Here is a 70,485-nt window from a genome sequence, read left to right as displayed (position 1 = left end):
TCTCTGGTAAGGTCGTGGGCAAGAGACCTAAGAGAGGAACAAGTCTGAATAAACATCTTTCCTGATTAACTGTGTCCGGTGCATTGATTGAGTGGTGCTGTTGCAGCAGACCCCACTCTTATCCATAATTGATTGGAAACTAATCTATGGTCACTGGACCCAAAATGTTCACATACACGTTTTACCTCTCTAACTATTACAGCATCGAAATAGGCCAACTTTGCCCTTCGAGTCCACGCCGAACACTTTGTCCTACCTAATCCCATTGACCTACACTCGCCCCTTGACCCTCCATTCCTTTCCTGTCCAAATACATATCCAACTTCTCCTTAAGAGCTAATATTGAGCCTGCCTCCTCCACTTCATCTGCAAGTCCATTCCACACACCCACCACTCTGAGTGAAAGTCCCCCCCTCACATTTCCTCGAAACTTCTGCCCCTTTCTCTCAACCCACGTCAAATCTATACCCCAATAATTTTAAATACCTCAACCCAATCCAACCTCAACCTTTTATGCTCCGCAGAATAAAAATTTTGCTTAACCTTTCCCTATAACTTAGACCTGTGGTTTTCAAAATGCTCTCAAACTCAAATTCCACTTGAAGCAATCCCTACACCAGAAGTGCTCTGTGATTAGTCAGGAATTGATTCAGGTGCTATGAAAGGAACCATCTACATCCTACAGGATGGAGCGCCAGAATAGCGTACATAGTTGAAGAAATTAAATTCTAAGACTTTGCTCTGCAAAGTGTTTCAACTTCAAAAGTACTGCCCCTCATGGCCAATCCCGGGAATTTACTGGGACAGGGTCCAGTGGAAAAGGGACACTGTCCAAATGCCAGTGTCAAACGATGTCATTTCACGCCACCTCTAACCCTACTCATATCCTCGGCGTTTGCCGACGTCGGCCTGATGGTAAAACCAGTGGAAGAGAGACAGCAGAGAATCACCTGTTTCCAGTCGAAGGCAGAACACTCCGCTCCCCGGGGATGAGTTGTGTTCAGTGGAAAAGCAATCTTGTGTCCCAGTGGAAATGGCACCAAGGGCTTCCTAACCTGAGACACTGCATGGCCAATGAACTGGGATTCCCGTGGAAAAAGGGTTTCAGACTACTTTGTAAAATCTGCATGCAGTGCTTCAACCAAAATGAAGGCCAATGGGATGATGAGCTTCATTAAACTTTTCTACGTGGTCGTGCGTGAAAGTGAGGCCATTTTGGCAAGAAAGCACAGAAAAATTAACCACGATCACAGGAGTGGCCTCCACGTGAGACCAGGAGCAATATCTTCATGGAAACAAGCGACAACTTGACCAAATATCTAATCTCATTTATAAAAATAGCACTGGCCTTCGCGAAAAGATGTATCACGATCAACTGGATGTCCGATAGCACGCTGGGCTGTGGAAATGAACTGCTGTTACCTACGGGAAAAAAAAATCACATAAACGTGACCCTTTGGTAAAGGTCTGTCAGCTGTACCTGGACCACATAGGGGCCCAGACACTAATATAAATGAACAATAAAAGGGGATGAATGTAACCATTATATATACCAAAACCAAGTTTCCCCAACTGGACTCATCTACTTGTAATCTCTGAAAATGTGGATATGAAAACAAACTGCAATAGAGAGAGAAAAAATTCAAAGTGCAAAAGGGAGAGTCTTTAAATGAGTCCCTGAATGTGTGTTGAGTCTCGTGATGAAGGGGTAGCTGCTGTTCCTGAACCTGGCTATACCTCTTTCCTGATGGGAGCAGTGAGAACAGAGCGGGTGATGTGGATCCTTGATTGCTGCTGCTCTCTGACAGCAGCGTTCCCTGCAAATGTTCTCAAATGTGGCAGGTTTTTACCTGAGATGTCCTGGGCGGTGTCCATACTTTTGTAGAGATTTTTGCTCAGGGGTATTGGTGTCACAAGACAACTGATCAAACCTACTACAAACTGAACCTTTCACCCCTCACACCCGTAAACCCACTATTTTTCTTGCATCAATGTGCCTGTCTAAATGTTAAAGGTCCCTATTATTCCAGACCACACCATCCTGCCCGGCCATGCACTCCAGGCACCCGCAGCCTTCTGCACGTTCTCTTTCTACAAGTCCTTCAGCAGCCTTGTGTTTCCTCAGCACTGCCTGCTCCTCCACCAAGCTCTGCCTGAAATCCAACACTCTATGAGCTTCCTGCATCACTCCAGAGAAAAGCCCAAGGTTTCTCTCTCTGGATATTGCATTTACTTCATTCTGATGGGCTGAATTCCTGCAGCTTCCCAATCAAACATCTGCAATCGCCTTTAAATTGTGCCCCTCTGCACAGATTTGTGCCACCTGCTTTTAAACAGGTTAAATCCTATGGGCATTCTGACAGTATCCTTCCACTCTCTCTCTCTCTCTCTACCGGTGGAACTAAATCCTTCTGCTCAAATTGTTGCTTGGTCTGGGCTTCTGTCCTTTTGCCTGGATTCTCATTCTCTGCTATTTCAATCTGAAATACGAGGAATAAAACCGTGGGAATATGGATCGGAATTCTTTCTGGCTAGAGCATCTCAAACACTGCTCTCATCCTCGTGTGTGCACAGGTAGAGACAAGAACAAATCTTGTCCTTAGTCACTGTGAAATCCATCTCCAAGATGATGGCACTTGATTCCTGTGTGTTTTTTTTTAACCTTGCTTAGTGCTAGTTTTTCCTTTTGAATTGAACATTGCAATATATGTTAATGCACTTTCCAAATGGTTTTACAATGTAAACAATATTTTAAAGAAAAATCTGAAGACTTCACCATCTGAGATGCAGATTCTAATCTGTGGCTTCGGCGGGTCCGCGCCCAGGGGTATTTGAATTATTTTAACATAACACAACATAACATAACAATTACAGCACGGAAACAGGCCATTAGGCCCTTCTAGTCCGCACCGAACCAAACACCCCTTTCTAATCCCACCTCCCTGCACAATGCCCATAACCCTCCATCTTCCTCTCATCCATATACCTGTCCAACCTTTTCTTAAATAATACAATTGACTCCGCCGCCACTATTTCTCCCGGAAGATCATTCCACACAGCTACCACTCTCTGAGTAAAGAAGTTCCCCCTCATGTTACCTCTAAACCTCTGCCCCTTAATTCTTAAATCATGTCCTCTTGTTTTAAACTTTCCTCCTCTTAACGGAAATAGTCTATCCACATCCATTCTGTCTATCCCTTTCATAATCTTAAATACTTCTATCAAATCCCCTCTCAACCTTCTACGCTCCAAAGAATAAAGACCCAATCTGTCCAATCTCTCCCCATACTCCAGATGCTTAAGCCCAGGCAACATTCTGGTAAACCTTCTCTGCACTCTCTCCACTCTGTTTATATCCTTCCTATAATTAGGCGACCAGAACTGCACACAGAACTCCAAATTAGGCCGCACCAACGTCTTATACAATCTCAACATCACCTCCCAACTCCTATATTCCATGCAATGATTGATAAAGGCCAGCATACTAAAAGCCTTCTTCACCACCCTATTCACGTGAGTTTCTACCTTCAGGGAACGATGTACCGTCACTCCTAAATCTTTCTGCTCTTCTGTATTCCTCAATGCTCTCCCATTTACCACATATGTCCTATTCTGATTCTTCTTACCAAAATGAAGCACCTCACACTTATCAGCATTAAATTCCATCTGCCATTTTTCAGCCCACTTTTCTAAGCAGCCCAAATCCCTCTGCAATCCTTGAAAACCTTCTTCATTATCCACTATTCCACCTATCTTAGTATCGTCTGCATATTTACTAATCCAATTCACCACCCCATCATCTAGATCATTAATGTATATAACGAACAACAATGGGCCCAATACAGATCCTTGAGGCACACCACTGGTCACCGGCCTCCAACCTGACAGACAATTATCCACTACCACTCTCTGGCCTCTCTCTTTCAGCCAATGTTCAATCCATTTGACTATCTCAAAATTTATACCTAAAGACTGCACCTTCCTAACTAACCTTCCATGTGGTACCTTATCGAAGGCCTTACTGAAGTCCATATAGACAACATCCACTGCGCTACCCTCATCCACATTCCTAGTCACCTCTTCAAAAAATTCAATCAGATTGGTCAAACATGACCTTCCTCCCACAAATCCATGTTGAGTGCTCCTGATCAGACCCTGTCTATCCAGATGTTTATAAGTACTATCTCTAAGAATTTTCTCCATTAATTTACCTACCACATACGTCAAACTTACAGGCCGATAGTTGCCAGGCTTCCTCCTTGAACCCTTTTTAAATAACGGAACCACATGCGCAATGCGCCAATCCTCCGGCACTATCCCCATATCTAATGACATTTGAAAAATTACCGCCAGAGCCTCTGCTATTTCCTCCTTCACTTCTCTCAATGTCCTGGGGAAGATCCCGTCTGGTCCCGGAGACTTATCCACCTTTATATTCTTCAAAAGCCTTAAAACTACACCTTTTGTAATCTCTATATTCCCCATATTTACCCAATTTGCTTTTTTTATCCCACATCTCCCAACATCCTTCTCCTTAGTGAATACCGAAGAAAAGAAACTGTTCAATATCTCCCCCATTTCTCTAGGTTCCACACACAGTTTTCCACTCTGATTTTCTAAGGGACCAATTTTGTCTCTAGCTTTCCTCTTACCATTAACATATTTGTAGAATTTAAAGAGGACCGTCTTCCAATGTCTGCAGTGAAACTGGGAGAAAGAGGGTTGGGCTGTCGGTGTCATAGTTAATGACGTCTCATTACAGAGCTGAAAGCTTACAGTCTGTGGTGAACTGATATTCTTGTCCCACTGACCAGCAGACCTTCCTGCTCATTCCCATCCATGGGGCCGGGATTCCCTCAACCTCACGGGTCCCCCTCACACTCGCAGTTCTCCGATCCCCTCAACCATACGGATCCCCCAAACCACGCGGGTTCCCACCCCCACCTTCAGCCTCGCAGGTGCCCTCAGCCTTCTGGGTCCACGTCCCGGTCCCCCCTCCGCCCTCTGGGTCATCGTACCTCCTCAACCTTCTGGGTCCCCGTCCCCTTCCCCCCTCAGCCTTCTGGGTCCCCGTCCCCTTCCCCCCTCAGCCTTCTGGGTCCCCGTCCCCGTCCCCCCTCAGCCTTCTGGGTCCCCGTCCCCCCTCAGCCTTCTGGGTCACCGTCCCCCCTCAGCCTTCTGGGTCCCCGTCCCCCCTCAGCCTTCTGGGTCCCCGTCCCCCAGCAGCCTTCTGGGTCCCCGTCCCCCCTCAGCCTTCTGGGTCCCCGTCCCCCCTCAGCCTTCTGGGTCCCCGTCCCCCCTCAGCCTTCTGGGTCCCCGTCCCCCCTCAGCCTTCTGGGTCCCCGTCCTCCCTCAGCCTTCTGGGTCCCCGTCCCCCCTCAGCCTTCTGGGTCCCCGTCCCCCCTCAGCCTTCTGGGTCCCCGTCCCCCCTCAGCCTTCTGGGTCCCCGTCCCCCCTCAGCCTTCTGGGTTCCCGTCCCCCCTCAGCCTTCTGGGTCCCCGTCCCCCCTCAGCCTTCTGGGTCCCCGTCCCCCCTCAGCCTTCTGGGTCCCCGTCCCCCCTCTGCCTTCTGGGTCCCCGTCCCCCCTCAGCCTTCTGGGTCCCCGTCCCCCCTCAGCCTTCTGGGTCCCCGTCCCCCCTCAGCCTTCTGGGTCCCCGTCCCCCCTCAGCCTTCTGGGTCCCTGTCCCCCCTCAGCTTTTTGGGTCCCCGTCCCCCCTCACCTTTCTGGGTCCTGATCACCCTCACCCTTCTGCGTCCTGATCACCCTCACCCTTCTGGGTCCTGATCACCCTCACCCTTCTGGGTCCTGATCACCCTCACCCTTCTGAGTCATCACCCTCACCCTTCTGTGTCCTGATCACCATTACCCTTCTGGGTCCTCATTCCCCTCACCCTTCTGGTTCCACGAGTACCTCAGCCTTGCGTGTCCCTCAAACTTCTGGATACCCGTCCCCAGTCTCGCAGGATTCCCGCCCCCCACAGCCTTGCGTGTCCCTCACTCCTCTGGCAGATCTCCCACACCCCTCTGGCGGGTCCCCCTCACCCTTCTGGGTCCTCGACCCCCCTCACCCTTCTGGGTCCCCGACCCCCTCACCCTCCTGGGTCCCCGACCCCCTCACCTTTCTGGGTCCCCGTCCCTCTCCCTCATCCGCCTCGCGGGCCCCAACCCCCCCTCTGCCTCGCGGGCCCCGACACCCGTCTGCCTCGCGGGCCCCGACACCGCTCAGCCTCGTTGGAGCGTTCCCCCCTCAGCCTCGTGGGCCCCGACCCCCCTCAGACTCGCGGGCCGCGACGCCCCTCAGCCTAGCGGGCTACGACCCCACTCAACCTCGCGGGCCGCAACCCTCCTCAGCCTCGCGGGTCCCCGATCCCCCTCAGCCTCGCGGATCCCCCTCCCCCCCCACAGCCTCACGGACCCCGACCGCCCCCTTCAGCCTCGCGGGTCCCCGACTACCACAAACCCTAACGCCACCCCGACCCAAACTCCCTCACGGTTCCCCGGCCCCACCTCACAACCATCCCCCTGCCCGTTCCCCTCCGAGCTCCGGCCGCCCCCGACCCAAAGGGCGACCCGTGGAATCTCTGTCCTCCCTGGTCTCGCTCCCAAAATGCCCCGATTCCCGCCCGTGAGGAACCGACATGAACCTCTCTCCCCCTCCCGCTCGCCACCAACTCCTCCAAACGCGGCAAAGATCAACAACATGGCAGCCACCAGGGGTCGCTCTCGCGAGAGCTTGGGCCACCCCTCCACGGGATCTCCTCTCCACCACCCGAGCCCCTGGATGGAGCCCCAGGGCTCGAGGTCCAGCCCTTTGGAGCCCCCTCTCTCCTGAGAACCTCGTCCCACTGGGGAAGGGTCCGAGAGCTGCCTCGGGCCTCCAGTCCATCTCCCCTTCAGGGTGCACATTTCCACACCAGGACCTGCCCCACATTCCCCCCCCCCCCCCCCAAGAGTCCAGTCCATCCCACCTCCACCACCTTGGCCCAAAGCTCATTCCACGCTCCCACCTTCCTCTGAGGGAAAAAAATCCCCCTTCAATCTCAATCCATGTCCTCCTCTTTGAATCTCTCCCACTCTCCTTGGAAACAGCCTGTCCCCATGGACACGATCCGTCCCCCCTCACAATTTTCAAATCTTCCTCAATCTTCTACGCTCCAGGGAATAAAGTCCCAGCCTGTCCAACCTTCCCCTGGAACTCAAACCCCGAAAGCCAGACCACCTTCTTGTCCCTCTCCTCGACGCGCTGTCTCATTCCTATCCTTCCTCTCCTCCGGCCACCCAAACGGCACACAACGTTCCCAAGTTGGCCTCACCCATGCCTCGTCCAACTTCCTCGTGGCCTCCCACCTCCTGCACTCAATCCTCTCATTTCTGAAGGCCAAAATACCAGAAGCTTTCTTCACTTCCCCCCACCCCCCCATCTCTACAAGGGACTCCACTTTCGGGCAGTTCTGTACCACAGTTCCTCAATCCCTTTGTTTGACAACACTCCTCAATGGTCTGCCATTTAACATTCAAACTCTTACGTTTTAAGAATCAATTGCAGAGATCCATGGATGTGAGAAGTCAGGAGGGTTAGGGACTGGGTGCAGGTCGATGAGACTGGCAGAATGATATTTCACCATGGACGAGAAGGGCAGAAGGGTCTCTTTTCTTTGCTGTGGGGTTTCTAGGGTAGAGTTCACACCATTCTCAGGAAGGAGGATGAGCAGACAGATGTCATGGTCCACGGGTAGGAAAGGTGATGAGATCCTGCCAGGAGAGATGAGGGAGTTAAGTGCACAACCAAGGGGTCTCTCTCTGTCAGTCTGTGTGTGTCTCTATCTCTCTGTGTCTCTCTCTCTCCCTGTCTGTGTCTGTCTGTCTGTGTGTCTCTCTCTCTGTCTGTGTCTCTCTCTCAGTCTGTGTCTATGTCTCTCTATCTGTGTCTCTCTTTGTGTCACTCTGTGTTTGTCTCTGTGTCTGTCTCTGTCTGTGTGTGTCTCTTTGTGTGTATGTCTGTGACTCTCTCGCTGTGTCTCTCTCTGTCTGTGTCTCTCTCTCTGTCTCTCTCTCGCTGTCAGTGTCTCTCTCTCTGTCTGTATGTGTCTCTCTGTGTGTCTGCGTCTGTATATCTGTCTCTCTGTGTCTGTGTGTGAGTGTGTCTGTCTGTCTGGGTATGTGTGTGTGTGTCTCTCTCTGTCTGTGTCTCTGTGTCTGTCTCTGTGTCTGTCTCTGTGTGTGTGTCTCTCTCTGTGTGTGTGTCTCTCTCTGTGTCTGTGTGTCTGTGTCCGTGTGTCAGTGTCTCTCTGTCTGTGTCTCTCTGTCTGTGTCTCTCTGTCTGTATCTCTCTGTTTGTGTCTCTCTGTCTGTGTCTCTCTGTCTGTGTCTCTCTGTCTGTGTCTCTCTGTTTGTGTCTCTCTGTCTGTGTCTCTCTGTCTGTGTCTCTCTGTCCATGTCTCTCTCTCTGTCTGTGTCTCTCTCTCTGTCTGTGTCTCTCTCTCTGTCTGTGTCTCTCTCTGTGTGGGTCTGTGTGTGTGTGTGTGTCTCTCTCTCTCTCTGTGTCTCTCTCTCTGTCTGTTTTTGTGTGTTTCCCTCTCTGTGTCTCTGTGTGTGTCGCTGTCTGTGTGTGTGTCTCTCTCTCTGTCTCTCCCTCTGTGTCTCAATGTGTGACTCTCTCTGTGTCTGTATGTGTGTGTCTCTGTGTGTGTGTGTATCTGTCTCTCTGTGTCGTGTGTGTGTCTCTCTCTGTCTCTATGTGTGTCTCTCTGTGTCTGTCTGTGTGTATGTCTGTCTCTGTGTCATGTGTGTGTCTCTCTGTCTCTATGTGTGTCTCCCTGTCTCTGTCTGTGTGTATCTCTCTCTCCGACTGTGTGTGTCCATCTGTCTGTGTGTGTCTGTCTGTGTCTGTCTCCGTCTGTGTGTATCTCTCTGTCTCTCTCTCGCTGTCAGAGTCTCTCTCTGTTTCTGCCTGTGTGTGTGTGTGTGTGTGTGTCTGTCTGTCTGTCTGTCTGGGTATGTGTGTCGCTCTCTATCGGTGTCTCTAATATTTGCTAATTCATTACCCACCATTATCCATCCCGACTGGTGGTGCGGGCTTTGTTCCCCAAGACGTCCGTATTGGCTGTCCATGTACCATCTCTGCCCCAACGCATTCCTCGGTGTCACCTGCATTAAAATCAAGGTGGCATCAGCACCTTTTTGGGCACTTTTAGCCGTATTTCCTCAGTTGTTCTGGCCAGTTTTGTGTTTCGTTCACACATTCCTGCTGCCTGGGGTTAATGGCACTCGTGGAAGATCACCAGTTCCTGAAACAATTCTTCATTTTTCTTATTTGTAACATTTTTACATTTAATTTAACATATGCATGAAAAAACCTAAATTTCTTACTTGAATATAAGATAAAATTAATGCATAGTGACTTAAAAAGTAACCCCTCCCACAGCTGCCCAATAGAAAACAATAAAGAGAGGAAACATCTAGATAGTATTCATAAAAATTGAGCAAAACTCTCAAATAAAATCTTGCTTTTCTTGGTTTTAGGAGTCAGAAAGTTCGTGTTGGGTGATTACAACTTAATTCCTACAATTGGAAAATACACATCCCAAATCTTCAAAAGAGAAATTCAAATTTGTTCCGTGAATTCAATGTAATTATTTCAAGTGGGATACAACGGCCTATTTCAGTGTGGCTATCGACCCATTCCCAAATACGCATCGGACTTCCAAGTTACTGCCACACATTTTAACCCTATAACAATTACAGCACAGAAACAGGTCATTTGGCCCTTCTTGTCTACACTGAACGAAATATTCTCCTCTCGTACCACCTCTCTGCATTCCCCTCCCCTCCAATTTTCCCTGAAATGACAAAATGGACCCTGCCGCCACTACTTTTCCCGGAAGCTCACTCCACTCAGCCACCACTCTGAGTAAAGAAGTTCCCCCTCATGTTACTTCCAAACTTTTACCTCCTGTTTCAATCCCTGCTCCCCGCAATGAAAAAAGTCTCTCCACATCAACTCGTTCTATCCTCCTAGTAATTTTAAAGACTTCGATCACATCCCCTCTCAACCATCTACAATCCAAAGAATAAAGACTTCATTTGCTCAATCTTTCTTTGTAATCTAGTTGCTGATATCCAGGTAACATTGACGTAAATCTTCTCTGCACCCTCTTTACTTTATTGATAGCTTTCCTCTCATTTGGTGACCAGAACTGCACACAGTACTCACAAAAGAGCCTCACCAACATCTTGTCTAGTCTCAACCTCACTGCCCGACTCCTGTATTCTATGCGATGGTTGATCAAGGCCAGCTATTTGAACAGATTCTTTTCGAGGTACTCTCTGATTACCCTCCAATAATTTACCTATTTTGTCAGGCTCACCTGGTTTGCTTTTGAAGCCGTTTTTAAACAAGGGAACATTAGATTACATCCATTCCTCTGGCACCTCACCCGTGGATAAACAGGTTTTAAATATTTCTGTCAGAGCCCTTGCAATTTCTACTCTTCTTTCCCTCAAGGCCAAGGGAATATCATGTCAGACCTCCATCCACCAACAGACAAAAATCAGCCATCACAAGGTGAAGGCAGGACAGTAGTCCCACCTCTCCAGCACGAGTCACCCCAGGATCAAGTCAGCACTGACTGCAAGAAGTTTCTACATCCTCTCGGTGTCTGTGTGGATTTCCTCCCACACTCCACAGCTCAAGGGGGCCGTAAGTTCATTGGCGATTTGGAAAGCTCAAGACCATGGGGTGGAAGTGCACATTCTGGACCTGGGGGCATCAATTCAATTCAACAGCACAGATGAACCTTTGGGCACGACATGATCTTTTTCTGGTTTCAAACTCATTATTTTTGAAAATTGTATGTGCCCCTCTAATGCAACACGACTGCTGCAAAACAGGCTTCATGATACATATCCATGACAAGAACTCGGGAGAATCTGATTTGGTTACTAGACTTTTGAACAGAACAGTGTCTGGACATTTTATCCCTAAACTGAAACTTTATAGACATACAGAACAAAAAGAGGGCAAAACAAGCTTGTGTCTCACCAATACCACAATTCACGGACACTTTTTAAGTTCTCAAGGGTGGCAGAAAACACAAAGAACAGACAAACTCCTTCCACACTGTCACTTTGAGAGCTTTGGACTCACCATGCTATAAATATTGCCAAGCCATCACTCTCTCTCCAAATCAATGACCCAAAGTCCTGGCTGAGCGATAGATTTGAGACATTTTACCCGCTATGTAGCAATCAGGCACAAGGAAAATTGCTGCTTCCATTGTGAAGTATTTAGGAATCTCAGACCACAAACAACCTTCACCCCGAAAAACAAACAATTCTCCACAATAAAACTAGGTTTCCTTCCTGTCTGCAAGCATCTGCTCTCTTGAGTCTGAATGGCACAACTGGGGAAACCATTTCAAACCCATGACCTGAAACAGCATATTCTCTTCCCCTAATTGGAGCTGTCTTGCAATTGGCCACCACTGCCCGAGCAAGAATGAACTGGGAGATCTCACACTTGCTCCTTCACAGGTGAGACCTCCCTGTTCATTGGAGCTCCATATTATCCATCTTGCTCTATTTTGTTAACCTTAATCAAGTCTCCTCTCATACTCCAACACTCCCATGAAAAATAAAAATCATGTATCCTGTAGTTCGCGAGTCCGGACACCAGGTGGTGGTATTATACCTCTCTCTCTCTCTCTCTCTCCCTAGCTTCATGCATGCAGTACTCGGTGTGAACAGGCGGTGGCAGCACTTTACAGCTCTTGCAATCTGCATCTTGGACAGGAGATGTCGGAGTTACAGAGACATGGCTGCGGGAACGGCAGGATTGGGAAATCAATGTTCCCGGGTACACGTCCTATAGAAAAGACAGAAAGTTGGGAAGAGGGGGTGGGGTAGCTCTGTTGGTAAGAAATGAAATTCAGGCATTTGAAAGGAAAGACATTGAAACAGGTGGGTAGAGTCTGTTTTGATAGAATTAAGAAATTGTAAAGGCATGAGGACCATAATGGGGGTCATTTACAGGCCTCCGAAAAGTAGCTCAGATATCGATAGCAGTATAAATCAGGAATTAAGAGTGGCATGTCAAAGTGGTAGCAATACGGTAGTTATGGGGGACTTCAACATGAAAGTGGACTGGGATAATCAGACGGGGGCAGGAACACAAGAGAGTGAGTTTATTGAATGTCTACGAGATACTTTCTTCCATTGATTTAATTATAAATTTGGTTACTTTGTTCTTTCTGTTAATTTTTTTCCCCAGTTTTATCCATATTTGAATCCAAATTCAGGTTGAAATCCTCTCCTATTAATATGTTCCCTTGCGTATCTGCTACCTTCAAAAAGATATCTTGCATAAACTTTTGATCTTCTTCGTTAGGTGAATATACATTGAGTAGATTCCAAAACTCCGAATATATCTGACATTTTATCATTACATATCTCCCTGCTGGATCTATTATTTCCTCTTCTATTTTAAATGGCACATTTTTACTAATTAATATAGCTACTCCTCTTGCTTTTGAATTATACGATGCTGCTGTTACGTGTCCTACCCCATACGAGATACTTTCTTGGAGCAGCTAGTGGAGGAACCTACCAGGGGGAAGTCGATTCTGGACTTGGTGCTGTGCAGCGATGCAGAGTTAATAAGTGACCTCGATGTAGGGGAGCCATTAGGGAATAGTGACCATGGTATGGTTATTTTTGAGCTGCAATTAGAAAGGGAAAAAGAAAGGAAGTCGGAAGCATCTGTACTGCAGTTAAATAAAGGGGATTATGCAGCTATGAGGGAGGAGCTAGCCAAAATAAAATGGAAAGATACACTAGCTGGGAGGACAACTCGGGAAAAATGGCAGGTGCTTTTGGACATTTTCCACAGGATTCAGGACAAATTTATTCCAAAGTGGAGGAAAGGCTCTAGGAGATGCAAATGGCAGTCGTGGCTAACTAATGAAATCAAGTGCAATATCAAATCCAAAGGGAGTAAGTATAAGATAGCGAAGTGGAGTGGGAAGCTAGAGGATTGGGAAACCTTCAAAGAGCATCAGAGGGTAACTAAGAAAGTCATAAGAGAGGGGAAAATGAAGTATGAGAGGAAATTAGCAAATAATATCATGGAGGATAGCAAAAGCTTTTTTAAATATGTGAAGAGGAAGAAATTGGTTCGGTCTAAAATTGGTCCATTAAGAATGGAAAAGGCTGGAATTATTACCGGAAACAAGGAGATGGCTGAGGAATTTAACAAATACTTTGCATCGGTCTTCACCAAGGAGGTTATGGTCAGTTAGGGGGTAGTGGTCATGCGGTATCAAGAGACTTGGGGAACTTTCCTGGGGAAGTAGGGGATCTAATGGATATCCGGATCTAGAAGCAGGAGGTTGTGAGTAAATTGTTGGGACTGAGGGCTGATAAAACCCCAGGGCCTGATGGGCTGCATCACAGGGTGCTTAAAGAAGTTGCTATGGAAATTGTGGAGGCACTGGTCGACATTTTCCAAAGTTCCATAGATTCGGGGGAGGTCCCTGAGGATTGGAGAGTGGCTGATGTGGTGCCGATTTTTAAGAAGGGAGGGAGGGAGAAAACGGGAAATCATAGACCGGTCAGCCTGACGTCAGTGGTGGGGAAGATATTGGAATCTATCATAAAAGGAGTAATACCAGAACACTTAGGCAGAAATAGTATAAGGGCTAGTCAGCATGGATTCCTTAAGGGTAAGTCATGCTTGACTAACCTTCTGGAATTTTTCGAGGATGTGACAAAGAGGGTGGACTTGGGAGAGCCAGTGGATGTGGTGTATTTGGACTTCCAGAAGGCCTTTGATAAGGTACCGCACGGGAGACTAGTGGGCAAGATCAGGGAGCATGGAATTGGAGGTAAGGTGCTGACATGGATAGGAAATTGGTTAAGAAATAGGAAACAAAGGGTTGGAGTAAGCCGGTCCTTTTCAGGATGGCAGGATGTGACGAGTTGAGTGCCGCAGGGATCGGTATTGGGTCCTCAGTTGTTTGTAATTTATGTAAATGATTTGGATGAGGGGATTAATAACATGAGCAAATTTGCAGATGACACTGAACTGCGTGGCGGTGTGGGGTGTGAGGAGGATGTCAGGAAAATGCAGAGGGACTTGTACAGGTTGGGGGTGTGGGCTGCTGAATGGAAGATGACGTTCAATGTGAGCAAATGTGAGGTTATCCATTTTGGGGGCAATAATAGGAAAGCTGAGTATTATTTAAATGGAGACAGGGTAGGGAGTGGGGAGGAGCAAAAGGATCTGAGTGTACTTGTTCACCGGTCACTGAAGGCTAACATGCACGTTCAGAAAGCTGTGAAGAAGGCAAATGGCATGTTGGCTTTCATAAAGAGGGGATTGGAGTATAGGAACAGAGACGCCCTTCTGCAGTTGTACAGGGCCCTGGTGAGACCCCACCTGGAATATTGCACCCATTACTGGTCTCCAATTTTGAGGAAGGACATACTAGCTATAGTGGGTGTGCAGCGCAGATTTACAAGGTTAGTTCCAGGGATGGCGGGGTTGACATATGCTGAAAGGCTAGAAAAACTGGACTTGTATCTGATGGAGTTTAGAAGGATGAGGGGGGACATGATTGAGGTATACAAAATTATCAGGGGGATGGACAGGGTGAAGTCGGATTACTTGTTCCCAGTGATGGGGGAGACGAGGACAAGAGGGCATAGTTTAAGAATACAGGGTAGGCCCTTTAGGACGGAGATGAGAAAACATTTTTTTACCCAGAGAAGTGTGAATCTGTGGAATGCTCTGCCACAGAGGGTGGTAGAGGCAGATTCACTGATTATGTTCAAAAGAGAGTTAGATAAGACTCTAGTGGGCAAAGGAGTTAAGGGTTATGGGGATAAGGCTGGAAAGGGGTACTGATAGTAGTGATCAGCCATGATCTGTAAAATGGCGGTCACTGAAGGCTCGACAGGCCGAAGGGCCTACTCCAGCTCCTATTGTCTATTGAACCATTCCTCCAAGGTCCCTCTGTTCCTCAATGCCCTCCCCTTCACTGCATACGTCTTGGTTATTCTTCCCAACATAAAGCACCTCACACTTACCTACATTAAACTCCATCTGCCATCTTTCCAAACAGTCCAAATCCTTTTGTACTCCATGAAAACCCTCCTCACTCTCCACAACTCTTGAAAATAAGCAAAATGTATTACGTTATGTTAAGCTTCTCTTTGAAAATTTTAATTTCACATGCATTAAATGCGTACATAAATTTCTCATTCAAAGATAATGAAAAATTAATACATAGCATTTTTTTTTAAATTCCCCCTGCCCAACAACCCAATAGAAAAGAAAGATAACATCTGGAAAGTATTTATTGAAAAATTACTAAAAAACTATCAAATAAAATCTAACAAATTTTCTTGATTTTAGGAGTCAGAAGGTTCAGGTTGGGCGATTACAACTTAATTCCTACAGTTTATAAATAGGATTCCCAAATCTTTCCAAAAATTTCAAATTTGTTACAGAAATTACATGTAATTATTTCAAGTGTCAAGGGACTTGGGGGGTTCTCGTTCAGGAAAACATAGTGAGTGGGTAACCACCAGGTTGGATCGGCAGGAAAAGAAAGCAAATTCTATGTTGGCTTTTGTTTCTAGGGTAGGGAGGTGTTGATGGGGCATGGGAGAGACCTCATTTGGAGAACTGCGAAGTTTATCTTAAAAAGGATGTGCTGATGTTGGAGAGAGAGCAGAGATTTACCAGGATGATATATCTCCACTCTTCATTGGAGTATAGAAGAAGGAGAGGAGATTTCAGAAACCTTTCCAATGCTGAAAGGATTGGACAGTAGATGTGAATAATGTTTCCCTTGGATAAAAAGACATTGTCTTAGAATTGGAAGGTACCTATTTAAAGCAGATGAGAAATTTATTTCACCAGAAGGTCATGGAATTTGTTGCTGGATTGTTGAGAGAGTTTAAGTGGTGGGGGGGGGGGCGGAATTAATAGATGTTTAATGAGTCAGGGTATCAAGGGATCAGGGGAAAAAGCCAGAACTTGGAATGAGAGGCGAGAACTGTTTAGATCAGGGGATAGCAGACACAGTGGGCTGAATGGCCAACTTCTGTTCCTTGTGATTTGACACCATTTTAACTAATGTACCTTTGAGAATTTTAACATCCATCCATATGTCCTCTGTGGAGGTTTGTGACAAGAGCGGTGCCTCAGGGATAGGTGCTGGAACAATAATGTGGTAAATTGGATTAGCAAGTTTGCAGGTGACACCAAGAACGGTGGAGTTGTGGACAGCCAGGAAAGCTTGCAGAAGGATCTGGACCAGAAGGAGAAAGGTCAGATGGAATTTAATGAAGACAAGTGTGAGGTGTCACATTTTGAAGGGCAAACCAAGAAAAGATAGACACTGTGAACGGTCGGGCACTGAGGAGTGAGGTTGAACAGAGGGACATGGTAAACGGGTGTCATTCCATGCAAGTGCTGTCACAGGTGGATTTGGGCGGGAATTGAAGATACCCAAGTTAACTAAAATTGAAAATTGTAAATGGGGCAAAAAAAGGGATCTATTTCAGAAATGTTTGTGACAACAGAAAATGGCTAAACCAACTTTAGATTAAATGGGAGATTCTTCTTTAGAATTAACCCAAGAAGAACGGACTACTTACTATGTGTGAAGATGGTGGATTAAATTGGATGAATGTGCGATATAATTGGGTGAATTATAATTTTTTTGACATCAGTTGTATTTAACTTTAGTCATTCAGATTTATGTTTTCATTGTGGGATTCAAATTAATACTTTTTTTTGTCTGTCTGGTGGTGTGATAGAAGTTAAGCCTTTGAAGATTTATTTGAAAGGTTAACACAATTCCATTACACCTCCTTCCCATGGAGAAATTTTTAGACTTCTGAAAGGTCAAAATTTTAAACTGCAATCTCTGATTTCTTCTTAATAGATTTCACAGCCATAATCAATAGAATAGAAACAAATATAGCAGAAACCTCTAAATCCAACATCTAAATAAGCAATCCTCAATGACACTGGCCCTTAATATCATTATAGTGTCTTATACTTCAGTCCTATTCTTGCAAAATTAAACTCCAGTTGAATCATCATCTATTCTTATTTTTAATCTTACTCAAAAATTATGATCAATACTTAATCCCATAGCAGCACAAACACATTCTTCTACATGTTGCAGAGCTAATACAAGGGACAAAAATGATTTTCCAGCAGCAGAATAAATCTTTTGAGTGTTTATTCAACGACTGAGATACATAAGCCAGTGGATTTTTAACATCATCAGACATATTTATTTTTAATACAGCACCGGCTGCATCCATCAAATCCCGGGATGAAGCGGTTGTAAAAGTAGTCCATACCCGCAAACTCCTGCAGCTCCTTGAAGCTGTCCGGACATGGTAACTCCCTGAGAGCGGAGACCTTTGCAGCGGTGGGCGTGGCTCCTTCGGCCGTGATGGTATGGCCCAGGAACTGCATGGACTCTTTCCCAAACTAGCACTTGGCCAGGTTGATGGCAAGGCTGAAATCGGCCAGCCGGTAGAAAAGGGCACAAAGGTGGGCCTTGTGTTGCGCCTGGTCCTTGCTGGCGACGAGAATGTCGTCCTAATAAATAAAGCCAAAATCCAAGTCCCTGCCCACAGAGTCCATGAGGCGCTTGAAGGTCTGAGCGGGATTCTCGAGCCCGAATGGCATGCACAGGAATTCGAACAAGCCAAAGGGGGAGATGATTGCTGTCTTTGGTATGTCCTCAGGGTGCACCGGGATCTGGTGATATCCACGCACCAGGTCAACCATGGAGAAAACCCTCGCACCATGCAGGTTGGCCGCAAAGTCTTGGATGTGAGGGATGGGATAACGGTCAGGAACTGTTACCTCATTGAGTCGTCGATAGTCTCCGCAGGGACGCCAGCCACCGGAGGCTTTCAGGACCAGGTGGAGCGGCGAGGCCCATGGGTTTTCAGACCGCCGAATGATCCCGAGTTCCAACAGGTGCCAAAACTTCTCCTTCGCCTCCTTGAGCTTGTCAGGCAGGAGCCGGCGAGCCTTGGCGTGAACCAGTGGGCCCTGCGTGGGGATGTGGTGGAACACCCCGCGGTGCGGTGAGGAAGCGGAGAACTATGGCTTGATGAGTGTCGTGAACTCTTCCGGCATTCACTGGAACGAGTCTCTGGGTGTGCTGATCGTGGCCATCTGTGGTTGCTCCGAGCGGGAGGCGTCGAGGCGAACGGCCTGGAAGGTACGGCATCCACCAGGCGCCTACCTCGAATGTCTACCAGAAGCCCATGTGCGAGGAGGAAGTCTGCACCCAGGATGGCAGTTGGAAAGGACAAGACGGTGAACCTCCATGTGAAATTTCGTTGGCTGATCTGGAAGTGGACTGTCTTGTCTCCATACATCTGGCTGCACGGAGGGGAGGACCACAAGGCCAGTTCCTGGACTCGACGGCCGTGGCCAGGATGACATTGATCTGGGCTCCAGTGTCAACGAGGAACTGCCAGCTGCTGACTGAGTCCCGCAGATAGAGGAGGCTGTGTTCTTGGCCAGCCCCCGCAGCCATTAACCCTGGCCGGCCTGGTCATTTCCCTGGAATGAGCCAGACTGATGACACTTCCGAGCCTTGGCTCCCCAGCGCTGGTGGTAGAAGCAGAGGCCTGGAGCGGATGCTGTGGCCTTGGTTATGCTCTTGGGCACCCCTGCAGGAGCCAAATGCTCTACTGCAGCGCTCGGGGCAGGCTTGGCGTGGTCATGTCTGTGCCTCGTGACCTACTGGACCACTGAGCCCTCTGGGAATCGTGCGAGCCATAGCTCCTGGGCCTTCTGACGGACCTTCCTCAGGTCAGTGAAGCTCTCCTGGACCAGCAGCAGCTGGACGTCCCCGGGCATATGGTCGAGGAAAATGCACTCGAAGAGTGGGGAGTTGGTGTGTTCACCCATGAGCGTGAGCATCTCGTCCATCAGCTCCATTGGGGACCTGTCCCTCAGGGCACCGAGGTGTAGCATCTGAGCGGCATGCTGGTGTTCTGGATCGTCCGAAGGATCCAGTAAGCACTTGCTTGACGGTCTCGTATTTGTCTTCGGCGGGTGGGTGCTGAGCAAGGTGCAGCACGTGTCTGCCGATGGCCAGGTCCAGGGCAGCGACCACATGATAGAATTTGGTTGTGTCGGACGAAATCTGGCAGAGGCGAAACTGAGCCTCCACGTGGCTGACGCAAGTCTCCAGCTCCTGAACCCAGAATTCATGGAGTTTCGCGGCTTAATCGCTGATCACCCCAGGCTCACTCATGATGGGTTCAAAGACGTTTGATCCAATCAGGGTCACCAATTGTAGCATCAGCTATACTGTTCCTGAAAGAACACACACAACCAGACAGTTTGAGCTCAGTGAGCAGACTAGTTTATTGCAGGCTGCTAAGCTGTACTTATACTCCCATCCTGGACCTGGCTGAAAACCATGCTGGAGGGCGCTGACGTCACCTGGGCATCACGTGGTCCCCCAGCTCGGGGCTTCTGAGCCCCGTGCTGGGAGGAAGGGAACACACCCAATGGCGCCATTTTGGCCGGCTGTCCCACCGCGTGGCTTACAAGCGGGGATGGTTCGCCTGCCTGGTGGTGAGCCGCCACACATCACACATTCTGGGTGATTTGCAGACAATGCAATTTGGTTTTTTTAATACTTTATTTCTCAATTTTTCACCAAAATAATAATTGTATTACATTCAACTGTAAATTATTTTTAAAAATTAAACATGTGGTATTATCCTCCCATCCCCCTCAACCCACCTTCCCAACATCCCCCCCACTCCTTAAAAAAAGAAATAAACTGGAGAATGCCAAGAACATAAAGCATTCCTGGAGAAATATCTATTGGGATGTCTGGGAATGGACCAAGCGTTTGGCCTTCACGTCCAAAGGCAGGCTGTGTGCTCGTCGAAAGTCTGCGCCGGGAAGTGATGTGTCCACAGTGGCTCGAATGAAATTCCACTAGAAATTTTCTCTGCCGAGTTGTTTTTGGACATTGTGCGTGTCAAAGGTCTTGATGGCAGTCTTTTTTGTCGCCCAGAGGGTGGGACCTTGTGGGTATGTTCGTCTCTTCAGGGCGATTGGTGGGATGACACTGAGTTCAGCACCCGTGCCGGCCACTAGCCTTGTCAGTAATGTTCAAGAGGCTATTGGTGAGGTCAGCCACCTTGTCCATGAGCGGCGGCTGGCCTGGGCATTTTCTGAAAATGAGCAGGGCTGGCTGCATCTTCACGCTCGAGCCCATCGGTGTTGCTGATAAAGACACCAGCTAACGTTCAGTGCCTCTGCTAATTTGGTGGGGGGCGGTTGTGCTCGGTTCGGGTGGGATCAGTTCTGCTGCCCCACATGAGGATGAGTCAATCGGTTCATGGCGGACTCATTTTCCTGTTTCATGTGCCACAGCGCATCAGCTCTGGCCGTGACCTTACGTGGGTCTGAGAAATTTTCGTCCGTCAACGGCAGTTGTATGTCATCTGGCATCTGTTCCAAGAAAGCCTACTCAGACATGAGGCATGACTTGTGGCCCTCTGCTCGTGCGACCATCTCATCCGTCAGGGCACATGGTGTTCTGTCTCCTTAGCTGTGCAGGTGCATCAGCCTGGCAGCGCACTGTCGTCTGAACAGGCCGAAAGCCCTCAAGAGGAGTTTGTTTTTTTTAAAAAATTTTTTTATTTTTCACACCATAAATCACAATAGCCATGATATACACTTTTTCTTTTCCACACATTTACAGTGACTTTTTCTCCCTCCCCCCTCCCTCCTCCCAAGCCACCCCCCCATCCCCCCCCCTCTCATCCATTTTAGTTATACAATCTAGGTTGCATTAATTCAGTTAGACAATGTTGTCATTCAACAAAAATACACCAGAAATTCTACTGAGTCCATTCTTTTCTTTTCTTCTCCTTCCATCAACTTAGGTAATGTTTGTTCCCGGTAGGTTTTCGCTATTGTATTTAATGTAAGGCTCCCATACTTGTTCGAATATTTCAATATTATTTCTTAAACTATATGTTATTTTTTCTAATGGAATACATTTATTCATTTCTATATACCATTGTTGTATTTTCAAATTATCTTCCAATTTCCAGGTTGACATAATACATTTTTTTGCTACGGCTAGGGCTATCTTAACAAATCTTTTTTGTGCATCCTCCAAGTCAATTCCAAATTCTTTATTTTTTATGTTACTTAGGAGAAAGATCTCTGGATTCTTTGGTATATTGTTTTCTGTTATTTTATTTAATATCTGATTGAGATCATCCCAAAATTTTTCTACTCTCTCACATGTCCAGATTGCATGAATTGTTGTTCCCCTTTCTTTTTTACATCGAAAACATCTATCAGATACTGTTGGGTCCCATTTATTTAACTTTTGCGGTGTAATGTATAGTCTGTGTAACCAATTATATTGTATCATACGCAGCCTCGTATTTATTGTATTTCTCATCGTTCCAGAGCATAACTTCTCCCATGTTTCCTTTTTTATCTTTATATTTAAATCTTGTTCCCATTTTTGTTTAGTTTTACCATTTGTTTCCTCATTTTCCTTTTCTTGCAGTTTAATATACATATTTTTTATAAATCTTTTGATTAACATTGTATCTGTAATCACATATTCAAGGTTACTTCCCTCTGGTAAACTCAAGTTGCTTCCTAATTTATCTTTCAAGTAGGATCTCAGTTGGTAATATGCCAGCGCTGTATCTCCCGTTATATTGTACTTATCTCTCATTTGTTCAAGGGATAAGAATCTACTTCCTGAAAAACAATTTTCTATTCTTTTAATCCCTTTTTTTTCCCATTTTCTAAAGGCAAGGTTGTCTATTGTAAAAGGGAGTAGCTTATTTTGCGTCAATATTAGTTTTGGTATTTGGTAATTTATTTTATTTCTTTCTACATGAATCTTCTTCCATATATTGAGGAGATGGTGTAATACTGGAGAAGTTCTATGTTGTACCAATTTTTCGTCCCATTTATATAATATGTGTTCAGGTATCTTTTCCCCTATTTTATCTAATTCTAGTCTCGTCCAGTCTGGTTTTTCCCTTGTTTGATAAAAATCTGATAGGTACCTTAATTGTGCGGCTCTATAATAATTTTTGAAGTTTGGCAGTTGTAAGCCTCCTTGTTTATACCATTCTGTTAATTTGTCTAGTGCTATCCTCGGTTTCCCCCCTCTCCATAAAAATCTCCTTATTATTTTCTTTAACTCTTTGAAGAATTTTTCTGTCAGTTGTATTGGCAATGCCTGAAATAAGTATAGTATCCTTGGAAAAATGTTCATTTTAATACAGTTTATCCTTCCTATCAGTGTTAGTGGTAGCTCTTTCCAATGCTCTAAATCGTCCTGTAATTTTTTCATTAGTGGATTGTAATTGAGTTTATATAATTGGCCTAGATTTTTGTTTATTTGCACACCTAGGTATCTTATTGCCTGCGTTTGCCATCTGAATGGGGATTCCTCCTTAAATTTTGAGAAATCCGCGTTATTCATAGGCATTGCTTCACTTTTATTTACGTTTATCTTGTATCCCGACACTTCTCCATATTCCTTCAATTTCTTATATAGTTCTTTTATTGATAGTTCTGGTTCTGTTAAGTACACTATCACATCATCCGCAAACAGACTGATTTTATATTCCCTGTCTTTTATTTTTATTCCTTTTATATTATTATCTCTTCTTATCGATTCTGCTAGTGGTTCTATAGCTAGCGCAAACAATAATGGTGATAGTGGGCATCCCTGCCGCGTTGACCTGCTTAAGTTAAATTGCTTTGATACATGTCCATTTACTGTCACTTTCGCTAACGGTCCCTTATATAATGCTTTAATCCAATTAATATACTTCTCCGGTAAACTGAATTTTTGCAATACTTTGAACAAGTAATTCCATTCTACTCTGTCGAAGGCCTTCTCTGCGTCTAAAGCAACTGCTACTGCCGGTGCTTTATTTCCTTCTACTGCATGAATTAAGTTAATAAATTTACAAATATTGTCTGTTGTGCGTCTTTTTTTGATAAATCCAGTTTGGTCTAAATTTACCATTTTCGGTAATCTAATAAAAAAACTAAAGAGACACAAGAATTACTAGCCCAAAAAATAGATATAATGGAAAATTATAACAGAAGAAATAACATAAAGATAGTGGGCCTTAAGGAAGATGTAGAAGGCAAGAATATGAGGGAGTTTATAAAAGAATGGATCCCTAAGGCCCTAGGATGTCCAGAACTACAGCAAGAAATGGAAATAGAAAGGGCACATAGAGCATTGGCCCCTAAACCACAACCACAACAAAAACCAAGATCTATTGTAGTAAAATTCCTAAGATATACTACAAGAGAAAAGGTACTGGAGAAGACAATGGAAAAAGTAAGAGAGGGCAACAAACCACTGGAGTATAAAGGGCAAAAAATCTTCATTTATCCAGATATAAGCTTTGAACTCCTAAAGAAGAGAAAAGAGTTCAATGCAGCAAAAGCGATTTTATGGAAGAAAGGATATAAATTTACACTGAAGCATCCTGCGGTATTGAAAATATTTATTCCAGGACAACAAAACAGACTATTCTCGGATCCAGAAGAAGCACGAAAATTTGCAGAACAATTACAAAAATAGACTGAGGGAGGAAGACGGGTAATGAGAGCAAAAATTATCACGATTGATATGTATGTGGGTAAAGACAAAAATAGACTGAGGGATGAAGACGGGTAAGGAGGGTAAAAATGACCACGATTGATATGTATGCGGGTAAAGAGGTATAAGAGTGAATAGAGACAATGGGCATATGTGAAAGTATCTGTAATTAGAGGAAAACATAGAGAGTATAGACAAGAATTAATAAGGGAAGGTAATGGAATAGAGAGAATAAGGAGGGAACTAAAAGAGTGACCTTTGTGACATATAAAAAGCGAAATCTTTTCTGGGGGGGGCTGGGTGGGGGAAAAGAGCGGTCACTGCAAAATCAGTTGACGCTTGCGAGTGGATTCGCAAATCCAAATGGAGAGGGGAGATGTGGTTGTCCGACAAGGGATAAAGGGCAACTCAGGAGGGGAAGGGGAGATTGGGGATAAAGAAGATAGAAATAGGGGAATAAGGAAAATGTTGGATGTTGTAGGAATGTTGTCTGGTAAAGAGTTGAAAATAAGAAAACAGAAATGGAAAAGGAGGAAAGGTAATGATGGAAAAACGGAAAGAGAAGATAAACAAAATATAAAATGGCTACGCTGAACTATATGACTCTAAATATTAATGGAATACATAACCAAATTAAAAGGAAGAAACTACTAAATTTACTGAAAAAGGAAAAAATAGATATAGCATTTGTCCAAGAAACACACTTAACTGAATTGGAGCACAAGAAATTAAAGAGAGATTGGGTAGGACATGTAACAGCAGCATCGTATAATTCAAAAGCAAGAGGAGTGGCTATATTAATTAGCAAAAATGTGCCATTTAAAATAGAAGAGGAAATAATAGATCCAGCAGGGAGATATGTTATGATAAAATGTCAGATATATTCAGAGCTTTGGAATCTACTTAATATATATTCACCTAACGAAGAAAATCAAAAGTTTATGCAAGATATCTTTTTGAAGGTAGCTAATACGCAAGGGAACATACTAATAGGAGGGGATTTCAATCTGAATTTGGATCCAAATATGGATAAAACGGGGAAAAAAATTAACAGGAAGAACAAAGTAACCAAATTTATAATTAAATCAACGCAAGAAATGAAACTTGTGGACATATGGAGGAAACAAAACCCAAAAGAAAAGGAATACTCATACTACTCGACTAGACATAAAACATACTCAAGGATAGACCTATTCCTGATATCAGCCCACATACAAGGGAGAGTTAGGAAAACGGAATATAAAGCTAGACTATTATCGGACTACTCACCCCTGTTATTGGCAATAGAGCTAGAAGACATCCCTCCAAGAATGTATAGATGGAGATTAAACCCCATGCTATTTAAAAGACAGGATTTTAGAGAATTTATTGAAAAACAATTAAAAATGTACTTTGAAGTAAATACGGAATCAGTGGAAGATAAGTTTATACTATGGGACGCAATGAAAGCATTCATTAGAGGGCAAATAATAAGTTATGCAACCAAGATGAAGAAGGACTATAATCAGGAAACAGAGCAGTTGGAAAGGGAAATAATAAACATAGAAAAAAAATTAGCAATAAAGGAAGATACAACCAAAAGAAGAGAATTGGCGGATAAAAAAATAAAATATGAAACATTACAAACATATAAGGTGGAGAAGAATATAATGAAGACAAAACAGAAATATTATGAACTAGGGGAAAAAACACACAAAATCCTAGCATGGCAGCTTAAGACAGAGCAAACTAAGAAAATGGTATTGGCAACAAGGAAAAAAGACAAACAAATTACATATAATCCAAAAGAAATTAAGGAAAACTTCAGAGAATTCTATGAACAATTATACCGAACCGAAAACGAAGGGAAAGAAGGGAAAATAGATGAATTTTTGACTAAAATTGAACTACCAAAACTACAAATAGAGGAACAAAATAAATTAACAGAACCATTTGGAACAGTAGAAATACAAGAGATAATAAAAAATTTACCAAATAATAAGACACCAGGAGAGGATGGACTCCCAATAGAATTCTACAAAACATTTAAAGACCTAATAATACCGCCCCTCCTGGATGTAATCAACCAGATTGATGAAACACAAAACTTACCAGATTCATGTAAAACAGCAATAATTACAGTGATACTAAAACAAGGGAAAGATCCACTCTCACCAGCGTCATATAGACCAATATCTCTGCTAAACACAGATTATAAGATAATAGCTAAACTATTAGCGAACAGAAGAGGAGTTTGTTGAGGGCTGGGTATTTCCTTCCTCCGGGGATCGTGTATCAGGTCGTCCACCCTGGCCGCGGTCTCTTGGTCCAGGGAACTGACGACATGGTAGAACGTTGTCGAGTCAGACGTGATCTGCCGGAGGTGAAATCGTGCTTCCGCTTGCCTGAACCAAGTGCGTGGGCGAAGCGTCCAGAGGTTGGCAATTTCATAGCCACTGCGTTGACTGCTGCAGCATCCATGGTGTGGAGTCCAGAATCGTCTGGACTCGTCGGGGTCACCAATTGTAGCGGTAGCTACAAGGAGAAATGAAATAAGGAGATGACTCTGTTAGTCGCTTGCACTTCCAACAGTTTATATTGGAAAATTCCCATGCTGCACCTTATCAGGTGGCCCGTAAGTGCCGCCCACACAGGGGCGGTGATGTAACGACGCAGCCAAGTGCATCTGCATGGCCCGTTTGAGCTGGGGAGAAGATGCGCCCAGCAGTACCATCTTGACACGGCTACACTGCTGCTGCGGCCGTAACAGTGCAGAGCCGATTCGACTGCGTCTCGATGTGTGCCGCTACAGCTATACATTTCCGAGCAACTGCTGAAGCAATTGACACAAATTCAATGTGATAAATATTTCAATTTAATTTTGGCCTCATAACCTTAATCTTTCTTTGGCTTGGCTTCGCGGACGAAGATTTATGGAGGGGTAATGTCCACGTCAGCTGCAGGCTCGTTTGTGGCTGACAAGTCCGATGCAGGCCAGGCAGACACGGTTGTAGCGGTCGCAAGGGAAAATTGGTGGGTTGGGGTTGGGTGTTGGGTTTTTCCTCCTTTGTCTTTTATCAGTGAGGTGGGCTCTGCGGTCTTCTTCAAAGGAGGTTGCTGCCGGCCAAACTGAGAGGTGCCAAGATGCACGGTTTGAGGCGATATCGGCCCACTGGCGGTGGTCAATGTGGAAGCCACCAAGAGATTTCTTTAGGCAGTCCTTGTACCTCTTCTTTGGTGCACCTCTGTCTCGGTGGCCAGTGGAGAGCTCGCCATATAACACCATCTTGGGAAGGCGATGGTCCTCCATTCTGGAGACGTGACCTACCCAGCACAGTTGGATCTTCAGCAGCGTCGGCCTCTGCCATCTCGAGTACTTCGATGTTGGAGATGAAGTCGCTCCAATGAATGTTGAGGATGGAGCAGAGACAACGCTGGTGGAAGCATGATGCCGGTAGAGGACCCATGATTCGGAGCCAAACAGGAGTGTGGGTATTACAACGGCTCTGTATACGCTAATCTTTGTGAGGTTTTTCAAAACTCTTTTGTGTAGTCTTCCAAAGGCGCTATTTGCCTTGGCGAGTCTGTTGTCTATCTCGTTGTCGATCCTTGCATCCGATGAAATGGTGCAGCCGAGATAGGTAAACTGGTTGACCATTTTGAGTTTTGTGTGCCCGATGGAGATGTGGGGGGGCTGGTAGTCATGGTGGGGGGCTGGTAGTCATGGTGGGGAGCTGGCTGATGGAGGACCTCAGTTTTCTTCAGGCTGACTTCCAGGCCAAACATTTTGGCAGTTTCCGCAAAACAGGACGTCAAGCGCTGAAGAGCTGGCTCTGAATGGGCAACTAAAGCGGCATCGTCTGCAAAGAGTAGTTCACGGACAAGTTGCTCTTGTGTCTTGGTGTGAGCTTAATATTACTCGGTAAAAATAACATGAAGGCCTGTGAAAATTACGTACCCCAATCCAAAATTGTCTAACTTTAGGACATTGCCAAGTTGAATGCAAAAATTTTCCAATCTCAGGTGCACATCGAAAACATTAATCCGATACGGCAGGATTTAATCTATTTGATTTTTGTGGAGTCAAATAGAACTGATGTAAAAAATTATATTGAACCAACCTATATCATAGTCATATTATTTACACAAATCCATCCAATCCTTTTCGCTTATTTGAGAATTTAAATCTATTTCCCATCTTCATCTAGATTTATTCACTCCAGTTTTGGGGGCCTTAGATTGAAGCAAGTTATACATTACTGAAATAAATTTATTTCCAGTAGGATAACAAATCAGTAATTCTAATTCACTTTGATTAGGTAACATCAAAGTAAGACCTATTTTTACAGATAAAAAAGCTTTAACTTGGTAATAACAAGATAATTCTTTCAAAGATTTCAATCTCACATCCTCAAAACTAATTTTCTTAATACCCTTCCATCTCCAAATCTTCCAGGATTGGTTGTCTATTGAAGAAGGAAAATGCCTATTTCAATATTAAACCTTTCATGCCAATTTCATTATCAACTCAATCAAATGTTTCAAAATAGATGATTCCCCACTTCCAAATAAAGCTTAGGATTCCATTTGTAAATAAAATCTTGGGGATCCGTATTCCCTATTGCATTAAATTCAACACAAACCCAAGCTGGAATATCATCTAAATTATACAATATATTTATAAATCTTAATTGAGCTGCTTTTCAAAATTCTTAAAATGCGGAAGACACAAACCACACCCCGCCCCCCCACCAACTCATATTTCCAAGTCAATTTTTCCTAAGAAACCCTGGGCATTTTATCTTTACATAATTTCCGAACCGCCATATTTAAATCCTGACAATGCAATTTGTTGAGCTCCTTGTTTATAAACTAACGGTTGAAATACATCTGACATAAAATTCTTTCCCTGATCTGATTTCATTTCTTGAGGCAAAACAAACCAATTGAAAAAATTTTTCTCGAGCCCCAGACACAGTTTATGCTTTAATGTTCCCAAGTGGTATGGGTTCTGTACACCTGGAAACATCCAAGCTAACTCATCAAGAATACAGGTACAATATTTTACCTCAGTAATTTAATTTACTAAGACATTTTTATATACGAGAAATATTAAATTAATATTAAAGGTTAACACAACTCCGTGACATATTTGAATAGTCAAGGTATTAAAGGTGAGTGGGAGAATGGATCAGTTCATGATGGAATGGACACAATGGGCGAAATGGCCTACTTCTGCTCCTGTATCTTATTGTCTCATATTTTACAAAGCACAGATGTTTTTTTCAACCCCAATTTGTAAATATCAGTTTTGGCTTTTGAAATGAAAATTGCACACATTTTTGCACAGCAAAGATGTCGGTTTTGACCCAAAAACAGGACATAGTTTGAAAAATACAACTTTTGTCCCTTTTTAGCAAAACACTCCATACTTTCCTTCAAAACACAACCTTCAGTTTTTGTTTATTAGAACCTCCACTTCTCCCAAAACAACCATTGTACACAAATTCTCCAAAACACCACAACCATTCCTTAATTTGGCAACATTTCTCCTAAATATTGGCAACATTTATGCTGGCATTGCTCGGACGCCCTAATCAGAGTGACCCACAGTCGCCAGGAGTGGGTGCTGCCACGCGAGCCATCATCCAAGTAAATGGCTCGCGAGACTATCTTGTGACTTGAAGTCAAGCTGGTGTAAATACGATCAATAACTCTCTCTCTGTTTTGTGCAAAGAATCTTGCATATAAGAACGAAAGAGAGTTGGAGTGTGGTTTGGTGAAACTCTGTGTCCTTCATTAATTCTCTGAGTCAACTCAAAGTGGGAGTTCGATTCCTCATCTACGTGTGCAGCCCAGACAGTTTGGGCACAGTTACACCAGGTGTACACATTGCCCAAAGCCTTTGGGATCAGCATTGTGGTGCACACAATAATCACGTCAAATAGGATGGAGTGATTAAACACCTTCAATGACCAAAAACCTGAGCATTACTGATACACGACTGGGCCAGGTTCCATGAACAGAAGCAAGAGGGGGCAAGTCCGGGAAATCCAGGGTGGAGCTAAGGGAGAGGTTGGAGAAGGTCAGGTAGATATGGACTGGCCAGTCCATACATCTATATCAAAGCCTTTCACCACTTCTTTGAGATAAAACCCAACGAGGTGATGGGGCGACACAGAGCACATACTGTACTTTATGACATACATAGTTCATAGTGTCCATCACAGGTTCAGCCTGTCGGGTGGTCTTGTGATGCTCTGTGGCTTCCGAGGCACTAGGCCCTCCCAATTTTGTGCCAGCTCCCCTTCTCGCTTCAGTCTGTGTACGGACCTGAATCATTAACTGACCATCTCTCTCCATGGACACTGCCTAACCAGCTGAGTTCCTCCAGCTTCATTCTTTATTCCTCATTCTGGTGGTCCTTCACCTAAAGGCAGAATGGGCTCACAGGGAGAAACAGCCTCCTGCTCCTACTTTATTCTGTGTTGGGGAAAACCTATTCTAAATCCTCGTTCACTCCTTGAGGTGATCGGTCCTTGGCATCTGTTGGCCCTTGTACAGAACAAAGGCCACTCTTCTGCCTCTCACCCTGAAAGGACTCAGTTCAACCTTGTGCCATTTGGGGGATTAGTATTGGGGGAGTGTCAGGTATTGAAGGTTGAGGGTAATAAGACGTGGGTTTGTTGGGGGATCAGTTAGAGGTTATCTGCCCACTCATTTCAACTGAATCCACATAGACCTGCATCATTCTGTGTCATATTAAGCCCTGACCACAAAAATCCCCCCATTCACTTTCCAATTTGATGAAGGGTGCCGAATATTAGCTGGATCTTGTTCTGATAATTGCGATGAAGACATCATCACACAGATTTTGCCAGGAAGCTAGGAGAGAGAGTGACCAAGGACATTTCAGACAGGAATAAATTCTCAACTCCTCGACTGAGTCTCATATCCTAATGCCTGCCTCATCTCTAAAACAATAGTGCGAATTGACTACAGCTGGAGCCACTTTCAGCTGCATTCTACGTCAAGAATCAGTCTGCAGAAGCAGAAACAGCCCTATGGAATGTTCTTTCAGATGGCAGCCTGAAAGGGACAGCTGCAGGAGAGGCGCCTCAGAGCGCACTCCAGTTCCTGTCAGCGCAGGACATCAGGGCAGGTGCGGCTGGCACAGGATGTTGGGGCAGAGGAGGCTGTCAGGCAGCAGTGATTGGTGGTGTCGGGTGCGGTGATGGGGGCTCTCGGGTGAGGTGAATGGGGCTGTCGGACGTGGGAAGGGTGGGTTGTCGGGCATGAGGAGGGGGGCTGTCAGGCGCGGGGATTTGGGTCCCTGACTGATTATCATCAGGCGGCTGCATTCAGGTTCCTCGAGGGAATTGCTCAGACACGGAGATCATACCTCCCGAAGGAAGATTGGTAAGTACTCTTCCGAGCCGCATCAGGCTCTTTCACATGGCCTCCTTACAGCCGCATTCAGGTAGAATATGTGACTTTACATCGGGGGTATTCTGGCCACCTGAAGGAGGCTCATCAGGCCTGATCCAAAGGCTGCAATAAGCCTTCAGCACCACTCAGTCCCAGAATGGCAGTTTCTGCTTTGAACTGTTAGCCACCATTGTCAACTTCAAGAATTAAAAATTCCTATGAAATTAGACATTTACATGTGTAAATTGGAAACCAGAAATCAGACAGGCAGAGAATGATTACCAATGTGGACTGTGAGCAACCCTTCCAGATTTCTGTTGAAATTTTGTAGACCAGAAGGATGTTCTTAATTATAATGGGCACATGAGATTAAATTGCCAACAACAAATCCTTTCTCTGTCTTGAGGAAGAGGATGTGCAAAATGTAAAGCAGAAGCTGTACTAATACCTTCCAAGAAATGTTATCCAATTTGTTGGCAGGAAAATGTCTTAAAAGCTCTACCATGTGACTGTGTTCTTTAACTCCCGTTCAAACATTGATAGTGAGGTGAGTCTGTTCACCCACCACTGGTACCCCTCATTCTTACTGGCATGACTCAATAAAGACTGTGTTTTAGAGTTTGTGGTTTGTTACTGTACCTTTTTGTACCTTGACAGGAAATCGACTTCAACAAGGGTGAGAAAAAAAAAACACTCAAACCCCTTACATGGTGACAGATTGAAACTGGGTTACTGTCACGAAGAACATTCTTCCAAACATGCCAAGATCAAAATTCAATTGATTGTCATGGTATAAAGTGCAATATTACACAAAATTCACTTCATTCAGTCATAAAGCAGACAGAGTCACATCAGCAGGAAGTTAGACATAGTGTTCCTTGCAGTTAAGAGGAAAAGAGAATTCCCTGAGTCCCCTACAGCCCACAAACCCAGCCCTTGCCCACAAACACCCAGCCCCCTGCCCCCAAAATCCAGCGCAAACCATCAAATGCAGTCGCCTTGTTTAGAAAAGGTAATGGGGAGAATCTTGGGAATTATAGACCAGTATAGGATCTATGAGCATTTGCAGAAGTACAGACTTCTCAAGGTCAGTCAGCATGGCTTTGTGATGGGAAGGTCATGCCTCATGAGTCTAAATGAGTTTTATTTGAGTGGGGTAACAAAGGAAATGAATGAGGGTCGTGTGGTAGATGTGGTCTACATGGATTTTAGCAAGAATTTGACGAGACTCATCAGAAAGCAATTTGGCAAAGGATCAGGGTAACTTTGGCTGTGGATAAAAAATTGTCTTGTTCGAAGAAAGCAGAGAGGAGTGGAGTGCCACAAGGATCTGTTCTGGGACCCCTGCTCTTGATGATTTTTATAAATGACCTGGATGAAGAGGCAGAAGATGGGTCAGTATGTCTGCAGATGATGTGAAGGTTGGAGGAGTTGTGGATGAAGCTGAAGGTTGTCGAAGGATAAGGATTTCAATCCAGGTAAGTGTGAGGTGATGCATTTTGGAAGGACAAACCAGAAGGCTGGGTACAAGGTTACCAGTCGGTTACATGAGTGAGGATAAACAGAGGGACTTTGGGGTTCAAATCCAAACATCCCTCAAGGTTGCCGCTCAGGTTGATAGGATAGTTATGAAGGCCAATGGGATGATGAGCTTCATTAAACTTTTCTACGTTGCCGTGCGTGAAAGTGAGGCCATTTTGGCAAGAAAGCGCAGAAAAATTAACCACGATCACAGCAGTGACCTCCACGTGAGACCTGGAGCAATCTCTTCACTGAAACAAGCGACAACTTGACCAAATATCTAATCTCATTTATAAAAATAGCACTGGCCTTCGCGAAGAGATGTATCACGATCAACTGGATGTCCGATAGCACGCTGGGCTGTGGAAATGAACTGCAGTTACCTACGGAAAAAAAAAATCACATAAACGTGACCGTTTGGTAAAGGTCTGTCAGCTGTACCTGGACCAAATAGGGGCCCAGACACTAATATAAATGAACAATAAAAGGAGTTAAAAGTAACCATTATATAGACCAAAACCAAGTTTCCCCAACTGGACTCATCTACTTGAAATCTCTGAAAATGTGGAAATGAAAACAAACTGCAATAGAGAGAGAAAAAATTCAAAGTGCAAAAGGGAGAGTCTTTAAATGAGTCCCTGAATGTGTGTTGAGTCTCGTGGTGAAGGGGTAGCAGCTGTTCCTGAACCTGGCTATACCTCTTTCCTGATGGGAGCAGTGAGAACAGAGCGGGTGATGTGGATCCTTGATTGCTGCTGCTCTCTGACAGCAGCGTTCCCTGCAAATGTTCTCAATGGTGGAGGGTTTTTACCTGAGATGTCCAGGGCGGTGTCCAAGACAATACCTCAAGCCTTCTACAAACTGAACCTTTCCCCCCTCACACCCGTAAAACACTATTTTTCTCGCATCAATGTGCCTGTCTAAATGTTAAAGATCCCTATTATTCCAGACTCCACTATCCTGCCCGGCCATGCGCTACAGGCATCCGCAGCCTTGTGGGTCCCTGTCCCCACTCAGCCTTCTGGGTCCCCGTCGCCCCTCAGCATTCTGGGTCCCCGTCCCCGTCCCCCCTCAGCCTTCTGGGTCCCAGACCCGTCCTCCCTCAGCCTTTTGGGTCCCCGTCCCCCCTCAGCCTTCAGGGTCCCCGTGCCCTGAGCCTTCTGGGTCCCCGTCCCCCCTGAGCCTTCTGGGTCCCCGTCCCCCCTGAGCCTGCTGGGTCCCCGTCCCCGTACCCCCTCAGCCTTCTGGGGTCCCCGTCCCCCCTCAGCCTTCTGGGTCCCCGTTCCCCCTCAGACTTCTAGGTCACCGTCCCCGTCCGCCCTCAGCCTTCTGGGTCCCCGTCCCCCCTCAGCCTTCTGGGTCCCCGTCCCTCCTCAGCCTTCTGGGTCCCCGTCCCCCCTCAGCCTTCTGGGTCCACGTCCCACCTCAGCCTTCTGGGTCCCCGTCCCCCCTCAGCCTTCTGGGTCCCCGTCGCCCCTCAGCCTTCTGGGTCCCCGTCCCCCCTCAGCCTTCTGGGTCCCTGTCCCCCCTCAGCCTTCTCGGTCCCCGTCCCCCCTCAGCCTTCTGGGTCCCCGTCCCCGTCCCCCCTCAGCCTTCTGGGTCCCAGTCCCCCCTCAGCCTTCTGGGAACCGGTCCCTCCTCAGCCTTCTGGGTCCCCGTCCCCCCTCAGCCTTCTGGGTCCACGTCCCCCCTCAGCCTTCTGGGTCCCCGTTCCCCCTCAGCCTTCTGGGTCCCCGTCCCCCTCAGCCTTCTGGGTCCCGGTCCCCCCTCAGCCTTCTGGGTCCCCGTCCCCACACAGCCTTCTGGCTCGCCGTCCCCTCTCAGCCTCTGGGTCGCCGTCCCCCTCAGCCTTCTGGGTCCCCGTCCCCCCTCAGCCGTCTGGGTCCCCGTCCCCCCACAGCCTTCTGGGTCCCCGTCCCCCCTCAGCCCTCTGGATCCCCGTCCCCGTCCCCCCTCAGCTTTTTGGATCTCAGCCTTCTGGGTCCCCGTCCCCCCTCAGCCTTCTGGGTCCCCGTCCCCCCTCAGCCCTCTGGATCCCCGTCCCCGTCCCCCCTCAGCCTTTTGGATCCCCGTCCCTCTCAGCCTTTTGGATCCCTGTCCCTCTCCCCCCTCAGCCTTCTGGGTCCCGTCCCCCCTCAGCCTTCTGGGTCTCCGTCCACCCTCAGCATTCTTGGTCCCCGTCCCCCCTCAGCCTTGTGGGTCCCCGTCCCCCCTCAGCCTTCAGGGTCCCCGTCCCCCCTCAGCCTTCAGGGGCCCCGTCCCCCCTCAGCCTTCTGGGTCCCCGTCCCCCCTCAGCCTTCTGGGTCCCCGTCCCCCCTCAGCCTTCTGGGTCCCCGTCCCCCCTCAGCCTTCTGGGTCCCCGTCCCCCCTCAGCCTTCTGGGTCCCCGTCCCCCCTCAGCCTTCTGGGTCCCGGTCCCCCCTCATCCTTCTGGGTCCCCGTCCCCACACAGCCTTCTGGGTCCCCGTCCCCTCTCAGCCTTCTGGGTCGCCGTCCCACTCAGCCTTCTGGGTCCCCGTCCCCGTCCCCGTCCCGCCTCAGCCTTCTGGGTCCCAGTCACCCTCAATCTTCTGGGTCTGCGTCCCCCCTCAGCCCTCTGGATCCCCGTCCCCCCTCAGCCTTCTGGCTACCCGTCCCCCCTCAGCCTTCTGGGTCCCGGTCCCCCCTCAGCCTTCTGGGTCCCCGTCCCCACACAGCCTTCCGGGTCCCCGTCCCCTCTCAACCTTCTGGGTCGCCCTCCCGCTCAGCTTTCTGGATCCCCGTCCCCCCTCAGCCGTCTAGGTCCCCGTCCCCCCACAGCCTTCTGGGTCCCTGTCCCCCCTCAGCCCTCTGGATCCCCGTCCCCATCCCCCCTCAGCCTTTTGGGTCTCAGCCTTCTGGGTCCCCATCCCCCCTCAGCCTTCTGGGACCCCGTCCCCCCTCAGCCCTCTGGATCCCCGTCCCCGTCCACCCTCAGCCTTTTGGATCCCGATCCCTCTCCCCCCTCAGCCTTCTGGGTCCCCGTCCCCCCTCAGCCTTCTGGGTCCCCGTCCCCCCTCAGCCTTCTGGGTCCCCGTCCCCCCTCAGCCTTCTGGGTCCCCGTCCCCCCTCAGCCTTCTGGGTCCCCGTCCCCCCTCAGCCTTGTGGGTCCCCGTCCCGCCTCAGCCATGTGGGTCTCCGTATCCCCTCAGGCTTGTGGGTCCCCGTACCCCCTCAGGCTTGTGGGTCCCCGTACCCCCTCAGGCTTGTGGGTCCCCGTCCCCACTCAGGCTTGTGGGTCCCCGTCCCCCCTCAGGCTTGTGGGTCCACGTTCCCCCCTCAGCCTTCTGGGTCTCCGTCCCCCCTCAGCCTTCTGGGTCCCAGTTCCCCCTCAGCCTTCTGGGTCCCCGTCCCCCCTCAGCCTTCTGGGTCCACGCCCTCGCTCAGCCTTCTGGGTCTCCGTCCTCCCTCAGCCTTCTGGGTCCCAGTTCCCCCTCAGCCTTCTGGGTCCCCGTCCCAGTTCCCCCTCAGCCTTCTGGGTCCCCGTCCCCGTCCCCCCTCAGCCTTCTGGGTCCCCGTCCCCGTCACCCCTCAGCCTTCTGGGTCCCCGACCCCCTCAGCCTTCTGGGTCCCCGTCCCCCCTCAGCCTTCTGGGTCCCCGTCCCCCCTCAGCCTTCTGGGTCCCCGTCCCCCCTCAGCCTTCTGGGTCCCCGTCCCCCCTCAGCCTTCTGGGTCCCCGTCCCCCCTCAGCCTTTGGGTCCCCGTCCCCCCTCAGCCTTCTGGGTCCTGATCACCCTCACCCTTCTGGGTCCTGATCACCCTCACCCTTCTGGGTCCTGATCACCCTCACCCCTCTGGGTCCTGATCAACCTCACCCCTCTGGGTCCTGATCACCCTCACCCTTCTGGGTCCTGATCACCCTCACCCCTCTGGGTCCTGATCACCCTCACCCCTCTGGGTCCTGATCACCCTCACCCCTCTGGCGGGACCCCCTCACCCTTCTGGGTCCTTGTCCCCTCTCCCAGCAGCCTCACCATTCCCCTGCCCCCCTCAGCCTCGCGAGTCCCTGACCCCCCCTCAGCCTCGCGGGTCCCCGACGCCCCCCTCAGCCTCGCGGGTCCCCGACGCCCCCCTCAGCCTCGCGGGTCCCCGACACCCACCCCTCAGCCTCGCGTGTCCCCGACACCCCCCCTCAGCCTCGCGGGTCCCCGACCCCCCCCTCTCAACCTCGCGGGTCACCGACCCCCGCCTCAGCCTCGCGGGTCCCCCGACCCCCCTCAGACTCGCGGGTCCCCCGACCCCCCTCAGCCTCGCGGGTCCCCCGACCCCCCTCAGCCTCGCGGGTCCCCCAACCCCCCTCAGCCTCGCGGGCCCCGACTCCCCTCAGACTCGCGGGCCCCCTCAGTCTCGCGGGTCCCCCTCCCCCCCTCAGCCTCGCGGACCCGACCCCCCCCTCTCAGCCTCGCGGGCCCCGACCCCCCCCCCCTCAGCCTCGCGGGCCCCGACCCCCCCCTCAGCCTCGCGGGCCCCGACCCCCCCCTCAGCCTCACGGACCCCGACCCCGCTCAACCTCGCGGGCCCCGAGCCCCCCTTCAGCCTCTCGGGCCCCGACCCCCCTCAGCCTCGCGGGTCCCCGACTACCACACACCCTAATGTCACCCCGCCACAAACTCCCTCACGGTTCCCCGGCCCCACCTCACAACCATCTCCCCGCCAGTTCCCCTCCGAGCTGCGGCCGCCCCGGACCCAAAGGGCGACCCGTGGAAACTCCCTCCTCCCTGGTCTCGCTCCCAAAATGCCCCGATTCCCGCCCGTGAAGCACCGACACGAACCTCTCCCGCTCGAGACCAACTGCTCCAAAGGCGGGAAAGATCAACAACATGGCGGCCCCCAGGGGTCGCTCTCGCGAGAGCTTGAGCCACCCCTCCACGGGATCTCTTGCCAGCCCAGTCCCACTGGGGAAGGGGCCGAGAGCTGCCTCGGGCCTCCAGTCCATCTCCCCTTCAGGCTGCACATTTCCACACCAGGACCTGCCCCACATTCCCCCCCAAGATTCCAGTCCATCCCACCTCCACCACCTTGGCCCAAAACTCATTCCACGCTCCCACCCCCCTCTGAGGGAAGAAAATCCCCCTTCAATCTCAATCCATGTCCTCCTCTTTGAATCTCTCTCACTCTCCTTGGAAACAGCCTGTCCCCATGGACACGATCCGTCCCCCCTCACAATTTTCAAATCTTCCTCAATCTTCTACGCTCCAGGGAATAAAGTCCCAGCCTGTCCAACCTTCCCCTGGAACTCAAACCCCGAAAGCCAGAACACCTTCTTGTCCCTCTCCACGACGCGCTGTCTCATTCCTATCCTTCCTCTCCTCCAGCCACCCAAACGGCACACAATGTTCCCAAGTTGGCCTCACCCATGCCTCGTCCAACTTCCTCGTGGCCTCCCACCTCCTGCACTCAATCCTCTCATTTCTGAAGGCCAAAATACCAGAAGCTTTCTTCACTCCCCCCACCACCCCCCCCCCATCTCCACATGGGACTCCACTTTCGGGCAGTTCTGTACCACAGTTCCTCAATCCCTTTGTTTGACAACACTCCTCAATGGTGTACCATTTAACATTCAAACTCTTACGTTTTAAGAATCAATTGCAGAGATCCATGGATGTGGGGAGTCAGGAGGGTTAGGGACTGGGTGCAGGTCGACGAGACTGGCAGAATGATATTTCACCATGGACGAGAAGGGCTGAAGGGTCTCTTTTCTTTGCTGTGGTGTTTCTAGGTAGAGTTCACACCATTCTCAGGAAGGAGGATGAGCAGACAGATGTCATGGTCCAAGGGTAGGAAAGGTGATGAGATCCTGCCAGGAGAGACGAGGGAGTTAAGTGCGAAGGTGAAGGGCACAACCAAGGGGTCTCTCTCTCTCTGTCTGTGTGTGTGTGTGTGTCACTACGACTGTGTGTGACTCTCTCTGTCTGTGTGTCTCTCTGTCTGTGTGTCTCTCTGTCTGTGTGTCTCTCTGTCTGTGTGTCTCTCTGTCTGTGTGTCTCTCTGTCTGTGTCTCTCTCTCTGTCTGTGTCTCTCTCTCTTTCTGTGTCTCTCTCTGTCTGTGTCTCTCTGTCTGTGTGTGTCTGTCTGTGTGTGTCTGTCTGTGTGTGTCTGTCTGTGTGTGTCTGTCTGTGTGTGTCTCTCTGTCTCTCTCGCTGTCAGTGTCTCTCTCTCTGTCTCTGTCTGTGTGTGTTTCTGTGTGTGTGTGTCTGTGTATCTGTCTCTCTGTGTCTGTGTGTGTGTCTGTCTGTCTGGGTATGTGTGTGTCTCTCTCGGTGTCTCTCTGTCTGTTTGTGTGTGTGTCTCTCTCTGTGTCTCTGTGTGTGTCACTGTCTGTGTGTCTCTCTCCCTCTGTCTAAATGAGTGTCTCTGTGTCTGTATGTGTGTGTGTCTCTCTCTCTGTCTGTGTATCTGTGTGTGTCTCTGTATCTGCGTGTCTCTGTGTCTGTGTGTGTCTCTGTCTCTCTGTGTGTCTCTCTGTGTGTCTGTCTCTGTCTGTGTGTGTGTCTGTCTCTCTGTCGTGTGTGTATCTCTCTCTGTCTCTATGTGTGTCTCTCTGTCTCTGTGTGTGTGTCTCTCTCTCTCCGTCTGTGTGTGTCTCTCTCCGTCTATGTGTGTCTATCTGTCTGTCTGTGTCTCTGTCTGTGTGTGTCTGTCTGTCTCTCTGTCAGTGTCTCTCTCTCCGTCTGTGTGTGTCTCTCTCCGTCTGTGTGTGTCTATCTGTCTGTGTGTGTCTCTGTCTGTGTGTGTCTGTCTGTCTCTCTGTCTCGCTGTCAGTGTCTCTCTCTCTGTCTGTGTGTGTTTCTGTGTGTGTCTCTCTGTGTGCATGTGTGTCCGTGTGTGTGTGTATCTGTCTCTCTGTGTCTGTGTGTGTGTGTCTGTCTGGGTATGTGTGTGTCTCTCTCTCAGTGTCTCTAATATGTGCTTATTCATTACCCACCATTGTCCATCCCTACTGATGGTGCAGGCTTTGTTCCCCAAGGCGTCCGTATTGGCTGTCCATAGACCATCTCTGCCCCAACGCATTCCTCGGTGTCACCTACGTTAAAATCAAGATGGCATCAGCACCTTTTTGGGCACTTTTAGCCGTGTTTCCTCAGTTGTTCTGGCCAGTTTTGTGTTTCGTTCACATATTCCTGCTGCCTGGAGTTAATGGCACTCGTGGAAGATTGCCAGTTCCTGAAACAATTCTTCATTTATCTTATTTGTAACATTTTTACATTTAATTTAACATATGCATTAAAAAACTTAAATTTCTTCTTTGAAAATAAGATAAAATTAATGCATAGTGATTTAAAAAGTAACCCCTCCCACAGCTGCCCAATAGAAAACAATAAAGAGAGAAAACATCTAGATAGTATTTATAAAAATTGAGCAAAACTCTCAAATAAAATCTTGCTTTTCTTGGTTAATAGGAGTCAGAAAGTTCGTGTTGGGTGATTAAAACTTAATTCCTACAATTAGTAAATACACATCCCAAATCTTCAAAAGAGAAATTCAAATTTGTTCCGTGAATTCGATGTAATTATTTCAAGTGGGATACAACGGGCTATTTCAGTGTGGCCATCGACCCATTCCCAAATACGCATCGGACTTCCAAGTTACTGCCACACATTTTACCCCTATAACAATTACAGCACAGAAACAGGTCATTTGGCCCTTCTTGTCTGCACTGAACTAAATACTCTCCTCTCGTACCACCTCTCTGCATTCCCCTCCCCTCCAATTTTCCCTGAAATGACAAAATGGACCCAGCCGCCACTATTTCTCCCGGAAGCTCACTCCACTGAACCACCACTCTGAGTCAAGAAGATCCCCCTCATGTTACTTCCAAACTTTTGCCTCTTAACTCAATACCTCCTGTTTCAATCTCTGCTCCCCGCAATGAAAAAAGTCTCTCCACATCAATTCGTTCTATCCTCCTAGTAATTTTAAAGACCTCAATCAAATCCCCTCTCAACCATCTACAATCCAAAGAATAAAGACATCATTTGCTCAATCTTTCTTTGTAATCTAGTTGCTGATATCCAGGTAACATTGACGTAAATCTTCTCTGCACCCTCTCGACTTTGTTGATAGCTTTCCTCTCATCTGGTGACCAGAACTGCACACAGTACTCTCAACAGGGCCTCACCAATACCTTGTCTAGTCTCAACCTCACTGCCCGACTCCAGTATTCTATGCTATGGTTGATTAAGGCCTGCTATTTGAACAGATACTATTCGAGGTACTCTCTGATTACCCTCCAATAATTAACCTATCACTGTCAGGCTCACCTGGTTGGCTTTTGAAGCCGTTTTTAAACAAAGGAACATTAGATTACATCCATTCCTCTGGCACCTCACCCGTGGATAAACAGGTTTTAAATATTTCTGTCAGAGCCCTTGCAATTTCTACTCTTCTTTCCCTCAAGGCCAAGGGAATATCATGTCAGACCTCCATCCACCAACAGACAAAAATCAGCCATCACAAGGTGAAGGCAGGACAGTAGTCCCACCTCTCCAGCACGAGTCACCCCAGGATCAAATCAGCACTGACTGCAAGAAGTTTCTACATCCTCTCGGTGTCTGTGTGGATTTCCTCCCACACTCCACAGCTCAAGGGGGCCGTAAGTTCATTGGCGATTTGGGAAGCTCAAGGCCATGGGGTGGAAGTGCACATTCTGGTCCTGGGGCCATCAATTCAATTCAACAGCACAGATGAACCTTTGGGCACGACCTGATCTTTTTCTGGTTTCAAACTCATTATTTTTGAAAATTGTATGTGCACCTCTAATGCAACACGACTGCTGCAAAACAGGCTTCATGATACATATCCATGACAAGAACTCGGGAGAATCAGATTTGGTTACTAGACTTTTGAACAGAACAGTATCTGGACATTTTATCCCTAAACTGAAACTTTATAGACATACAGAACAAAAAGAGGGCAAAACAAGCTTGTGTCTCACCAATACCACAATTCACGGACACTTTTTAAGTTCTCAAGGGTGGCAGAAAACACAAAGAACAGACAAACTCCTTCCACATTGTCACTTTGAGAGCTTTGGACTCACCATGCTATAAATATTGCCAAGCCATCACTCCAAATCAATGACCAAAAGTACTGGCTGAGGGATAGATTTGAGACATTTTAACTGCTATGTAGCAATCAGGCACAAGGAAAATTGCTGCTTCCATTGTAAAGTATTTAAGAATCTCAGACCACAAACAACCTTCACCCCAAAAAACAAGCAATTCTCCACAATAAAACTAGGTTTCCTACCTGTCTGCAAGTATCTGCTCTCTTGAGTCTGAATGGCACAACTGGGGAAACCGTTTCAAACCCATGACCTGAAACAGCATATTCTCTTCCCCTAATTGGAGCTGTCTTGCAATTGGCCACCACTGCCCGAGCAAGAATGAACTGGGAGATCTCACACTTGCTCCTTCACAGGTGAGACCTCCCTGTGCATTGGAGCTCCATATTATCCATCTTGCTCTATTTTGTTAACCTTAATCAAGTCTCCTCTCATTCTCCAACACTCCCATGAAAAATAAAAATCATGTACCCTGTAGTTCGCGAGTCCGGACACCAGGTGGTGGTATTATACCTAGATCTCTCTCTCTCCCTTGCTTCATGCATGCAGTACTCAGTGTGAACAGGCGGTGGCAGCACTTTACAGCCCTTGCAATCTGCAGCTTGGACAGTAATGGTTGGTTTGCACCAAGATTGAAGATTTGGAGATTTCCCATTGATTGGCAGAGAACATACTCGACATCACATCCAACCCTGAGATTCCCTTTTTTCTGTGGACACGGCCGAATTACCACGAATGGGTCGTGCAAAAATAAACGGTTCAGTGGAAACCTGGAAAGATAAAAGAATTGAAAACAAAGAAAATCAATAAAGTGCTGCAAGGGTCCTGAAATGAGTTCCTGATTGAGTTTGTTGTTGAGGAGTCTGAAGGTGGAGGGAGAGCAGCTGTTCCTGAACCTGGGGGTCTGAGTCTTGAGGCACCGAGAATTCTTTCCTGATGGCAGCAGTGAGAAGAGAAAGAGAGAGTGTGGATCTTTGGTGATTGCTGATGTTTTCTGACAGCACCATTCCCTGTCGATAAACTCAATAGTGGGGAGAGTTTTGTCTGTGATGTCCTGGGCTGTGTCCACGACCTTTTGGAGGGCTTTATTCTCAGGGGTATTGGTGTCCCCATACCAGACCATGATGCAGCCAGTCAGCACACTTTCCACCACATCTCTGTCAAAATTTGCCAGGGTTTCTGGTGTCATCCCAAACCTCCACAAACCCCTGAGGAATTAGAGGCGCTGACATGCTTTCTTCACGAGGACATTGGTGTTGGGTCCAGGAAGAATTTTTGAGATGGTGACTCCCAAGAACCTAAATTCGCTCACCCTCTCCACCCCTGATCCCCCAATCATCACTGGATTTTAAACCTCTGGCTTTCCATTCCTGAACTCAACAATCAACTCCTTGGTTTTGGTGACATTGAGTGCGAGGTTGTTGTTGATGCACCATTCAGCTCGGTTTTCAAACTCCCTCCTGCATGTGGACTCATCCCCTTCCTTTATACAACCCACGTCCGTAGTATCGTCAGCAAATTTGGAGGGGATATTGTTGATGTACCGAGCCACACAGTCGTGGGTGTAAAGTGAGTAGAGTGGGGGCTAAGAACACAGCCCTGTGGTGCTCTGGTACTGATGGAGATCGTGGAGGGGATATTCTTACCAACCTTCACTGATTGTGGTCTGGAGGTGTTAACTCCCAGGTCTTGGAGTTTGCTGGTCAGTTTGGAGGGGATGATGGTGTTAAATGCCGAGCTGTAGTTGATAAAGAGCATCTTTACTGTTCAGGTGCTCCAGGGATTGGTGTAGGGCCAGTAAGACAACATCTGCTGTTATTATGAGAGGCGAACTGGAATGGATCCACATCACCACTCAGACAGGAGCCTTTCCAAACACTTCTTCACTGTTAATGCAAGTGCAACTGGTCGATAGTCATTCAGGCAGGTGATTACACTCTTCTTGGGCTCCGGTGTGATTGACACCTGTTGGAAACAGATGGGGACCAGTCAGGATGCTTTCCTTGGATACCAGATGGCAGTTTGGCAGGGGGACGGGAACCACAATATGAGAGCAGAAGTTCAAAAGCATGAGGGGACATGTTCTGAGTTTGTCAAAAAAAAAGACAGGCAGAGGAAAAAAACAGATGGAGTCAGTCAGAGGGTTTGAAATGTCTATTTCAATGCAAGGAATAAAGGGGATGAACTTTGAGCATGGATCAGTATGTACAACTATGATGTTGTGACTGTTACAGAGTCTTGGTTGGAGGAAGGGCAGGATTTGCTGATGCAGGTCCTAGGGTTTGGGTTTAAAAGGAATAGAATGAGGGGTAGTGGGGTGGGGGGCGAATAATGTTACTGGTCAGGGATAGTATCCCAGCTATAGAAAGGGAGGAAATTGCAGAGGGGGTGTCCACTGAGACAGTGAGGATATTTAAAAGATATGGATAGAAGAAGAGTAGTAGCCTGTATTGTCATTTAAAACCAGGACACAGTTTAAAAATGAAATGACAGCCTCCAGAAACTACAATGCTAACCAGCAAACTGTGATTCCACATCAGGCAACACAAGATGCCATTTCAACTCCAGATAAAAGATCAAAACTACACAAGACTAAAATGCACCTATATAACGAGAAGAAAAAAGTCCCAACAATGGCACAGACTCGGGAACCTCCAGGCCAGGTTCACTCCAGTCACCGGGACATCTCCTCTGCAGATCAGACAGCCAGGCATACACCATTCACTCCAGGCGTCCAGATGCAGATCTGCCACAGCAGGTGGGGAAACAGAGGAGGAGAAAGCAAAGTAGGGAAACAGAGGGATGGAAATATCGAAGTGGAAACGGAGGGGGTGAAACGGAGGGAGACAAACAGAGGCGGGGAAACGGAGGCGGCAAAACAGGAAGGGAAACAGAGGCGTTGGAACAGATGGTTGGAATAAGAATAGAGGAAAGAGTGGTGGAGAAATCAAGGTAGGGAAAGAGAGACGGGGAATGAGAGACGGGGAATCAGAGGCGGGGATTCAGAGGGGGGAAAAGAGAGGCGGGGAAAGAGAGGCGGGGAAAGAGCCAGGGACTCTGAAGCAGGGAATCAAAGACGGGGAATCAGATTCGGGGAATCAGAGGTGGGGAATCAGAGGACGGAAAAGAGATGTGGGGAATGAGAGGCAGAGAAGGAGGTGCGGAAAAAACGCAGGGAAATAGAGGCAGGGTATCAGACGTGGGGAATCAGAGGCAGGAAATTAGAGGCGGGGAATCAGAGGGGGGAACAGAGATGTGGGGAAAGAGAGGCAGAGAAAGAGGCACGGAAATAGATGGAGGGAAAGAGAGGTGGTTAATCAGAGGTGGGGAATCAGACACGGGAAAACATAGGCGGGAAATCAGAGGCGGGGAATCAGAGGCGGGGAATCAGAGTCATGGTATCAGAGGCGGGGAATCTGAGGCGGGGAATCAGAGGCGGGAAAAGAGATGTGGGAAAAGAGAGGCAGAGAAGGAGGCACAAAAATAGTGGCAGGGAAAGAGAGGCGGTGAATCAGGGGTGGGGAATCAGAGGCGGGGACACAGAGGCGGGGAATCAGAGGCGGAGAAACGGAGGTGGAGAATCAGAGGGCGGAAAAGAGATGTGGGGAAAGAGAGGCAGGGAAAGAGGCACGAAAATAGTGGCAGGGAAAGAGAGGCGGGGTATCAGAGGTGGGGAATCAGAGGATGGGAATCAGAGTCGTGGTATCAGAGGCAGGGTATCAGAGACGGGGTATCAGAGGCAGAGGAACGGAGGCGTGGAATCAGAGGTGGGGAATCAGAGGGGGGAAAAGAGATGTGGGGAAAGAGAGGCCAGGAAAGAGGCACGGAAAGAGAGGCGGGGAAAGAGGCCAGGAAAGAGAGGCGGGAAATGAGAGGTGGCAAATCAGAGGAGGGGAATCAGAGGCGGGGAATCAGAGGCGGGGATTCAGAGGCGGGGATTCAGAGGCGGGGATTCAGAGGCGGGGAATCAGAGGAGGGGAATCAGAGGAGGGGAATCAGAGGCGGGGAATCAGAGGCGGGGAATCAGAGGCGGGGATTCAGAGGCGGGGATTCAGAGGGGGGGAATCATAGGCGGGGATTCAGAGGCGGGGAATCAGAGGCGGGGAATCAGAGGCGGGAAATCAGAGGCGGGCAATCAGAGGCGGGGAATCAGAGGCGGGGAAGCAGAGGCGGGGAAGCAGAGGCGGGGAAGCAGAGGCGGGGAAGCAGAGGCGGGGAATCAGAGTCGGGGAATCAGAGGCGGGGAATTTGAGGTGGGGATTCTGAGGTGGGAAATCAGAGGCTGAGATTGAAAGGGGGAGAATCAGAAGGGGGAAAAGAAATGTGGGGAAAGAGAGGCATGGAAAGAGCCAGGGACTCTGAAGCAGGGAATCGGAGGCAGGGAAACAGAGTCGGAGAAACGGAGGCGGGGAATCAGAAGCGGGGAATCAGAGGGTGGAAAAGAGATGTGGGGAAAGAGAGGCAGGGAAAGAGGCGCGGAAATAGACGCAGGGAAAGAGAGGCGGAGTATCAGATGTGGGGAATTCAAGGCGGGGAATCAGAGGCGGGGAAAGAGATGTGGGGAAACAGAGGCAGGGAATCAGAGGCGGGGAATCAGAGGCAGGGAATCAGAGGCGGGGAATCAGAGGCGGGGAATCAGAGGGGGGAATAGAGATGTGGGAAAAGAGAGGCGGCGAAAGGGAGGCGGGGAAAGAGTCAGAGACTCTGAAGCAGGGAATCGGAGGCAGGGAATCGGAGGCAGGAAAACAGAGGAAGGGAATCAGAGTCGGAGAAATGGAGGCGGGGAATCAGAAGCGAGGAATCAGAAGCGGGGAATCAGAGTCATGGAATCAGAGGAGGGGAATCAGAGGGCAGAAAAGAGATGTGGGGAAAGAGAGGCAGAGAAGGAGGCACGAAAATAGTGGCAGGGAAAGAGAGGCAGGGAATCAGAGGCGGGGAATCAGAGGCGGGGAATCAGAGGCGGGGAATCAGAGGCGGGGAATCAGAGGCGGGGAAGCAGAGGCGGGGAAGCAGAGGCGGGGAAGCAGAGGCGGGGAAGCAGAGGCGGGGAAGCAGAGGCGGGGAAGCAGAGGCGGGGAAGCAGAGGCGGGGAAGCAGAGGCGGGGAAGCAGAGGCGGGGAAGCAGAGGCGGGGAATCAGAGGCAGGGAATCAGAGGCGGGGAATTTGAGGTGGGGATTCTGAGGTGGGAAATCAGAGGCTGAGATTGAAAGGGGGAGAATCAGAAGGGGGAAAAGAAATGTGGGGAAAGAGAGGCATGGAAAGAGCCAGGGACTCTGAAGCAGGGAATCGGAGGCAGGGAAACAGAGTCGGAGAAACAGAGGCGGGGAATCAGAAGCGGGGAATCAGAGGGTGGAAAAGAGATGTGGGGAAAGAGGCGCGGAAATAGACGCAGGGAAAGAGAGGCGGAGTATCAGATGTGGGGAATTCAAGGCGGGGAATCAGAGGCGTGGAATCAGAGGGGGGAATAGAGATGTGGGAAAAGAGAGGCGGCGAAAGAGGCACGAAAATAGTGGCAGGGAAAGAGAGGCGGGGAATCAGAGGCGGGGAACCACAGGCGGGGAATCAGAGGCTGAAATTAAAAGGGGGTGAATCAGAGGGGGGTAAAGAGATGTGGGGAAAGAAGGGCAGGGAAAGAGCCAGGGAAAGAGCCAGGGACTCTGAAGCAGGGAATCGGAGGCAGGGAAACAGAGGAAGGGAATCAGAGTGGGAGAAATGGAGGCGGGGAATCAGAGGCGGGGAATCAGAGGCGGGGAACCACAGGCGGGGAATCAGAGGCTGAAATTAAAAGGGGGTGAATCAGAGGGGGGAAAAGAGATGTGGGGAAACAAGGGCAGGGAAAGAGCCAGGGAAAGAGCCAGGGACTCTGAAGCAGGGAATCGGAGGCAGGGAAACAGAGGAAGGGAATCAGAGTGGGAGAAATGGAGGCGGGGAATCAGAGGCGGGGAATCAGAGGCGGGGAATCAGAGGCGGGGAATCAGAGGCGGGGAATCTGAGGTGGGGATTCTGAGGCAGGGAATCTGAGGTGGGGAATCCGAGGCTGAGATTCAAAGGGGGAGAATCAGAAGGGGGAAAAGATATGTAGGGAAAGAGAGGCATGGAAGGAGCCAGGGACTCTGAAGCAGGTAATCGGAGGCAGGTAAACAGCGTCGGAGAACGGAGGCGGGGAATCAGAAGCGGGGAATCAGAGGGCGGAAAATAGATGTGGGGAAAGAGAGGCAGGGAAAGAGGCGCGGAAATAGACGCAGGGAAAGAGAGGCGGGGTATCAGATGTGGGGAATTCAAGGCGGGGAAAGAGATGTGGGGAAAGAGAGGCAGGGAATCAGAGGGGGGGAATCAGAGGCAGGGAATCTGAGGCAGGGAATCTGAGGTGGGGAATCTGAGTCGGGGAATCAGAGGCGTGGAATCAGAGGGGGGAATAGAGATAGTATCAGAGGCGGGGAATCAGAGTCGTGGTTTCAGAGGCGGGGAATCTGAGGCGGGGAATCAGAGATAGTATCAGAGGCGGGGAATCTGAGGCGGGGAATCAGAGGCGGGGAAAGAGATGTGGGAAAAGAGAGGCAGGGAAAGAGGCGCGGAAATAGACGCAGGGAAAGAGAGGCGGGGATTCAGAGGGGGGGAATCAGAGGCGGGGAATCAGAGGCGGGGAATCAGAGGCGGGAAATCAGAGGCGGGGAATCAGAGGCGGGGAATCAGAGGCGGGGAATCAGAGGCGGGGAAGCAGAGGCGGGGAAGCAGAGGCGGGGAAGCAGAGGCGGGGAAGCAGAGGCGGGGAATCAGAGGCGGGGAATTTGAGGTGGGGATTCTGAGGTGGGAAATCAGAGGCTGAGATTGAAAGGGGGAGAATCAGAAGGGGGAAAAGAAATGTGGGGAAAGAGAGGCATGGAAAGAGCCAGGGACTCTGAAGCAGGGAATCGGAGGCAGGGAAACAGAGTCGGAGAAACGGAGGCGGGGAATCAGAAGCGGGGAATCAGAGGGTGGAAAAGAGATGTGGGGAAAGAGAGGCAGAGAAAGAGGCGTGGAAATAGACGCAGGGAAAGAGAGGCGGGGTATCAGATGTGGGGGATCCGAGGCGGGGAATCAGAGGTGGGGAAAGAGATGTGGAGAAAGAGAGGCAGGGAAAGAGGCAAGGAAAGAGAGGCGGGGAAAGAGGCACGGAAAGAGAGGTGGGAAATGAGAGGCGGGGAATCAGAGTCGTATTATCTGAGGTGGGGAATCTGAGGCGGGGAATCAGAGGCGGGGAAAGAGATGTGGGAAAAGAGAGGCAGAGAATGAGGCACGAAAATAGTGGCAGGGAAAGAGAGGCAGGGAATCAGAGGCGGGGAATCAGAGGCGGGGAATCAGAGGCGGGGAATCAGAGGGGTGAATCAGAGGGGGGAATCAGAGGGGGGAATAGAGATGTGGGAAAAGAGAGGCGGCGAAAGGGAGGCGGGGAAAGAGTCAGAGACTCTGAAGCAGGGAATCGGAGTCGGAGAAATGGAGGCGGGGAATCAGATGCGGGGAATCAGAGGCAGGGAATCAGAGGCGGAGAATCAGAGGCGGAGAATCAGAGGCGGGGAATCAGAGGCGTGGAATCAGAGGCGGGGAATCAGAGGCGGGGAATCAGTGGGCGGAAATGAGATGTGGGAAAAGAGAGGCAGAGAAAGAGGCGTGGAAATAGACGCAGTGAAAGCGAGGAGGGGTATCAGATGCGGGGAATCCGAGGCGGGGAATCAGAGGCAGGAAAAGAGATGTGGGGAAAGAGAGGCCGGGAAAGAGGCACGGAAAGGGAGGCGGGAAATCAGAGGTGGGGAATCAGAGGCGGGGAATCAGAGGCAGGGAATCAGAGGCGGGGAATCAGAAGCGGGGAATCAGAGGACGGAAAAGAGATGTGGGGAAAGAGAGGCAGAGAAAGAGGCGTGGAAATAGACGCAGGGAAAGAGAGGCGGGGTATCAGATGTGGGGGATCCGAGGCGGGGAATCAGAGGTGGGGAAAGAGATGTGGAGAAAGAGAGGCAGGGAAAGAGGCAAGGAAAGAGAGGCGGGGAAAGAGGCACGGAAAGAGAGGTGGGAAATGAGAGGCGTGGAATCCGAGGCGGGGAATCAGAGGCAGGAAAAGAGATGTGGGGAAAGAGAGGCCGGGAAAAAGGCACGGAAAGAGAGGCGGGAAATCAGAGGCGAGGAATCAGAGGCGGGGAATCAGAGTCGTGGCTTCAGAGGCGGGGAATCTGAGGCGGGGAATCAGAGGCGGGGAAAGAGATGTGGGAAAAGACAGGCAGGGAAAGAGGCGCGGAAATAGACGCAGGAAAAGAGAGGCGGGGTATCAGATGTGGGGAATCCGAGGCGGGGAATCAGAGGCGGGGAAAGAGATGTGGGGAAAGAGAGGCAGGGAAAGAGGCGCGGAAATAGACGCAGGGAAAGAGAGGCGGGGTATCAGATGTGGGGAATCTGAAGTGGAAAATCTGAGTCGGGGAATCAGAGGCGTGGAATCCGAGGCGGGGCATCAGAGGCAGGAAAAGAGATGTGGGGAAAGAGAGGCCGGGAAAGAGGCACGGAAAGAGAGGCAGGAAATCAGAGGCGGTGAATCACAGGCGGGGAATCAGAGGCGGGGAATCAGAGTCGTATTATCTGAGGCGGGGAATCGGAGGCAGGGAATCAGAGGCGGGGAAAGAGATGTGGGAAAAGAGAGGCAGAGAAGGAGGCACGAAAATAGTGGCAGGGAAAGAGAGGCGGGGAATCAGAGGCGGGGAATCAGAGGCGGGGAATCAGAGGCGGGGAATCAGAGGCGGGGAATCAGAGGCGGGGAATCAGAGGCGGGAAATCAGAGGCAGGCAATCAGAGGCGGGGAATCAGAGGCGGGGAAGCAGAGGCGGGGAAGCAGAGGCGGGGAATCAGAGTCGGGGAATCAGAGTCGGGGAATTTGAGGTGGGGATTCTGAGGTGGGAAATCAGAGGCTGAGATTGAAAGGGGGAGAATCAGAAGGGGGAAAAGAAATGTGGGGAAAGAGAGGCATGGAAAGAGCCAGGGACTCTGAAGCAGGGAATCGGAGGCAGGTAAACAGCGTCGGAGAACGGAGGCGGGGAATCAGAAGCGGGGAATCAGAGGGCGGAAAATAGATGTGGGGAAAGAGAGGCAGGGAAAGAGGCGCGGAAATAGACGCAGGGAAAGAGAGGCGGGGTATCAGATGTGGGGAATTCAAGGCGGGGAAAAAGATGTGGGGAAAGAGAGGCAGGGAATCAGAGGGGGGGAATCAGAGGCAGGGAATCTGAGGCAGGGAATCTGAGGTGGGGAATCTGAGTCGGGGAATCAGAGGCGTGGAATCAGAGGGGGGAATAGAGATAGTATCAGAGGCGGGGAATCTGAGGCGGGGAAAGAGTCAGAGACTCTGAAGCAGGGAATCGGAGTCGGGGAATCAGAGTCGGGGAATCAGAGTCGGGGAATCAGAGGTGGGGAATCAGAGTCGGGGAATCAGAGGCGGGGAATCAGAGGCGGGGAATCAGAGTCGTGGTTTCAGAGGCGGGGAATCTGAGGCGGGGAATCAGAGGCTGGGAAAGACATGTGGGAAAAGAGAGGCAGAGAAGGAGGCACAAAAATAGTGGCAGGGAAAGAGAGGCGGGGAATCAGGGGCGGGGAATCAGAGGCGGGGAATCAGAGATAGTATCAGAGGCGGGGAATCTGAGGCGGGGAATCAGAGGCGGGGAAAGAGATGTGGGAAAAGAGAGGCAGGGAAAGAGGCGCGGAAATAGACGCAGGGAAAGAGAGGCGGGGATTCAGAGGGGGGGGAATCAGAGGCGGGGAATCAGAGGCGGGGAATCAGAGGCGGGAAATCAGAGGCGGGGAATCAGAGGCGGGGAATCAGAGGCGGGGAATCAGAGGCGGGGAAGCAGAGGCGGGGAAGCAGAGGCGGGGAAGCAGAGGCGGGGAAGCAGAGGCGGGGAATCAGAGGCGGGGAATTTGAGGTGGGGATTCTGAGGTGGGAAATCAGAGGCTGAGATTGAAAGGGGGAGAATCAGAAGGGGGAAAAGAAATGTGGGGAAAGAGAGGCATGGAAAGAGCCAGGGACTCTGAAGCAGGAAATCGGAGGCAGGGAAACAGAGTCGGAGAAACGGAGGCGGGGAATCAGAAGCGGGGAATCAGAGGGTGGAAAAGAGATGTGGGGAAAGAGAGGCAGGGAAAGAGGCGCGGAAATAGACGCAGGGAAAGAGAGGCGGAGTATCAGATGTGGGGAATTCAAGGCGGGGAATCAGAGGCGGGGAAAGAGATGTGGGGAAACAGAGGCAGGGAAAGAGGCAAGGAAATAGAGGTGGGGAATCAGAGGCAGGGAATCAGAGGCGGGGAATCAGAGGCGGGGAATCAGAGGGGGGAATAGAGATGTGGGAAAAGAGAGGCGGCGAAAGGGAGGCGGGGAAAGAGTCAGAGACTCTGAAGCAGGGAATCGGAGGCAGGGAATCGGAGGCAGGAAAACAGAGGAAGGGAATCAGAGTCGGAGAAATGGAGGCGGGGAATCAGAAGCGAGGAATCAGAAGCGGGGAATCAGAGTCATGGAATCAGAGGCGGGGAATCAGAGGGCAGAAAAGAGATGTGGGGAAAGAGAGGCAGAGAAGGAGGCACGAAAATAGTGGCAGGGAAAGAGAGGCAGGGAATCAGAGGCGGGGAATCAGAGGCGGGGAATCAGAGGCGGGGAATCAGAGGCGGGGAATCAGAGGCGGGGAAGCAGAGGCGGGGAAGCAGAGGCGGGGAAGCAGAGGCGGGGAAGCAGAGGCGGGGAAGCAGAGGCGGGGAAGCAGAGGCGGGGAAGCAGAGGCGGGGAAGCAGAGGCGGGGAATCAGAGGCAGGGAATCAGAGGCGGGGAATTTGAGGTGGGGATTCTGAGGTGGGAAATCAGAGGCTGAGATTGAAAGGGGGAGAATCAGAAGGGGGAAAAGAAATGTGGGGAAAGAGAGGCATGGAAAGAGCCAGGGACTCTGAAGCAGGGAATCGGAGGCAGGGAAACAGAGTCGGAGAAACGGAGGCGGGGAATCAGAAGCGGGGAATCAGAGGGTGGAAAAGAGATGTGGGGAAAGAGAGGCAGGGAAAGAGGCGCGGAAATAGACGCAGGGAAAGAGAGGCGGAGTATCAGATGTGGGGAATTCAAGGCGGGGAATCAGAGGCGGGGAAAGAGATGTGGGGAAAGAGAGGCAGGGAAAGAGGCAAGGAAATAGAGGTGGGGAATCTGAGGCGGGGAATCAGAGGCGTGGAATCAGAGGGGGGAATAGAGATGTGGGAAAAGAGAGGCGGCGAAAGAGGCACGAAAATAGTGGCAGGGAAAGAGAGGCGGGGAATCAGAGGCGGGGAACCACAGGCGGGGAATCAGAGGCTGAAATTAAAAGGGGGTGAATCAGAGGGGGGTAAAGAGATGTGGGGAAAGAAGGGCAGGGAAAGAGCCAGGGAAAGAGCCAGGGACTCTGAAGCAGGGAATCGGAGGCAGGGAAACAGAGGAAGGGAATCAGAGTGGGAGAAATGGAGGCGGGGAATCAGAGGCGGGGAATCAGAGGCGGGGAACCACAGGCGGGGAATCAGAGGCTGAAATTAAAAGGGGGTGAATCAGAGGGGGGAAAAGAGATGTGGGGAAACAAGGGCAGGGAAAGAGCCAGGGAAAGAGCCAGGGACTCTGAAGCAGGGAATCGGAGGCAGGGAAACAGAGGAAGGGAATCAGAGTGGGAGAAATGGAGGCGGGGAATCAGAGGCGGGGAATCAGAGGCGGGGAAGCAGAGGCGGGGAATCAGAGGCGGGGAATCAGAGGCGGGGAATCTGAGGTGGGGATTCTGAGGCAGGGAATCTGAGGTGGGGAATCCGAGGCTGAGATTCAAAGGGGGAGAATCAGAAGGGGGAAAAGATATGTAGGGAAAGAGAGGCATGGAAGGAGCCAGGGACTCTGAAGCAGGTAATCGGAGGCAGGTAAACAGCGTCGGAGAACGGAGGCGGGGAATCAGAAGCTGGGAATCAGAGGGCGGAAAATAGATGTGGGGAAAGAGAGGCAGGGAAAGAGGCGCGGAAATAGACGCAGGGAAAGAGAGGCGGGGTATCAGATGTGGGGAATTCAAGGCGGGGAAAGAGATGTGGGGAAAGAGAGGCAGGGAATCAGAGGGGGGGAATCAGAGGCAGGGAATCTGAGGCAGGGAATCTGAGGTGGGGAATCTGAGTCGGGGAATCAGAGTCGGGGAATCAGAGGCGTGGAATCAGAGGGGGGAATAGAGATAGTATCAGAGGCGGGGAATCTGAGGCGGGGAAAGAGTCAGAGACTCTGAAGCAGGGAATCGGAGTCGGGGAATCAGAGTCGGGGAATCAGAGTCGGGGAATCAGAGGTGGGGAATCAGAGTCGGGGAATCAGAGGCGGGGAATCAGAGGCGGGGAATCAGAGTCGTGGTTTCAGAGGCGGGGAATCTGAGGCGGGGAATCAGAGGCTGGGAAAGACATGTGGGAAAAGAGAGGCAGAGAAGGAGGCACAAAAATAGTGGCAGGGAAAGAGAGGCGGGGAATCAGGGGCGGGGAATCAGAGGCGGGGAATCAGAGGCGGGGAATCAGAGATAGTATCAGAGGCGGGGAATCTGAGGCGGGGAATCAGAGGCGGGGAAAGAGATGTGGGAAAAGAGAGGCAGGGAAAGAGGCGCGGAAATAGACGCAGGGAAAGAGAGGCGGGGATTCAGAGGGGGGGAATCAGAGGCGGGGAATCAGAGGCGGGGAATCAGAGGCGGGAAATCAGAGGCGGGGAATCAGAGGCGGTGAATCAGAGGCGGGGAATCAGAGGCGGGGAAGCAGAGGCGGGGAAGCAGAGGCGGGGAAGCAGAGGCGGGGAAGCAGAGGCGGGGAATCAGAGGCGGGGAATTTGAGGTGGGGATTCTGAGGTGGGAAATCAGAGGCTGAGATTGAAAGGGGGAGAATCAGAAGGGGGAAAAGAAATGTGGGGAAAGAGAGGCATGGAAAGAGCCAGGGACTCTGAAGCAGGGAATCGGAGGCAGGGAAACAGAGTCGGAGAAACGGAGGCGGGGAATCAGAAGCGGGGAATCAGAGGGTGGAAAAGAGATGTGGGGAAAGAGAGGCAGGGAAAGAGGCGCGGAAATAGACGCAGGGAAAGAGAGGCGGAGTATCAGATGTGGGGAATTCAAGGCGGGGAATCAGAGGCGGGGAAAGAGATGTGGGGAAAGAGAGGCGGCGAAAGGAAGGCGGGGAAAGAGTCAGAGACTCTGAAACAGGGAATCTGAGTCGGGGAATCAGAGGTGGGGAATCAGAGGCGGGGAATCAGAGGCGGGGAATCAGAGTCGGGGAATCAGAGGCGGGGAATCAGAGGCGGGGAATCTGAGGCAGGGAATCAGAGGCTGGGAAAGACATGTGGGAAAAGAGAGGCAGAGAAGGAGGCACAAAAATAGTGGCAGGGAAAGAGAGGCGGGGAATCAGGGGCGGGGAATGAGAGGCGGGGAATCAGAGGCGTGGAATCAGGGGCGGGGAATGAGAGGCGGGGAATCAGAGGCGTGGAATCAGAGGTGGGGAATCAGAGGCAGGGAATCTGAGGCGGCGAATCTGAGTCGGGGAATCAGAGTCGGGGAATCAGAGTCGGGGAATCAGTGTCAGGGAATCAGAGTCGGGGAATCAGAGGCGGGGAATCAGAGTCGGGGAATCAGAGGCGGGGAATCAGAGGCGGGGAATCAGAGGCGGGGAATCAGAGGCGGGGAATCAGAGGCGGGGAATCAGAGGCGGGGAAAGAGATGTGGGAAAAGAGAGGCAGGGAAAGAGGCACAAAAATAGTGGCAGGGAAAGAGAGGCGGGGAATCAGGGGCGGGGAATGAGAGGCGGGGAATCAGATGCGTGGAATCAGAGGCGGGGAATCAGAGGCGGGGAATCAGAGTCATGGTATCAGAGGCGGGGAATCTGAGGCGGGGAAAGAGATGTGGGAAAAGAGAGGCAGGGAAAGAGGCACGGAAAGAGAGGCAGGAAATCAGAGGCGGGGAATCAGAGGCGGGGAATCAGAGGCTGAAATTAAAAGAGGGTGAATCAGAGGGGGGAAAAGAGATGTGGGGAAAGAAGGGCAGGGAAAGAGCCAGGGAAAGAGCCAGGGACTCTGAAGCAGGGAATCGGAGGCAGGGAATCGGTGGCAGGGAAACAGAGGAAGGGAATCAGAGTCGGAGAAATGGAGGCGGGGAATCAGAAGCGGGGAATCAGAAGCGGGGAATCAGAGGACGGAAAAGAGATGTGGGGAAAGAGAGGCAGAGAAAGAGAGGCGGGGTATCAGATGTGTGCAATCCGAGGCAAGGAATCAGAGGCGGGCAATCAGAGGCGGGGAATCAGAGGCGTGGAATCAGAGGCGGGGAATCAGAGGCGGGGAATCAGAGGCGGGGAATCAGAGGTGGGGAATCAGAGGCTTGGACTCAGAGGAGGTGTATCAGAGGCGGAGAAAAGGCGGCGTGGAATCAAAGGTGGGGAATCAGAGGGCGGAAATTAGATGTGGGAAAAGAGAGGCAGAGAAGGAGGCACGAAAATAGTGGCAGGGAAAGAGAGGCAGGGAATCAGAGGCGGGGAATCAGAGGCGGGAAATCAGAGGCGGGGAATCAGAGGCGGGGAATCAGAGGGCGGAAAAGAGATGTGGGGAAAGAGAGGCAGAGAAAGAGGCGTGGAAATAGACGCAGGGAAAGAGAGGCGGAGTATCAGATGTGGGGGATCCGAGGCGGGGAATCAGAGGTGGGGAAAGAGATGTGGAGAAAGAGAGGCAGGGAAAGAGGCAAGGAAAGAGAGGTGGGGAAAGAGGCACGGAAAGAGAGGTGGGAAATGAGAGGCGGGGAATCAGAGGCGGGGAATCAGAGTCGTGGTTTCAGAGGCGGGGAATCAGAGGCGGGGAATCAGAGGCGGGGAATCAGAGGCGGGGAATCAGAGGCGGGGAAACAGAGGCGGGAAATCAGAGGCGGGAAATCAGAGGCGGGGAATCAGAGGCGGGGAATCAGAGGCGGGGAAGCAGAGGCGGGGAAGCAGACGCGGGGAAGCAGAGGCGGGGAATCAGAGGCGGGGAATCAGAGGCGGGGAATCAGAGGCGGGGAAGCAGAGGCGGGGAAGCAGACGCGGGGAATCAGAGGCGGGGAAACAGAGGCGGGAAATCAGAGGCGGGAAATCAGAGGCGGGGAATCAGAGGCGGGGAATCAGAGGCGGGGAAACAGAGGCGGGAAATCAGAGGCGGGGAATCAGAGGCGGGGAATCAGAGGCGGGGAATCAGAGGCGGGGAATCAGAGGCGGGGAAGCAGAGGCGGGGAAGCAGACGCGGGGAAGCAGACGCGGGGAAGCAGAGGCGGGGAATCAGAGGCGGGGAATCAGAGGCGGGGAATCAGAGGCGGGGAATCAGTGGGCGGAAATGAGATGTGGGAAAAGAGAGGCAGAGAAAGAGGCACGAAAATAGTGGCAGGGAAAGAGAGGCGGGGAATCAGAGGCGGGGAATCAGAGGCGGGGAATCAGAGGCGGGGAATCAGAGGCGGGAAACAGAGGCGGGAAATCAGAGGCGGGAAATCAGAGGCGGGGAATCAGAGGCGGGGAATCAGAGGCGGGGAAGCAGAGGCGGGGAAGCAGACGCGGGGAAGCAGACGCGGGGAAGCAGAGGCGGGGAATCAGAGGCGGGGAATCAGAGGCGGGGAATCAGAGGCGGGGAATCAGAGGCGGGGAATCAGAGGCGGGGAATCAGAGGCGGGGAATCAGAGTCGTGGTTTCAGAGGCGGGGAATCAGAGGCGGGGAATCAGAGGCGGGGAAAGAGATGTGGGAAAAGAGAGGCAGGGAAAGAGGCACAAAAATAGTGGCAGGGAAAGAGAGGCGGGGAATCAGGGGCGGGGAATGAGAGGCGGGGAATCAGATGCGTGGAATCAGAGGCGGGGAATCAGAGGCGGGGAAAGAGATGTGGGAAAAGAGAGGCAGGGAAAGAGGCGCGGAAATAGACGCAGGGAAAGAGAGGCGGGGTATCAGATGTGGGGAATCTGAAGTGGAAAATCTGAGGCGGGGAATCAGAGGCGTGGAATCCGAGGCGGGGCATCAGAGGCAGGAAAAGAGATGTGGGGAAAGAGAGGCCGGGAAAGAGGCACGGAAAGAGAGGCAGGAAATCAGAGGCGGTGATTCACAGGCGGGGAATCAGAGTCGGGGAATCAGAGTCGGGGAATTTGAGGTGGGGATTCTGAGGTGGGAAATCAGAGGCTGAGATTGAAAGGGGGAGAATCAGAAGGGGGAAAAGAAATGTGGGGAAAGAGAGGCATGGAAAGAGCCAGGGACTCTGAAGCAGGGAATCGGAGGCAGGGAAACAGAGTCGGAGAAACGGAGGCGGGGAATCAGAAGCGGGGAATCAGAGGGTGGAAAAGAGATGTGGGGAAAGAGAGGCAGGAAAAGAGGCGCGGAAATAGACGCAGTGAAAGAGAGGCGGAGTATCAGATGTGGGGAATTCAAGGCGGGGAATCAGAGGCGGGGAAAGAGATGTGGGGAAAGAGATGTGGGGAAAGAGAGGCAGGGAAAGAGGCAAGGAAATAGAGGTGGGGAATCAGAGGCAGGGAATCAGAGGCGGGGAATCTGAGGCGGGGAATCAGAGGCGTGGAATCAGAGGGGGGAATAGAGATGTGGGAAAAGAGAGGCGGCGAAAGGGAGGCGGGGAAAGAGTCAGAGACTCTGAAACAGGGAATCGGAGTCGGGGAATCAGAGTCGGGGAATCAGTGTCAGGGAATCAGAGTCGGGGAATCAGAGGTGGGGAATCAGAGGCGGGGAATCAGAGTCGGGGAATCAGAGGCAGGGAATCAGAGGCAGGGAATCAGAGGCGGGGAATCAGAGGCGGGGAATCAGAGGCGGGGAATCAGTGGGCGGAAATGAGATGTGGGAAAAGAGAGGCAGAGAAAGAGGCACGAAAATAGTGGCAGGGAAAGAGAGGCGGGGAATCAGAGGCGGGGAACCACAGGCGGGGAATCAGAGGCTGAAATTAAAAGGGGGTGAATCAGAGGGGGGAAAAGAGATGTGGGGAAAGAAGGGCAGGGAAAGAGCCAGGGAAAGAGCCAGGGACTCTGAAGCAGGGAATCGGAGGCAGGGAAACAGAGGAAGGGAATCAGAGTGGGAGAAATGGAGGCGGCGAATCAGAGGCGGGGAATCAGAGGCGGGGAAGCAGAGGCGGGGAATCAGAGGGCGGAAATGAGATGTGGGAAAAGAGAGGCAGAGAAAGAGGCACGAAAATAGTGGCAGGGAAAGAGAGGCGGGGAATCAGAGGCGGGGAATCACAGGCGGGGAACCAGAGGCGGGGAATCAGAGGCTGAAATTAAAAGAGGGTGAATCAGAGGGGGGAAAAGAGATGTGGGGAAAGAAGGGCAGGGAAAGAGCCAGGGAAAGAGCCAGGGACTCTGAAGCAGGGAATCGGAGGCAGGGAATCGGAGGCAGGAAAACAGAGGAAGGGAATCAGAGTCGGAGAAATGGAGGCGGGGAATCAGAAGCGAGGAATCAGAAGCGGGGAATCAGAGGACGGAAAAGAGATGTGGGGAAAGAGAGGCAGAGAAAGAGGCGTGGAAATAGACGCAGGGAAAGAGAGGCGGGGTATCAGATGTGGGGGATCCGAGGCGGGGAATCAGAGGTGGGGAAAGAGATGTGGGAAAAGAGAGGCAGAGAATCAGAGGCGGGGAAGCAGAGGCGGGGAATCAGAGGCGGGGAATCAGAGGGGGGAATCAGAGGGGGGAATAGAGATGTGGGAAAAGAGAGGAGGCGAAAGGGAGGCGGGGAAAGAGTCAGAGACTCTGAAGCAGGGAATCGGAGTCGGAGAAATGGAGGCGGGGAATCAGATGCGGGGAATCAGAGGCAGGGAATCAGAGGCGGAGAATCAGAGGCGGGGAATCAGAGGCGGGGAATCAGAGGCGGGGAATCAGAGGCGGGGAATCAGAGGCGGGGAATCAGTGGGCAGAAATGAGATGTGGGAAAAGAGAGGCAGAGAAAGAGGCGTGGAAATAGACGCAGTGAAAGCGAGGAGGGGTATCAGATGCGGGGAATCCGAGGCGGGGAATCAGAGGCAGGAAAAGAGATGTGGGGAAAGAGAGGCCGGGAAAGAGGCACGGAAAGAGAGGCGGGAAATCAGCGGTGGGGAATCAGAGGCGGGGAATCAGAGGCAGGGAATCAGAGGCGGGGAATCAGAGGGCGGAAAAGAGATGTGGGGAAAGAGAGGCAGAGAAAGAGGCGTGGAAATAGACGCAGGGAAAGAGAGGCAGGGTATCAGATGTGGGGGATCCGAGGCGGGGAATCAGAGGTGGGGAAAGAGATGTGGAGAAAGAGAGGCAGGGAAAGAGGCAAGGAAAGAGAGGCGGGGAAAGAGGCACGGAAAGAGAGGTGGGAAATGAGAGGCGTGGAATCCGAGGCGGGGAATCAGAGGCGGGAAAAGAGATGTGGGGAAAGAGAGGCCGGGAAAGAGGCACGGAAAGAGAGGTGGGAAATCAGTGGCTGAGATTGAAAGGGGGAGAATCAGAAGGGGGAAAAGAAATGTGGGGAAAGAGAGGCATGGAAAGAGCCAGGGACTCTGAAGCAGGGAATCGGAGGCAGGGAAACAGAGTCGGAGAAACGGAGGCGGGGAATCAGAAGCGGGGAATCAGAGGGTAGAAAAGAGATGTGGGGAAAGAGAGGCAGGGAAAGAGGCGCGGAAATAGACGCAGGGAAAGAGAGGCGGAGTATCAGATGTGGGGAATTCAAGGCGGGGAATCAGAGGCGGGGAAAGAGATGTGGGGAAAGAGAGGCAGGGAAAGACGCAAGGAAATAGAGGTGGGGAATCAGAGGCAGGGAATCAGAGGCGGAGAATCAGAGGCAGGGAATCTGAGGCGGGGAATCTGAGGTGGGGAATCTGAGGCGGGGAATCAGAGGCGTGGAATCAGAGGGGGGAATAGAGATGTGGGAAAAGAGAGGCGGTGAAAGGGAGGCGGGGAAAGTGTCAGAGACTCTGAAGCAGGGAATCGGAGTCGGGGAATCAGAGTCGGGGAATCAGAGTCGGGGAATCAGTGTCGGGGAATTAGAGTCGGGGAATCAGAGGTGGGGAATCAGAGGCGGGGAATCAGAGTCGGGGAATCAGAGGAAGGGAATCAGAGGCAGGGAATCAGAGGCGGGGAATCAGAGGCGGGGAATCAGAGGCGGAGAATCAGAGGCGGGGAATCAGAGGCGGGGAATCAGTGGGCGGAAATGAGATGTGGGAAAAGAGAGGCAGAGAAAGAGGCACGAAAATAGTGGCAGGGAAAGAGAGGCGGGGAATCAGAGGCGGGGAACCACAGGCGGGGAATCAGAGGCTGAAATTAAAAGGGGGTGAATCAGAGGGGGGAAAAGAGATGTGGGGAAACAAAGGCAGGGAAAGAGCCGGGGAAAGAGCCAGGGACTCTGAAGCAGGGAATCGGAGGCAGGGAAACAGAGGAAGGGAATCAGAGTCGGAGAAATATAGGCGGGGAATCAGAGGCGGGGAATCAGAGGCGGGGAAGCAGAGGCGGGGAATCAGAGGCGGGGAATCTGAGGTGGGGATTCTGAGGCAGGGAATCTGAGGTGGGGAATCTGAGGTGGGGAATCCGAGGCTGAGATTCAAAGGGGGAGAATCAGAAGGGGGAAAAGATATGTAGGGAAAGAGAGGCATGGAAGGAGCCAGGGACTCTGAAGCAGGTAATCGGAGGCAGGTAAACAGCGTCGGAGAACGGAGGCGGGGAATCAGAAGCGGGGAATCAGAGGGCGGAAAATAGATGTGGGGAAAGAGAGGCAGGGAAAGAGGCGCGGAAATAGACGCAGGGAAAGAGAGGCGGGGTATCAGATGTGGGGAATTCAAGGCGGGGAAAGAGATGTGGGGAAAGAGAGGCAGGGAAAGAGGCAAGGAAATAGAGGCGGGGAATCAGAGGTGGGGATTCAGAGGCAGGGAATCAGAGGGGGGGAATCAGAGGCAGGGAATCTGAGGCAGGGAATCTGAGGTGGGGAATCTGAGTCAGGGAATCAGAGGCGTGGAATCAGAGGGGGGAATAGAGATGTGGGAAAAGAGAGGCGGCGAAAGGGAGGCGGGGAAAGAGTCAGAGACTCTGAAGCAGGGAATCGGAGTCGGGGAATCAGAGGTGGGGAATCAGAGGCGGGGAATCAGAGGCGGGGAATCAGAGGCGGGGAATCAGAGGCGGGGAATCAGAGGCGGGGAATCAGAGGCGGGGAATCAGAGGCGGGGAATCAGAGGCAGAGAATCAGAGGCGGGGAATCAGAGGCGGGGAATCAGAGGCGGGGAATCAGAGGCAGAGAATCAGAGGCGGGGAATCAGAGGCGGGGAATCAGAGGCGGGGAATCAGTGGGCGGAAATGAGATGTGGGAAAAGAGAGGCAGAGAAAGAGGCACGAAAATAGTGGCAGGGAAAGAGAGGCGGGGAATCAGAGGCGGGGAATCACAGGCGGGGAACCAGAGGCGGGGAATCAGAGGCTGAAATTAAAAGAGTGTGAATCAGAGGGGGGAAAAGAGATGTGGGGAAAGAAGGGCAGGGAAAGAGCCAGGGAAAGAGCCAGGGACTCTGAAGCAGTGAATCGGAGGCAGGGAATCGGTGGCAGGGAAACAGAGGAAGGGAATCAGAGTCGGAGAAATGGAGGCGGGGAATCAGAAACGGGGAATCAGAAGCGGGGAATCAGAGGACGGAAAAGAGATGTGGGGAAAGAGAGGCAGAGAAAGAGAGGCGGGGTATCAGATGTGTGCAATCCGAGGCAAGGAATCAGAGGCGGGGAATCAGAGGCGGGGAAACAGAGGCGTGGAATCAGAGGCGGGGTATCTAAGGTGGGGAATCGGAGTCGGGGAATCAGAGTCGTGGAATCAGAGGCGGGGAATCAGAGGCGGGGAATCAGAGGAGGAGAATCAGAGGCGGGGAATCAGAGGCGGGGAATCAGAGGCGGGGAATCAGAGGCGGGGAATCAGAAGCGGGGAATCAGAGGCGGGGAATCAGAGGCGGGGTATCAGAGGCGGGGTATCAGAGGGCAGAAAAGAGATGTGGGGAAAGAGAGGCAGGGAAAGAGGCGCGGAAAGAGACGCAGGGAAAGAGAGGCGGGGTATCAGATGTGGGGAATCCGAGGCGGGGAATCAGAGGCGGGGAAAGAGATGTGGGGAAAGAGAGGCAGGGAAAGAGGCGCAGAAATAGACGCAGGGAAAGAGAGGCGGGGTATCAGATGTGGGGAATCCGAGGCGGGGAATCAGAGGCGGGGAAAGAGATGTGGGGAAAGAGAGGCAGGGAAAGAGGCGCAGAAATAGACGCAGGGAAAGAGAGGCGGGGTATCAGATGTGGGGAATCTGAAGTGGAAAATCTGAGGCGGGGAATCAGAGGCGTGGAATCCGAGGCGGGGCATCAGAGGCAGGAAAAGAGATGTGGGGAAAGAGAGGCCGGGAAAGAGGCACGGAAAGAGAGGCAGGAAATCAGAGGCGGTGAATCACAGGCGGGGAATCAGAGGCGGGGAATCAGAGTCGTATTATCTGAGGCGGGGAATCGGAGGCAGGGAATCAGAGGCGGGGAAAGAGATGTGGGAAAAGAGAGGCAGAGAAGGAGGCACGAAAATAGTGGCAGGGAAAGAGAGGCGGGGAATCAGAGGCGGGGAATCAGAGGCGGGGAATCAGAGGCGGGGAATCAGAGGCGGGGAATCAGAGGCGGGGAATCAGAGGCGGGAAATCAGAGGCGGGCAATCAGAGGCGGGGAATCAGAGGCGGGGAATCAGAGGCGGGGAAGCAGAGGCGGGGAAGCAGAGGCGGGGAAGCAGAGGCGGGGAAGCAGAGGCGGGGAATCAGAGGCGGGGTATTTGAGGTGGGGATTCTGAGGTGGGAAATCAGAGGCTGAGATTGAAAGGGGGAGAATCAGAAGGGGGAAAAGAAATGTGGGGAAAGAGAGGCATGGAAAGAGCCAGGGACTCTGAAGCAGGGAATCGGAGGCAGGGAAACAGAGTCGGAGAAACGGAGGCGGGGAATCAGAAGCGGGGAATCAGAGGGTGGAAAAGAGATGTGGGGAAAGAGAGGCAGGGAAAGAGGCGCGGAAATAGACGCAGGGAAAGAGAGGCGGAGTATCAGATGTGGGGAATTCAAGGCGGGGAATCAGAGGCGGGGAAAGAGATGTGGGGAAAGAGATGTGGGGAAAGGGAGGCGGGGAAAGAGTCAGAGACTCTGAAACAGGGAATCGGAGTCGGGGAATCAGAGTCGGGGAATCAGAGTCGGGGAATCACTGTCAGGGAATCAGAGTCGGGGAATCAGAGGTGGGGAATCAGAGGCAGGGAATCAGAGTCGGGGAATCAGAGGCAGGGAATCAGAGGCAGGGAATCAGAGGCGGGGAATCAGAGGCGGGGAATCAGAGGCGGAGAATCAGAGGCGGGGAATCAGAGGCGGGGAATCAGTGGGCGGAAATGAGATGTGAGAAAAGAGAGGCAGAGAAAGAGGCACGAAAATAGTGGCAGGGAAAGAGAGGCGGGGAATCAGAGTGGGAGAAATGGAGGCGGGGAATCAGAGGCGGGGAATCAGAGGCGGGGAACCACAGGCGGGGAATCAGAGGCTGAAATTAAAAGGGGGTGAATCAGAGGGGGGTAAAGAGATGTGGGGAAAGAAGGGCAGGGAAAGAGCCAGGGAAAGAGCCAGGGAAAGAGCCAGGGACTCTGAAGCAGGGAATCGGAGGCAGGGAAACAGAGGAAGGGAATCAGAGTGGGAGAAATGGAGGCGGGGAATCAGAGGCGGGGAATCAGAGGCGGGGAAGCAGAGGCGGGGAATCAGAGGCGGGGAATCAGAGGCGGGGAATCTGAGGTGGGGATTCTGAGGCAGGGAATCTGAGGTGGGGAATCTGAGGTGGGGAATCCGAGGATGAGATTCAAAGGGAGAGAATCAGAAGGGGGAAAAGATATGTAGGGAAAGAGAGGCATGGAAAGAGCCAGGGACTCTGAAGCAGGGAATCGGAGGCAGGGAAACAGAGTCGGAGAACGGAGGCGGGGAATCAGAAGCGGGGAATCAGAGGGCGGAAAAGAGATGTGGGGAAAGAGAGGCAGGGAAAGAGGCGCGGAAATAGACGCAGGGAAAGAGAGGCGGGGTATCAGATGTGGGGAATTCAAGGCGGGGAAAGAGATGTGGGGAAAGAGAGGCAGGGAAAGAGGCAAGGAAATAGAGGCGGGGAATCAGAGGTGGGGATTCAGAGGCAGGGAATCAGATGAGGGGAATCAGAGGCAGGGAATCTGAGGCAGGGAATCTGAGGTGGGGAGTCTGTCGGGGAATCAGAGGCGTGGAATCAGAGGGGGGAATAGAGATGTGGGAAAAGAGAGGCGGCGAAAGGGAGGCGGGGAAAGAGTCAGAGACTCTGAAGCAGGGAATCGGAGTCGGGGAATCAGAGTCGGGGAATCAGAGGCGGGGAATCAGAGGCAGGGAATCAGAGGCGGAGAATCAGAGGCGGGGAATCAGAGGCGGGGAATCAGAGGCGGGGAATCAGAGGCGGGGAATCAGAGGCGGGGAATCAGAGGCGGGGAATCAGTGGGCGGAAATGAGATGTGGGAAAAGAGAGGCAGAGAAAGAGGCACGAAAATAGTGGCAGGGAAAGAGAGGCGGGGAATCAGAGGCGGGGAATCACAGGCGGGGAACCAGAGGCGGGGAATCAGAGGCTGAAATTAAAAGAGGGTGAATCAGAGGGGGGAAAAGAGATGTGGGGAAAGAAGGGCAGGGAAAGAGCCAGGGAAAGAGCCAGGGACTCTGAAGCAGGGAATCGGAGGCAGGGAATCGGAGGCAGGAAAACAGAGGAAGGGAATCAGAGTCGGAGAAATGGAGGCGGGGAATCAGAAGCGAGGAATCAGAAGCGGGGAATCAGAGGACGGAAAAGAGATGTGGCGAAAGAGAGGCGGGTTATCAGATGTGTGCAATCCGAGGCAAGGAATCAGAGGCGGGGAATCAGAGGCGGGGAATCAGAGGCGTGGAATCAGAGGCGGGGAATCTAAGGTGGGGAATCGGAGTCGGGGAATCAGAGTCGTGGAATCAGAGGCGGGGAATCAGAGGCGGGGAATCAGAGTCGGGGAATCAGAGGCGGGGAATCAGAGGCGGGGAATCAGAGGCGGGGAATCAGAGGCGTGGAATCAGAGGCGGGGAATCTAAGGTGGGGAATCGGAGTCGGGGAATCAGAGTCGTGGAATCAGAGGCGGGGAATCAGAGGCGGGGAATCAGAGTCGGGGAATCAGAGGCGGGGAATCAGAGGCGGGGAATCAGAGGCGGGGAATCAGAGGCGGGGAATCAGAGGCGGGGAATCAGAGGCGGGGAATCAGAGGCGGGGAATCAGAGGCGGGGAAGCAGAGGCGGGGAAGCAGAGGCGGGGAAGCAGAGGCGGGGAAGCAGAGGCGGGGAAGCAGAGGCGGGGAAGCAGAGGTGGGGAATCAGAGGCAGGGAATCAGAGGCGGGGAATTTGAGGTGGGGATTCTGAGGTGGGAAATCAGAGGCTGAGATTGAAAGGGGGAGAATCAGAAGGGGGAAAAGAAATGTGGGGAAAGAGAGGCATGGAAAGAGCCAGGGACTCTGAAGCAGGGAATCAAAGGCAGGGAAACAGAGTCGAGAAACGGAGGCGGGGAATCAGAGGGCGGAAAAGAGATGTGGGGAAAGAGAGGCAGGGAAAGAGGCGCGGAAATAGACGCAGGGAAAGAGAGGCGGAGTATCAGATGTGGGGAATTCAAGGCGGGGAATCAGAGGCGGGGAAAGAGATGTGGGGAAAGAGAGGCAGGGAAAGACGCAAGGAAATAGAGGTGGGGAATCAGAGGGGGGAATAGAGATGTGGGAAAAGAGAGGCGGCGAAAGGGAGGCGGGGAAAGTGTCAGAGACTCTGAAGCAGGGAATCGGAGTCGGGGAATCAGAGTCGGGGAATCAGAGGCGGGGAATCAGAGGCGGGGAATCAGAGGCGGGGAATCAGAGGCGGGGAATCAGAGGCGGGGAATCAGTGGGCGGAAATGAGATGTGGGAAAAGAGAGGCAGAGAAAGAGGCACGAAAATAGTGGCAGGGAAAGAGAGGCGGGGAATCAGAAACGGGGAATCAGAAGCGGGGAATCAGAGGACGGAAAAGAGATGTGGGGAAAGAGAGGCAGAGAAAGAGGCACGAAAATAGTGGCAGGGAAAGAGAGGCGGGGAATCAGAGGCGGGGAACCACAGGCGGGGAATCAGAGGCTGAAATTAAAAGGGGGTGAATCAGAGGGGGGAAAAGAGATGTGGGGAAACAAGGGCAGGGAAAGAGCCAGGGAAAGAGCCAGGGACTCTGAAGCAGGGAATCGGAGGCAGGGAAACAGAGGAAGGGAATCAGAGTCGGAGAAATATAGGCGGGGAATCAGAAGCGGGGAATCAGAGGCGGGGAAGCAGAGGCGGGGAATCAGAGGCGGGGAATCAGAGGCGGAGAATCTGAGGTGGGGATTCTGAGGCAGGGAATCTGAGGCGGGGAATCTGAGGTGGGGAATCTGAGGTGGGGAATCCGAGGCTGAGATTCAAAGGGGGAGAATCAGAAGGGGGAAAAGATATGTAGGGAAAGAGAGGCATGGAAGGAGCCAGGGAGTCTGAAGCAGGTAATCGGAGGCAGGTAAACAGCGTCGGAGAACGGAGGCGGGGAATGAGAAGCGGGGAATCAGAGGGCAGAAAATAGATGTGGGGAAAGAGAGGCAGGGAAAGAGGCGCGGAAATAGACGCAGGGAAAGAGAGGCGGGGTATCAGATGTGGGGAATTCAAGGCGGGGAAAGAGATGTGGGGAAAGAGAGGCAGGGAAAGAGGCAAGGTAAGAGAGGCGGGGAAAGAGGCACGGAAAGAGAGGTGGGAAATGAGAGGCGGGGAATCAGAGTCGTATTATCTGAGGTGGGGAATCTGAGGCGGGGAATCAGAGGCGGGGAAAGAGATGTGGGAAAAGTGAGGCAGAGAATGAGGCACGAAAATAGTGGCAGGGAAAGAGAGGCAGGGAATCAGAGGCGGGGAATCAGAGGCGGGGAATCAGAGGCGGGGAATCAGAGGGGGGAATAGAGATGTGGGAAAAGAGAGGCGGCGAAAGGGAGGCGGGGAAAGAGTCAGAGACTCTGAAGCAGGGAATCGGAGTCGGAGAAATGTAGGCGGGGAATCAGAGGCGGGGAATCAGAGGCAGGGAATCAGAGGCGGAGAATCAGAGGCGGGGAATCAGAGGCGGGGAATCAGAGGCGGGGAATCAGAGGCGGGGAATCAGAGGCGGGGAATCAGTGGGCGGAAATGAGATGTGGGAAAAGAGAGGCAGAGAAAGAGGCACGAAAATAGTGGCAGGGAAAGAGAGGCGGGGAATCAGAAACGGGGAATCAGAAGCGGGGAATCAGAGGACGGAAAAGAGATGTGGGGAAAGAGAGGCAGAGAAAGAGAGGCGGGGTATCAGATGTGTGCAATCCGAGGCAAGGAATCAGAGGCGGGGAATCAGAGGCGGGGAATCAGAGGCGTGGAATCAGAGGCGGGGTATCTAAGGTGGGGAATCGGAGTCGGGGAATCAGAGTCGTGGAATCAGAGGCGGGGAATCAGAAGCGGGGAATCAGAGGGGGGAATAGAGATGTGGGAAAAGAGAGGCGGCGAAAGGGAGGCGGGGAAAGAGTCAGAGACTCTGAAGCAGGGAATCGGAGTCGGGGAATCAGAGTCGGGTAATCAGAGGCGGGGAATCAGAGGCAGGGAATCAGAGGCGGAGAATCAGAGGCGGAGAATCAGAGGCGGGGAATCAGAGGCGGGGAATCAGTGGGCGGAAATGAGATGTGGGAAAAGAGAGGCAGAGAAAGAGGCACGAAAATAGTGGCAGGGAAAGAGAGGCGGGGAATCAGAGGCGGGGAATCACAGGCGGGGAACCAGAGGCGGGGAATCAGAGGCTGAAATTAAAAGAGGGTGAATCAGAGGGGGGAAAAGAGATGTGGGGAAAGAAGGGCAGGGAAAGAGCCAGGGAAAGAGCCAGGGACTCTGAAGCAGGGAATCGGAGGCAGGGAATCGGAGGCAGGAAAACAGAGGAAGGGAATCAGAGTCGGAGAAATGGAGGCGGGGAATCAGAAGCGAGGAATCAGAAGCGGGGAATCAGAGGACGGAAAAGAGATGTGGCGAAAGAGAGGCAGAGAAAGAGAGGCGGGTTATCAGATGTGTGCAATCCGAGGCAAGGAATCAGAGGCGGGGAATCAGAGGCGGGGAATCTAAGGTGGGGAATCGGAGTCGGGGAATCAGAGTCGTGGAATCAGAGGCGGGGAATCAGAGTCGGGGAATCAGAGGCGGGGAATCAGAGGCGGGGAATCAGAGGCGGGGAATCAGAGGCGGGGAATCAGAGGCGGGGAATCAGAGGCGGGGAATCAGAGGCGGGGAATCAGAGGCGGGGAATCAGAGGCGGGGTATCAGAGGCAGAGGAACGGAGGCGTGGAATCAGAGGTGGGGAATCAGAGGGCAGAAAAGAGATGTGGGGAAAGAGAGGCAGAGAAAGAGGCGTGGAAATAGACGCAGTGAAAGAGAGGAGGGGTATCAGATGCGGGGAATCCGAGGCGGGGAATCAGAGGGCGGAAATGAGATGTGGGAAAAGAGAGGCAGAGAAGGAGGCACGAAAATAGTGGCAGGGAAAGAGAGGCAGGGAATCAGAGGCGGGGAATCAGAGGCGGGGAATCAGAGGCGGGAAATCAGAGGCGGGGAATCAGAGGCGGGGAATCAGAGGCGGGGAATCAGAGGCGGGGAATCAGAGGGCGGAAAAGAGATGTGGGAAAAGAGAAGCAGAGAAGGAGGCACGAAAATAGTGGCAGGGAAAGAGAGGCAGGGAATCAGAGGCGGGGAATCAGAGGCGGGGAATCAGAGGCGGGGAATCAGAGGCGGGGAATCAGAGGCGGGGAATCAGAGGCGGGGAAGCAGAGGCGGGGAAGCAGAGGCGGGGAAGCAGAGGCGGGGAAGCAGAGGCGGGGAAGCAGAGGCGGGGAAGCAGAGGCGGGGAAGCAGAGGCGGGGAAGCAGAGGCGGGGAATCAGAGGCAGGGAATCAGAGGCGGGGAATTTGAGGTGGGGATTCTGAGGTGGGAAATCAGAGGCTGAGATTGAAAGGGGGAGAATCAGAAGGGGGAAAAGAAATGTGGGGAAAGAGAGGCATGGAAAGAGCCAGGGACTCTGAAGCAGGGAATCGGAGGCAGGGAAACAGAGTCGAGAAACGGAGGCGGGGAATCAGAGGGCGGAAAAGAGATGTGGGGAAAGAGAGGCAGGGAAAGAGGCGCGGAAATAGACGCAGGGAAAGAGAGGCGGAGTATCAGATGTGGGGAATTCAAGGCGGGGAATCAGAGGCGGGGAAAGAGATGTGGGGAAAGAGAGGCAGGGAAAGACGCAAGGAAATAGAGGTGGGGAATCAGAGGCGGGGAATCAGAGGCGTGGAATCAGAGGGGGGAATAGAGATGTGGGAAAAGAGAGGCGGCGAAAGGGAGGCGGGGAAAGTGTCAGAGACTCTGAAGCAGGGAATCGGAGTCGGGGAATCAGAGTCGGGGAATCAGAGTCGGGGAATCAGAGTCGGGGAATCAGTGTCGGGGAATTAGAGTCGGGGAATCAGAAGTGGGGAATCAGAGGCGGGGAATCAGAGTCGGGGAATCAGAGGAAGGGAATCAGAGGCGGGGAATCAGAGGCGGGGAATCAGAGGCGGGGAATCAGAGGCGGGGAATCAGAGGCTGAAATTAAAAGGGGGTGAATCAGAGGGGGGAAAAGAGATGTGGGGAAAGAAGGGCAGGGAAAGAGCCAGGGAAAGAGCCAGGGACTCTGAAGCAGGGAATCGGAGGCAGGGAAACAGAGGAAGGGAATCAGAGTCGGAGAAATATAGGCGGGGAATCAGAAGCGGGGAATCAGAGGCGGGGAAGC

The 70,485-nt window shown here is 51.2% G+C and overlaps 1 protein-coding gene across 1 annotated transcript; it reads right to left on the bottom strand.

Moving 5' to 3' along the window:
- Nucleotides 1-38,719: 38,719 nt before the first annotated feature.
- On the bottom strand, nucleotides 38,720-43,959 carry LOC138750782 (uncharacterized). The gene is made up of 2 exons (XM_069912922.1): nucleotides 42,157-43,959; nucleotides 38,720-39,645 (listed from the first exon to the last, which is right to left on the bottom strand). The coding sequence occupies exons 1-2, from the start codon at nucleotides 42,872-42,874 to the stop codon at nucleotides 39,539-39,541; spliced, it is 825 nt and encodes a 274-aa protein (XP_069769023.1). The 5' UTR covers nucleotides 42,875-43,959; the 3' UTR covers nucleotides 38,720-39,538.
- Between the last annotated feature and the right edge of the window lie 26,526 nt (nucleotides 43,960-70,485).

Source organism: Narcine bancroftii, unplaced genomic scaffold, assembly GCF_036971445.1.
Source record: "Narcine bancroftii isolate sNarBan1 unplaced genomic scaffold, sNarBan1.hap1 Scaffold_264, whole genome shotgun sequence".
NCBI lineage: Eukaryota > Metazoa > Chordata > Chondrichthyes > Torpediniformes > Narcinidae > Narcine > Narcine bancroftii.
This window is presented reverse-complemented; position numbering and strand designations above follow the sequence as displayed.

What these genes read in the sequence shown, in the direction of transcription:
- LOC138750782 (XM_069912922.1), bottom strand. Translation starts at nt 42,874, where the DNA reads ATGACACCAGAAACCCTGGCAAATTTTGACAGAGATGTGGTGGAAAGT. An exon ending in CCGGACTCGCGAACTACAGG is followed by an intron (nt 39,646 to 42,156) that starts GTACATGATTTT and finishes ATTTTAACGTAG; the next exon opens with GTGACACCGAGGAATGCGTT.